The following is a 50,702-nucleotide window of genomic DNA, read 5'->3' on the forward strand; positions in this document are numbered from 1 at the left end:
TGTTTCTTTCTTGTTCGTGGTTTATCATTGCTTGATTATTTTTTCAGTTTGTTTTTATTCATTTAAAAGAATTTAGTTTTAATATAGAAGTGTGTTAGTTTAATAACTTGAATCCTTCATCTTGGTTGTAATATTGTAAGATTTTAGTTTGAGGTTCAATTGATTATTTAGATTTTTCTAGATTTGAATCTGTTTATTTGTTCTGTTTAAGTTTAATTTGAATTTTGAGCTCAGTGATTTAAATATACTTGTTTGTTATTGTTGTTGAATCTGAAAGTAGGTTTGTATTTAAAAAATATTGTTCAGTCAAAATAATTCCAGTTGTTTCTTTGTTGTTCATTATTTAGTTTGAATTTGTTGATTGAATTTGATTAAGAATTGGTTATAGCTGCTATATTTTGGTTAATTGATTAAGTGAATTGGTTATAGCTGGTAATCTGATTTTAGTTCTTAGATAATTTTTGAAGTTTGAACAGATTTTTTGAATCAGGGTAGTAACAGTAGTTTTAGGGGTAATACGGGAATTAACCCATTGCAGATTTATTTAATTTAGGTGCTCCGTCCACTAAGCTCTAATAATAGTAAAATATTATAGTGGGGAACAAGACATATGGTGGTGAGAATCTAATATATTTATTTAAATGGTAGTGGGGAACAAGACATAATGATGTAAAGTAAAAGGAGGGGGTTAATAATGAGGTCTTCTTTGACCACTAAAATGGGGGGGGGGGGCTGTGGGGTCCGTGTTGACTGCTTTTACGTAATTAAAAATCAGAAATAGTATAGGTAATAATAAAAGCTAAAAGGTACACATAGTAGAAGAATATTGGGCTGAAAAGTAAAAGAGGTAAAAAGGGGTAGTAATAATAGTTTAAAAAAGTAAAAAGGAAATAGGTAAAAAGAAAAGGAGGAGTCTTGCTTTGGATATAAAAGAGGACTCATTTGACACTTAAAGGGCGACGGAATTTGGAGATAGAAATTTCAGAACTAAAGAGGAGATAAAAACAGACTTTTAATTTTGAGAGTTGAGGATTGAGAGAAGAGGACTGATTTTTTCAGAAATCATAGAGAGTGAGTAGTTTGAAAGTGTTCTACTTCGAGTCTTAAAGAACAGAAAATCAGAATTATCCCATTGCCTCTTCTGTTTTTTTTTTTGGGTTCATTCTGTCCTGCCTTTGAGAGTTATTGGGATTTCTAGGTTTTCGCTTGGTTTTTCCTAAGTCTGGTTGGTTTTTGGGTTACTGCTCCACCGGTTTTCAAACTCTATTTCTGGGCTATTACATTACTGCTACTGGTTGTTTGTTGTTGCTGCGTTGTTTTTACTGCTGCTAATCTTATTCTTCCTTTCCCTGTATTCAAATACCAGGTACAATACTCTGAATCATTTTGACATATGCATTAAAGCTGAAATGAAGTGGCCAGAAGATTTATGCTTCTAATTATAGAATATTCGTATTTTTTTAGTTAGATATTCATTATGTGTTTCATGTTATATGAATGGTAGAAGTATGTATAATGTGAAGCGTTAAATTGCGGAACTATTAGATGGGTGTCGGTATGAACACCATAAGTATTAGTTTCGGCTTTGTTAATTTTTTAGTTTGAAATCGCATTCAAATCAAATTGGTCAATAGTCAATATGGGAAATCGATTTAATTTGGGGTGGGAGGGGGGGGAAGGTTAGTAAAATCTAGATTTGAATTTGCAAATATTGGAATAGAAGCAATTTGAGGTTTTTTTTAATCTTTGAATCTTATTAGTAACGAAGATCCGCAAATATTAGGCAAATATAATAGGCCAATAATGTCGTAGAATCAGCAGGCTTGATGCTTTTAATGTGTGATTCAACGTAGTAAGGCTAAGAACATTAATCCATTAGGTGCGAGTTTGAGCAAGATGAGTCAACGTTTAAGTTTAATAAACTTTCTAATAAGCTTTAGTAATTATGGTTAAATCTAGTTTTAAATGTTTGTGAATAACTAATCCCAATAGTTTTTTTATATAACAATGCGAGCTTTAATCTAGCCATAATTGATTTCTTTTGAATATTAGTTGTCGAATTTTGTAGTTTATTTACAATTTCGAATTTTTTCTTTTTTTCTTCGTAAAATTCCTTTCCATTAATATTTGTCTTAATCTAGCAATTAGTATGTTACGTTTTCTTATTTTTCTTAAGCTCGTAATTAATTAGGATTTTTTTTCTTTATTTTAGAGACTAATTTAAATAGAAATGTAGTCACTTTAGGATATCCTTAAAATAAAGAAGACGTGCCTCGCCACAGTAAATCACAAATTGTGGGGCCCTCAATAAAAGGATTCAATAACCGGATAGACTTTGGAGTTGGCCGTCTAGTGAATTTTCACGGCCCCTTCCCAAAATAACGATACGATAGTCTCTTTAGGATGCGCCTTAATTAATCTTACCTTCCTAAACTCGGGTGTGCATTTATGTGACCTAAATCCAAATCTCAACGGAGTAGAAATGTGTCGCTAATCATGGGTGCATTGATTGTGACGTGGTTCGAGATGCATGTCCATGACGTTGCAAATTCCTTTAAAAATAATGAATGGGGCGAGCCTCGACAAACAAGAATACACAAATTGCGGGGCCCTCAACGGATAGTTATTTCGAATGCTTAGATTTCGTGACAGGCCGCATAGCGAACTTTACGGCTTTTCTCAAAATAACAACGCGTTAGTCTTTAGGTGCGTATTTAATAATGTTATTTTCCTAAACTCGGGTGCACATTTATGTGACCCAAATCCAAATCTCAACGAAGTTGGAACGTATCAAAAATTGCGGGTACATTTATGTGGCGCAATTCGAGATGCATTCTCACGACGTTTCAATTCTTTGAATAAATAATAACAAAGCGGTAAACAGTTAAAATTTGCACGTAGGTTCATAATTGTATAAAATCAGATAATCAAGCCGAATATGACAGTTGAGCGACCGTGCTAGAACCACGAAACTCGGGAATGCCTAACACCTTCTCCCCGGTTAACAGAATTCCTTATCCGGATTTCTGGTGTGCAGACTGTTAAACAGAGTCATTCTTTTCCTCGATTCGGGATTCAACCGGTGACTTGGGACATCATAAATCTCCCAAGTGGCCACTCTGAAATAAATAAATAAATCTCGTTTCGATTGTCCCTTAATTGGAAAAACTCCCTTCCGCGCCCCTTTGCGGGCTACGCGGGCGAAAAAGGAGGTGTGACAGTTACTACGACTAAAGGAACTAGGCAAAGTTAAAGGATAGAAGGGTGAGTCACAAGACAATATCCGGATTACAACCCTGAAATAACCCGGACAACAGAAATGACAGCAAAAATGAACCACCAAGACTCCTCCCTGGCTGGCCAAGAAAGGAGCATCTTTCCAATCACCAAACTTGACATCCTAGCCATTGGGTTCCGCATCAACATTACTAGAACCTTCACAAGTCTTCATCGCATTGTCCTTAGCAAATTGCTTTTGGGTCCCTTTGGTCGGCTCGTTCTTAGGATCAACTTCCGGAACCAAGAGTGATAGCGCTTAATGTTTTCCGGCAAGTGGCCCTCCGAGGATCTCAGAAGAGTTATCATATTCCTTTTCCACACAAATCATGTCCACCATATGTGTCTCATTATGAACAAGCAATGGACTTTGGCTAGTTCTACTGCATTTGAATTTTGCACGGTAATGTCACCTACATCAATAAGCTTCTGGACTGCTCCTTTCAGATGCCAACACTTTTCTATGTCATTCCCTGGGGCATTAGAGCAATATGTGCACCTCTGAGAAAAATCAAAATTCTTTGGAAGAGGGTTTGGTATTTTTATCTGAATCAGCTTCAACATGTCAAATTGCCTCAGCCTTTGGAACAGACCGACATATGATTCTCCAATAGGAGTGAAAGACTTTTTTCTTTGTTGCTGCTTTCTTATTTTGTACTCTGGCCTCGGTTGAAACCTTTTGCGGGTAGGTGGTTGATATGCTTAAGGAGGCGGGTAAGATATTTTGCGGAAATGGTGCAGGCCATCGCAGGTCTCGTAGGTGTAGAGCATATGGCGGTGCATTGTGGATAGGGTACTGGGAAGGTGAGGTATGATTTTGGGGATTTTGTGGAGAGAAGTAGCATCGGGGAGAAATATTTAGAGCACGAGGATATCCATAGGGTCGATATTAAGGCTGAAAGCGTTGAGCGGGAATGCCCACTGGATCCTGTCGTTGGCGTGGCTCAGCAACATCTTTTCTATCAATGAGAGGACTATCCCGAGCAACTTGTTCATTCCATCTGAACCAAAACTCCCTAAAACCTTCCTCCGGTTTCTTTTCCATATTAGATAGGGAGGAGCGGTCTGGGGTAATGCCTATATTGTATTGAAAGTGTCGAACAAAATCTTGAGCCATGTCATGCCATGTAGGCAACTTACTGACATCTTGACGTGTATGCCATTCCAAGGCTGCCCCAGTCAGGCTCTCACTGAAATACACCATCAGCAACTCGTCATTCCCGCCAACAACTCTCATTTCACTGCAATAACCCCTCAGATGGGATACCGGATCTCTACGCCTCTCATACAAATTAAACTTTGGCACTTTAAACCCCGCGGGTAGATGAACATCAGGGAACATATTAATCTGATTTCTCATCCCTTGCATGCTCCTTAACGACTGTTCTATACCATTCAGCTTCCTGGATATCTTATCTCGCCCTTCTTTTCCTGTGAACTTTTAATTTTCAACATGAGGCTCATCCCGAGGGCTTTGCTTGTATGAGTCAGGAACCTTGTGGGCAACCTCTGAAGGGTAACGTTAGGTATCATGAGCTTTGAGTGGGTGTTCATTGTTGAATCTATGAAGGGAAGATTGTTGAGAAGTTGTGATCATGAGGGTATTGGATATGACAGGAGGGCAATTTTGGGGAGAGGTAATTGGAGGATGAGTGATGGAGCTACTAGGGTGGTTGGGAAAGCTGTGATAAACGGGTGGATCTGGAGAATATGGGGGATCATCTGGCACTGTGATCGGAGCTTGGGTAAGGGTAGCATCTAAGAAGCTAGGTGGTGGCGGGGGTGGTGCATTCCTAGTCATCCAAGCTGATACATGTCCACAATGTGTTATCTTAACATCCTTACCTCTTCAACCGACCCATTGCCTTATTCAACCAAATGCTTTTGGGTACCAGTATCAACCGACTCAATTCTGTTGCCGTCTGCCATTGTCTTTCGACCTTATGTTGTAGAGAAGAGTTACCACTTTAAGAACCACAAACCAACCACCTTTCTGCTATAATAAAGATAACAAAAGAAACAGAATGAAGTCATCACATTAGCGTTAGGGCATTTAACATAAGATAATTTCACATTATGTGCATGTACTTAGTCACAGTTATTGGTTCTAAAATGACTTCGAGGGTACGAAGGTCAGTTGGCATCATCCCAATTTGTTCATTCCAATCCTCTCTTTTCTTTGCTCTTCTAGCACTTGCTTGCTCATTTTTCTTCCTCTCTTTTTTTCTAATTATCACTCTTTTCTTTCCTTTCATTTCTCACATCCTATAATTTCACCCCCTTTTTCATTTTTTTCCTTTTCGTTTAATAAAAAAATGATTCGATCAAACCCTATGTAGGTTGCCTACGTATCATGACGCCGCATGAATCAGATCTTTGCGTAGTTCGGGAAAATCGAAAATAAAGAAAACAAACTAACGTTCTCTTTTTCTTTTTCTCTTTTTTTATCCTAATGACTACTCTGATGAGAAAAGAGAAATGAAAGAAGCAAATCCTTTTTTTTTTGAATTTTCTAGACTTAATGTTCTATAACCTATTCTAAGCTCAAGCTTAACGAGCATATATTTTTTCTTTTTTTTTCTTTTTGAAACAAATACTTTATGAAAAATTATTAAGGAAAACCCTACAAGAGAAAAAATATTTTTTGATTCTTTTCTTTTTTAGGAAGGAAATCTAAAGAATAAATCGAAGAAAAATATTTTGAATTTTCATTTGATAATCCTGAAGAAAGATTTCGAAACGAGAAATGAACAAGATAAAAAAAAATATTTTTGGATTTTAGCTTTTGATTACCTAAGGAAGAAACTTTAATGATAAACAAAAGATAAAGTATATTTGTTTTCTTCTATGTACAATATCCTAAAGTTCTGGTAAAAATAAAAAGATTTTTTTTTTACATTTTTCATTAGTTTCCCAAAGAAGAACCTCAAAAGAAAATATTTTTGAATTTTTTGAAATTAATATCTTAAAAGAAAACCTTTAAAGAGATACTAAAAGAATTTTTTTTTTTTTTGAATTTTTAGTCTTAATGTGCTAAAAGAAAATATGAAAACAATATTAATTCAATAAAGGAAAACCACCTCAAATGTTTTTTTTTTATTTCTAGAATTAGTATTCTAAAGAAAACTTCTAACGGAAATATAAAACGTAAAACCTTTTTTTTTTTGAGTTATAACACACTTTTTCAAATACAAAATAGAAAGTACAATAACAAAAAAAACTCGACATTACTGCACAAAACTAGAAGGTAAAAGACGACACAAAAAGAAAAACAGACTCAAAGCATAAAAAATAAAAATAAAAATCTTCTTAAGCAACTCCTGAATAAGCGATCCTGACTGGATGGTCCTGGGGTATCTGTCATGCTCAAACTCCGGTAAGTAGATCCACACCTGTATGAAAAAACTCAAACCAACACTATGTGAGACAATAACATTCCGTACTAGACACATGCAAGACATGGTTGTGACTATTTTTCTAAAATTAACCTATGTGGCTAAAAATGCAAGATTTGGCTAAGATTCCGCGAAGCTAAGAACCTAAACCCACTAGGAATACCGGACCCTATGTGGGTTGCCAACGTATCACGCCCTGAAAGATGAGAATCAGGTATGCGTAGTTCGGGAAGATTGGATATGGGCGAGAATTAAAAAAAACAACTAATTTAGAAAAACAAATATATTTTTTTTGTCTTTTCCTTGAAAATGATGAGACATGTAAAATCTTTTTGAATTTTCTTTTTCCTCTTTTTTTTATTTTGTTTTTTGGAAAATGATAGGAAAGTGCAAAATCTTTTTGGGTTTTTTATTTTTTATTTTTTAACAAAAATGTGAAAGAAAACATAACTGGGCCCTACTTGCTTTATTTTCACACTTCACCCTCTTTTTTTCTTTTTTCTTTTTTTTTTTCATTTGCCCTCAACTATCATTGGTCCGTCAAATGACCCTTTTACCCTTGAAGATTGCAACATGTAGCACATAGGATGCATCAGGATGGTCTTTTATTTTTTGGGGTACACCTGTCCTAAACGGACTCAACCCCTATGTTGAGTCTCCAATGTCAGATACACGTTATGCAAACAAGCGTTCCTACTAGGGATCCGACATGAGGCTATGTTACTCGAGGTTTAAAAACCTGAGTTTATTTGTTCTAGACCTGGCTTATCCGAGCGGACAGCTCGAGCCGGGGGGGAGCATACCGGGAATACAGAAGCTTCACCGGCTTTGCAACTTGTCCGAACCTCATTTTAAAATTGGGATATGACTCTAACAGAAGAGAAGTCACACGAAGTGCACACTTCCTAGATGATTTAGAAGACTCAGAGAGAGGAGGGTTTCGTATCAATTTGTATACAGTTCAAACAATATCAAAACGGTAAAAAACGACATTTAGCACATTAGGCTCAAATATATAAAAAATCAGATAATAAATAAAAACCAACTATAACAGTCATTCTAAGCTCGAATTCTGAACCCTGAACCAGAAGTTCTGGGTTCTTGTCCCCAGCAGAGCCGCCAGAGCTGTCACACCTCCTTTTTACTACCCCCGAAAGGGGTATAAAGGAGTTTTTTCCAATTTAAGTGACAATCTAAATGAGATTGTTTATATTAAAATTCAGAGTCGTCAATTGGGATAATTTATGGTTTCCCAAGTCACCGGTTTTAAATCCCGAATCGCGAAAAGATTAACTCTATTTTACAGTCCGTGAACACAGAAATCCAGGTAAGGAATTCTGTTAACCCAGGAGATGGTGTTAGGCATTCCTGGGTTCCGTGATTTTAGCACGGTCGCTCAACTATTATTATTGGCATATTTATCTGATTTTAAAACACATTTTAAACCTACGTGCCCTTTAACTTTTTAGCCGCTTTTAATATTTCAGGAATTATTTCAAGGTTATTTAAAACATATCGCAAGCCACACTACATGAAATGCACCCGTGATTCACGACACGTCCTATTTAACCTTGTTGGAAATTAGAACCGGGCCACATTTGAACCGAGCCACATGAAATGTACCCCCGAATTTTAGCAATTACAAATCACAACTACGTCAAGGGAACCGTACCCGTAGCCATGATGAGTTATTATTAATCGTGCCTAAAGCAAGCTACGATATTCATGAATTGTTCATTTACTAAATTTAGGATTATTGAGGCCAAAAATTATGGAGGTTATTGTGGATGAAACAAAATATATTACTTAAGTAAAGGGTGGCTAGCTTATTTACTGGCCTATCATGTTGGGCATGTCAATTTGAATTTATTTTACTCCAATTCTCATTTTTACTAATATGACCAAACCAAACCGTCATGACGCATTATTTGTAAAAACATAATTGATCTAAAATTGATTCCGAATAAAATTTCACGTAGCAAGAACAATTATCCATTTGTTAAAGCACTCATCGATATATCATTCTCAAGCCCAAATTTCAACTTACTGATCTTCGACCAAATTGAAACACCTACGAGCCAAAATCTTTCAATATTACGGATAAGTCAAGGACCAAATTAGGAAATCACCTGATGGCCCAATTATCTTAAACAAAATAACATCATCTCCCAAACTTCTCAACCAAGTTATGCACACAGAAGCTTTTAAGTACAGTAGTATCTAGTAAAAATTAGAAATTAAAAACAATCGAATCAAATATTGAATTAATTAAGGCAACATAATGACAAATACAGATTTCAACACTTGGAGCTATTAAAAAAAATCAAGACAAAATAGAGACGAACCTTAAGGACTGAAACTTTATATTTATTTGATAGAATTTCCAGTCACTTTCAAAGCTTGAAAAATGAATCGGCAACCAAACTTAAACAACGGTAACAACCACACCGGAGAAACTCGAATAGAACTTCTCGAACAGACAAATTATGTACCCGACTCTAACATGTGGTGGCCTTTTGCAGCTGGGTTTGCTGCTGATTTTCAGCTAACTTTTTGTTGCTTTTTTGACTATTTTCGCATCTAATTTGCTGCTATTTTTTCAGCTGGATTTTTCGCATTTTTTTGGCTAAAAAAGGGGCGAGGGTTGCTGAGTTTTTGGCTAATTTTAAGGTTGGTTTTGCTGGTTTTAAGAGCTGAAGTTTGGTGTATTTTTACAAGCTTTTTGGGGGTTGCTTTGAGACTGCTTCAAGATGATTTTCATGGATGTTTGGATCTGGTTTTTAGGTGGCTTTTGGAGTTAGTTTTATGGGTGTTTTGGTGAGGTTTTGGAGGTGGTTAGCAGGTGTTGAGGTGAGGGAGGGTCACTGGTGTTTCTCAAGTGTAAGATTTAATGGAGTTTTTTGGATGAATTTGGTTGGCTCCTCAAGAAGAAGGTGAGAAGCAGTTCAAGACCAAGATGAGGGGGTCCTCCAAGGTCAGAAACGGCGGATTGTCTTGTAGACAAGGGATCTATATTTTTTGCACTTTTTCGGCTGATCCCTTTAGGTGTAGGGGTTAGCTCCTTTTATAGGTTTAGGGTTTTAGGATTATATTTACGTTAAGAGGTATGGGCCTAGGAATTATGGGCTTGGGAATTATGGGCTAGGTCCAAAAATTAGGCCTAAAAATGGGTTGCTCGAGCCCAAGATTTATTCTTTCTCCACGAACGAGACTAAAAATACGATCTCATTTATTAATTAATCCTACTTAAGTAAAATAACTATTAAAATAAGACTAACCATTAAAACAGACCTATTTTTGGTATTTTCAAATATCATATTAAAATAAAAATAAGGTACTATTTTGTATTATTATTTTTTTAGTTTTACGAAAATTAATAAACTAAAAGCAACTAAAAAGAAGAAATATTTTTGTAATTTTCATTTTTTTTTGATAAAATAAAGTAAAAGAGTCAAAACTAATTAAAATATCGATATTAGGCCTAAACTAAATCTTACATGCTAAAATGGGTGAAATCTCGGGGAGGGTCAAAAATCACATGTCTACAGCTGGCTCTTAACTGTTATCGGATTAAAAAATGGAAACAAGGTAAATAGTTCAGTTGGTTAGCTTGCCTAGCTTTCACTAGTAGGCGCCATCGCAACTCTCTAGGGTGGTAAATCTGGATCGTGGCAATTAACTATTGAGATAATGGGGGAAGATCATGGAGGGGGTTATGGAGGTGTGGGAGTTACAACAATAATTGTAAGAAGTAGTGAGAGTGTCACTACCCTAACCCCGAACCTGGTCGTGATGGCGCCTCTCGTGAAGACAATGCTAGCCAATTTACACAATTCACCCTTTTAAACAGTTAAATAATATAAAGATACTTCAAACATGATTCAATAGCAATATTTAGCGGAAATAGAGATAACAAAATGGAAACCCAACCCGACACAGCCCTAACCGGGGTGTCACAAGTCACGAGCATCTATTAGAGTATAAATACAACTACAAGGTCTGAAATATACAAAAAATAGGATTGATGAACAAAAAGGGAGAGAGAACGGTGCTGCGAACGCTGGCAGCCACCTTGCTAAACTCCGATAACTCAGCCACCGATTACCCCAAAACCCACTACCGGGTGAATAAATACCTGCATCTGCACACAAGGTGCAGGGAGTAAAGTGAGTATTCCAACTCAGTGAGTAATAAGGTAAATAACAACTGAGTAGTAAGAAATCACGTAAGGCAAACCAACATGTTGTACAGAAGCAGTGTAAAACCTTTGAGAAAAGCAATGAAGCTGTGAAATCTTTAGAAACATCTTAGCTCAGTTTAAAACCCTCTTTCGAAAATAACTTCTTCAACAGTTATGCAAATGAATGCAAAATAGTTAGTACCGATAAGCACAGAACATCCGCCCCTCGGGCACAAATACCACAGTATAACAGGTAAAATGCCAAGTAAAAATGAAAGATGAACACATAAAGGTTTGCCCCTCGGGCAATCTCTCAGAACAGTACCAGCCCCTCGGGCTCACTCTCAGAATAATATCAGCCCCTCGGGCTCACTCTCAGAACAATCTCAGTCCCTCGGGCTCACTCTCAGATCATGATGGGTACCCGCGCTCATTGTGGGGGTGCAGACTCCGGAGAGGCCCCTTACGGCCCAAGCGCTATATCAAGCCATCTCGTGGCATCAAATCTAGGCTCGCAGCCTCATATAAATCACAAGCCACCTCGTGGCGTACATATATCAGGCCCTCGACATCATAATCAAATTAGTATCTCGCTGCTGCGGCGTGCAGCCCGATCCAAAAGTATCCTCACAATACAGGCCCTCGGCCTTACTCAGTCAAAAATCACATAAGCCTCTGGGGCAGCAGTAAAATATGATGTTCAACCCAAAAATATTATTGGAAATATCATTTCAAGTGTTAAAGCGAAATAAACTTGGCTGAGTTTTGAAAACAGTGGAAAATACATGACTGAGTTCAAGTATAAAATCAAAACAGTGAGGAAATATCAACAACAGTCCCCGAAGGGTTCAAATAGCTGGCATGAAGCCCAAATATGGCAATCAGCCCAAAACATAATGATCGCAAATAAGTTTCAGTCAAATACGCGGTAAAATTATCAATCGGGACGGACCAAGTCACAATCCCCAATAGTGCACGACCTCACGTCCGTCATCCAGCGTGTGTCTCACCTCAATATAGCACTACGATGTGCAATCCGGGGTTTCAAACCCTCAGGATATCATTCACAATCATTACTCACTTCGAACCGATGAAATCTCTAGCTCGCGACGCCTTTGCCCCTCAAATTGGCCTCCACGCACGACGAATCTATCCAAAATCAGAACGAATACATCACAATATTCTAAGGGAACAAAGCCCAAGTGAAAACAATCAATAACGGGCACAAATCCCGAAATTACCAAAACCCGAGACTCGATCCCACTTCTTGAAACTCAGAAATTTTTACACCAACGGGTTCCTTATCCTTCCACAAGTTCATACATATCAAAAGTTCTCAAATCCGACCTTAAATGGTCCTTCAAATCCCAATTTAAAAGTTTTAAAATCCCAAGCCCTAGTTCTTCCATTTTTAGCCTAATTCCATGAATTTCTAGGTAAATTTCACAATAGAATCACGTTTTAGGTTCAAAAATCTTACCTCTAATCAATTCTCCATGAATCCCTCTTAAATTTCCCTCAAATAGCTCTCAAAATACTCAGCTATGGAGGAATAATGGCTCAAAATCACGGATGAAATGTTTATAAACTTTCTGCCCAGCTCTGAACTTCCTTCATCGCGAACGCGGTCAACCTCTTGCGTTCGCGTAGCACAAATTTACGTTGACCAACTTTTAACTTACGCGAACGCGACGTTCCAGATGCGAATGTGATGTTCTAGATGCAAACGCGATTCCCATTCTACTTAAACCTTCACGAATACGGAAGCCTTCACGCGAACGCGTTGAATAAAATTGCCTTGGACCAATCTGACTTCAATCCTTCTTCGTGATCGCGTAACCCACTCCCGAATGCGATGAGATCCCCTCTCTAGCCTTCGCGAACGCGGCCTCTCACAGAACTCAGCCCTTCGCGAAGGCGAGCTTCCCTTCGCGAACGCGAAGGCCAAAATACCTGCAACTGCTGGTCTGATTTTCTACAATTCCTAAAATTCAAAAATGGTCTGATTGACCATCCGAAACTCACCCGAGGCCCCCGAGACCTCAACCAAAAGCATCAACACATTCTAAAACCTTATTCAAACTTGTTGCAATCATTAAAACACCTCAAACAACATCAATTACCCAAAACTCATCGAATTCAAGCCTAAGTTTTGTAAAAACTTTCGAAACACGCTTTGGATAAAAAACCCAACCAAACCACGTCCGAATGACCTGAAATTTTGCACACACATCCCAAATTACATAACGAAGCTACAACAACTCTCGAAATTCCATTCTGACCCTCGGATCGAAATCTCACCTATCAACCAAAATTCGCCAAAATACTAACTTCGCCAATTCAAGCCTAATTCTACACCGAACCTCTAAAATTAATTTCGATCACGCTCCTAAGTCATAGATCACCCAACAAAGCTAACCAAATCATAAAAAATCCAATCCGAGCTCATATACAAATAAGTCAACTCTTGGTCAAACCTTTCAAATTCAAAGTTTTCAACGGAGACTGTTCTTTCAAATTCATACCGATTTCCGTGAAAACCAAAATCAATGACTTACATTAGTCATAATACATCATATGGGCAAGTCATGCCCGAGAACTGGCGATCAAAGTGCAAAAGCTCAAAACGACCGGTCGGGTCGTTATAGGAACTTAATGGAGAAGAGTAGTGGGAGTAACTTCTTTAGGAGTTATAGACATCCACTAATATAATTATAATATTTCATAACACTCCCTCTTGGATGTCTATAGATAATGTGCCTCGTTAAAATCTTACTAAGAAAAAATCTTAGTGAAGGAAAAAGAGTACACATATCTTGTAATACGCATTACTTGCTGCCTCATTAAAAACCTTGCCCAGAAAACCTAGTGGGATAAAACCTTAGCTAAGGAGAAAAGAGTACAACGCGTATTTGTCTCCCCTGATGAAAACATCACTTTCGTTTCTCGGAGACGACGAATTCCAAGCTTGTATAACAACTTCTCTAATATTGATATCGACAATGTCTTGTGAAGAAGTTTGTCAAATTATCACTCGAACAAATTTCTTGAACATCCATTTCATCATTCTATTGAAGATTGTCTCTGCAAAACTTTGGTGAAATGTGCTTTATTCTGTCTCCTTCAATATATCTTTCTTTCGATTGAGCTATACAAGCAGTATTGTCTTAAATATTATTGGAATCTTCTCTTCAAAAAAATCACATGTTGCATTCGTGTTGAGTTACTTAATTTATAAGTTGTTAGTATTTTGGTGTGAAAAACGAACTTCATGTAATGCCCTACATTTGCATAACCAACAAAACTTTAGCAATATTTGTTAGAATAAACAAATCTATATCTGATTTACTCATGGTTCTAGCAAGATACATTAATGCATCAATTGTACTAGACACAAAAATAAATCATGTACGCCATGATTGCTCTAACCACATAAGGATTTGCTGAAACTTTATTTAATAAATTTCTTAGGAACCTTAATATGCTTCAGAACAGTTTAAATCCTTCAATGATTTCTATATACGCATATCAAATTTTTAGGTACTGCCAAACTAAAATCTGAAAGCAACTGTATCCACCACAAGAGAACATGTTTCCATATAATCAGTGCCAGGACATTTATGAAAAATCTTGTGTCACCCCACTGGCTTATACTTTCAGGTGTTGGGACTATCAGTCCAAAACTTCGATTTTTCCAAGTGAAGTCAATCTTGATTGCATATTTTTTATTGACCAGTCATTTATCTATCCATATTCTATTACAGATTTAAGCTCAAGATCCTCTTCAATATTAATAATATTGAGCACTATATTATATCAACAATATCGTCGACGATCACTTTATATCGGTTCCATTGTTACCCAATAAAGACATAACTTATTGAGATCTCATTATTTTCAGGTACTTGAGCCTCTCCCATATGCTCTTATAAAGCACTTGTCTCCTTATTATGACCATCTTGAACATTTGCTCCTCTCCTTCTCCAATGAGTTTTATCTTTGGAATCGATTAGTCTATTACACTTCATGCGTGTCATAAACTCTGCCCATTATGGACTTTATTCTATTTGGAGCATTAATAGTTGAAATATGACATTTAGCTTTGGGTCAGGAAATGCGCCTGGTAATATTTTGGAAATGAATTATCACTTGAACTTCAAGTTTACATTTTCTTGTACGAGGATCTAGATGTATTCATAATAATTCATTCCACGTATTACTTTTTCAGCTGCCCATTTTCTCTCCCTAATGTTGGGATCACCAACACATTTCTCAACCTTCTTTGGGAACCCATATTTGTGCATTGTGGTGGCATAATTAAATCATATAGCACAATCGTATTTTTAGATGAAAATTATTTGGTTCTTGACCCTGAACTAATTATGATAAGGAGAATTTATCATAACTTGTTGGCTAGATGTGTACAAGTGCTGTTATATATTAAATAATACATCTCATACCAAATTTTTATTTGGGAATTTTGTTCTCGTAACCAATGATTTAGCTTAATTGGAGGTATACAGGTTTTGTTAAACCAACTTGTATTTAAACCAGCATTATCAAGATAAATTATCATAATTTTATCCTGAAACTGTGCTCTAATAATTTGAGCAAGCAACCTTGCAAAAGCCAAGATGCAAGTTGATAACAAACGCACATGTGACCATAGAATAGATGCATCTATTAAAATAATATAATATATATATATATATATATATATATATATATATATATATATATATATATATATATATATATATATATATATATATATATATATATATATATATATATATATATATATATATATATATATATATATATATATATATATATATATATATATATATATATATATATATATATATATATATATATATATATATATATATATATATATATGAGAATTCTCGAAGAATCTCCTAATTCTTCAATATATGCCAATGTGAATTCTCAATTATTTTTCGCATCATAATTGAACAGGGATTGCCAATCGGGCGTGCCAACTAATATTTGTTTCAGTAATTATTTAATTTACTATGGCATGTGATTTCAATATCATGCTTATACATCTGTAGTACAAATAGAAGAAAATTCGGGTAACCTTTCATATTTACCCGATATGATTGTAGTAATATGAAGATATTCAATCTTCCTTTCATTTATAGTCTCAATATGCCAACCACTTTAGCTAATATATTTGAAACTCAAAAATTACTTTTGAGACTTACTACAATATCAATATCATGGATAATTTTATTTATCCGGGTAGTAACAAATTAGCACTTCCGGAGCTCTTAATTAATTTTGTACTACAAGACTTTTTTCTCACCATCCATATGGTAAATGTCTCCCTCATGGAGAGAAATTAATATTATAGTCATGGTCAATCATCATAAGCAAAATCAGTTCTTGCTTTACTTTTGCCTTTAATAACTTTTTATAAGGCATGTCAAAATATTTTTGGCGTACCACATGTACGCGACACTGACATATTCATTATCTTTCTTTCTCTCAAACCTCCCTTAGAGGTGAGTTGTGGTGTGTATCCAATCATGCATTTCACGTCTTTATTCATTACTTTTATCACATATTGTTATGTTCACCTTCAGGAATAAATCTGCATTCTCAATGCTTATCATAAGTCACATTCTCTTCAAAGAATGGAGTATAATTATCGCGATATGCTTTATAAATTTTCCATACCAATTTGATCGTAAATATTTCCTTCACCTTTTGAAGGATTACTTCGAGAACCCTTATTGTTCTCCTTTTATAGTTACCATAGTGATGACAATTATTATTTCGTCACTTGCCATGCCCTCGTATATTCATACAATCATGAAAGATTATTTTCATTAGTCATCATTAGATCATCAATATGGTGCATTGGGACTCAAAACCAATGTCTTACCCATATAAAGGCATGTAAGGCTATAATGCGTTGGGACTCGAACCAAACTCTTATCATCATGTTGCACCAGGACTCAAATCCGATATTTTACTCTCGTGGTGCGTTGGGACTTTAATCCATCGTCTTATCCTTAGTTATACAATGCATTGGAACTCATCCTTGAGCCAAAGTCAGTACTGAAATTCTGTGCATGCGCATTAGTATCCAACTATTTTAATAATTAGAGAATGCAATATTCAGCTATCTATAAGGAAATTTTACTGAAGAGAGTTTTCAGTTTATGGTTCTGATATAAAACCTCTATAATATAATGCACATATAAAGACTTCCTTGCAAGCCGCAACCGCACAAATAAATTGTAGTGGTAAAAATCAAATTTTGCGATAATTATTTACAAGTCATGACTAACTTTCACATAAAAAAATAAAACAGATTGTGCATTATATTATTAACTCCAAAAAAAATCGACAAAATTAAGAACCAGTAAGTATTGTCTACTATATTTTTCAATGATTGAATCATTAAAACAGTGAAAATAAGTTTTACTAAACATTAAAGCTACTTTAGATATAAGAATACCGTAGTGTTCTAATCAGATATATATGGAATACAAGTGTTAGGAATTCTTTTCTTATTCTAACCATGTAAGCATAAATAAAATTTGAAGCTACGTGTAACATATATGCAGATTAAGGAGTTGATTTGATTATGATGTTGTCATATTTGCATAATTGTAAACTCAGAGCTAGACATGAATTAGCAAACATACGCTGGCATAAGAATTTAGAAGTAAAACTTACTGGATCGAAAAGATTGACTAACTCTGATATAAACGCTTACTATTACGAAGAAAAATTAAAATAAAGGTACCTTGCCGCCAAAATAGTATGGCCAAAGCCATGGAAATTAAAGAACACCTACTATATAATCTTGAAATAAACAATTCGTGCTGATAACTTGTTAGAAACTTAGCTCAAAGTTGTGGGGTCCATCCCATAAATCAAGGAAGAAAATTTTCTTCCTTGATTAGTAGCCCACGTTTCTTTCTTTTTTGTGTCAAATTTGGTAGGCGTGCAAAAGGAATGTCAAATGTAGTAGGCGAGGCTCTGCCTATAAAAGGAGAGCTTCGGCTTTCATTTTTGATACACCAATCTCAGAGGAAAAATATATCTGAGAGTTAGAAAGAAAGAGTGAGGTTTTACGGATAGGATATAAGAAAATAGTCTGTGAGAAAAATAGAGAGTGAGTGATATTGTAGTGAGGTGGGAATATCAAAAGAGGGTTATTTCTTTTGAGTGTTGTAGTGATCTTTTGAGTATTTTACTCGGACCTACAAAATGTAAAAATTCCTTGCTATAATGATATCAGTTGCTCTTCTCAGGGTCGTGATTTTTTCACTTATTCAAAAGAGTTTTTCACGTAAAAATCTTGGTGTCGTTGTTACTCTTTTATTCTTGTTAATTATCGTATCGCGGTGCTACGTTATTATTCCGCTTTTATTACCGTGAATATTATTTTTGTAGGGGGTTTATTCCCAACAACTGGTATCAGAGAACAGGTTATGCTCGTTCACTAAAATACTATTCACTCTCGATAGTACTATACTCGATGAAAAATAAAAATGTCCGGAGTAAAGTACGAGGTAGCAAAATTCAACGGAGATAATGGTTTCTCAACATGGCAAAAAAGGATGAGGGATCTGCTCATCCAACAAGGATTACACAAGGTACTAGATATTGATGCCAAATAGCCTGATACCATGAAAGTTGAGGATTGGACTGACTTGGATGAAAGAGCTGCTAGTGCAATCAGGTTGCACTTGTCAGATGATGTGGTAAATAACATCATTGATGAAGACACTACACGTGGAATTTGGACAAGGTTGAAAAGCCTATACATGTCCAAAACGCTGACAAATAAATTGTACCTGAAGAAGCAGTTATACGCCCTACACATGGGGTGAAGGTACGAATTTTTTGTCACATTTAAATGTGTTTAACGGACTAATCATACAGCTTGCCAACCTCGGAGTGAAAATCTAGGAAGAAGATAAAGTCATCTTGCTATTGAACTCGTTGCCATCTTCGTACGATAATTTGGCAACAACCATCATGCGCGGTAAGACTACTATTGAGTTGAAAGATGTCACATCGGCTCTTCTACTCAATGAGAAGATGATAAAAAAGCCTGAAAATCAAGGACAGACTCTCATCACAGAAGGTAGAGGCAGGAGTTATCAAAGGAGTTCGAGCAACTATGGTAGATCCGGAGCTCGTGGGAAGTCAAAGAATCGATCCAAATCAAGAGCCAGAAATTGCTACAACTGTGATCAACCAGGTCACTTCAAAAGAGATTGCCCAAATCCAAGGAAGGGCAAAGGTGAAACCAGTAGCCAGAAGAATGACGACAACACAGCCGCCATGGTGCAAAACAATGATAATGTTGTCCTCTTTATAAATGAGGAAGAGGAATGCATGCACCTGTCAGGTCCAGAGTCGGAATGGGTGGTTGACATAGCGGCATCTTACCATGCCACAACGATAAGAGATCTTTTTTGCAGATATTTAGCAGGTGATTTCGGCACAGTGAGAATGGGTAACACAAATTACTCAAAGATTTGCGGGGATTGGTGACATTTGTATCAAGACAAATGTCAGATGCACATTGGTTCTAAAGGATGTGCGACATGTATCTGATTTGCGGATGAACTTGATCTTGGGAATTGCTTTAGACAGAGATGGATACGAGAACTATTTTACAAATCAAAAGTGGAGACTCACTAAGGGATCATTGGTGATTGCAAAGGGAGTTGCTCGTGGCATGTTGTACAGGACAAATGCAGAAATATGCCAAGGTGAATTAAACGCAGCACAAGATGAGATTTTTGCAGATTTATGGCACAAAAGAATGGGTCATATGAGCGAGAAGGGATTGCAGCTTCTTGCCAACTTATTTCTTATGCCAAAGGTACAACGGTAAAACCTTGAGACTACTGTTTATTTGGTAAGCAACATAGAGTCTCATTTCAGACATCGTCTGAAAGAAAATTGAATATACTTGATTTAGTATATTCTGATGTTTGTGGCCTAATGGAAATTGAATCAATGGGCGGTAACAAATATTTTGTTACTTTTATTGATGATGCTTCATGAAAATTATGGGTTTATATTTTGAAAACCAAATATCAGGTGTTTCAAGTTTTCTAGAAGTTTCATGCTCTAGTAGAAAGGAAGGCGGGTCGAAAGCTAAAGTGTCTCCGAAGTGACAATGGAGGTGAGTACACTTTAAGGAAATTTGAAGAGTATTGTTCAAGTCATGGGATCAGACATGAAAAGACAGTTTCTGGAACCCCACAGCACCAATGGCGTAGCTGAGAGGATGAACCGCACCATTGTGGAGAAGGTGAGAAGCATGCTCAGAATGGCTAAACTACCTAAGTCATTCTGGGGTGAAGCAGTTCAGATAGCCTGTTACCTGATCAATAGGAGTCCATCAGTTCTGTTGGCGTTAGATATCCTAGAGAGAGTTTGGACCAACAAGGAGGTGTCCTACTCGCATCTGAAGGTGTTCGGTTGCAGAGCTTTTGCACATGTACCAAAAGAGCAGAGAACGAAGCTGGATAATAAATCTGTTCCCTGCATATTTATCGGATATAGAGATGAAGAGTTCGGGTACAGATTGTGGGATCCTGTAAAGAAGAAGGTCATCAGAAGTAGAGATATAGTCTTCCGAGAAAGTGAAGTTGGAACTGTTGTTGATATGTTAGAAAAGGCGAAAAATGGTATAATTCCTAACCTTGTTACTATTCCTTCTACTTCTAACAATCCCACAAGTGCAAAAAGTACGACCGACGAGGTTGCCGAGCAGAGGTAGCAACCTGGTGAGGTTATTGAGCAGGGTGAGCAACTTGATGAAGGTATCGAGGAAGTGGAACACCCCACTCAGGAAGAAGAACAACCTCAACCTCTAAGGAGACCAGAGAGGCCAAGGGTAGAGTCATGCATGTACTCTTCCATAGAGTATGTCCTCATCAGTGATGAAGGGGAGACAGAAAGTCTTAAGGAGGTGTTATTTCATCCAGAAAAGAACCAGTGGATGAAAGCCATACAAGAAGAGATGGAATCTCTACAGAAAAATGGCACGCACAAGCTGGTTGAACTTCTAAGGGGTAAAAGACCACTCAAATACAAATGAGTCTTTAAACTCAAGAAAGATGGAAATGGCAAGCTAGTCAGATACAAAGCTCGATTGGTGGTTAAAGGCTTCGAACAGAAGAAAGGTATTGATTTTGACGAAATTTTCTCACTTGTTGTCAAAATGACTTCTATTCGAACAATTTTGAGCTTAGCAACTAGTCTAGATCTTGAAGTGGAGCAGTTGGATGTGAAAACTGTATTTCTTCATGGAGATTTGGAAGAGGAGATTTATATGGAGCAGCCAGAAGCATTTGAAGTAGCTGGAAAGAAACACATGGTGTGCAAATTAAATAAGAGTCTTTATGGATTGAAGTAGGCACCAAGGTTGTCACGACCCGAATTCCCACCCTCGGGAGTCGTGATGGCGCCTACTAGTATGCTAGGCAAGCCAATCAATTGCATAATTTACCATTTTACCCATTTTATATTCATTAACAATTTCGATATAATAACATTTAAACAGCGGAATATGAGATTAAGCGGAAGACTTAGATAGAATGAACCAAAATAATAAGAAACTCCACATACGCCTCTACCCAGAAACTGGTGTCACAACATTCACGGACTATCTATGATTACTACAAATAAGTGTTTGAAAGAAAAGAACATAGTCTGTCTCAAGTACAAATGATAGCAGAACATAAAAACTGATAGAAGAGAGTCGGGCCTACGGACGCATGCAGGGCTACCTCGGAGTATCGGTGGACTGAAGGTTGGCTCCCCTACTGCTGCTGACCAAGTGCTGCTGCGGTATCTGCAAAGAGTTCAGAGTGTAGTATCAGCACAACCATGTGCTGGTAAGTGCCTAGCCTAACCCCGGCAAGGTAGTGATGAGGCTAGGACCAGATTCCAGATAAACCTGTGCAGTTATATATATACATGGCGGGAAATAAACTGATACACGCAATAAAAGCTGGGAAGGGGGAAACATGTTTCGGGGAAATAACAGATAAAAATAAAATATCAAGAGAATTATAAAGAAGCCAAAAGTTACTTCTAACAAGAATAAAGAAAACAATGGCAGACTTCATTTTCGGTTTACATCTTGTTGCAGGCGTGCAACCCGATCTCATTTCTCGTATCTCATGGTAGGCGTACCACCCGCTCATATTTCAGTAAATCTTGTGGTAGGCGTACCACCCGCTCCCATTTTATTAAATCTCATGGTAGGCATACCACCTGCTCCCATCTCATTAAATCTCGTGGTAGGCGTATCACCCGCTCTCATTTTATTAAATTTTGTGGTAGGCGTACCACCCGCTCCCATTTTATTAATTCTCGTGGTAGGCGTACCACCTGCTCCCATTTCATTAAATCTCGTGGTAGGCGTACCACCCGCTCCCATTTTATTAAATCTTGTGGTAGGCGTACCACCCGCTCTCATTTTATTAAATCTCGTGGTAGGCGTACCACCCGCTCCCATTTTATTAAATTTTGTGGTAGGAGTACCACCCGCTCCCATTTCAAGCCAACAATAACAATAAGAGATCCTGTCAAGGGAACAAGAGCAATACAATAACTTGTCGACAAGGAAACAAAATAGCATAATAACTTCCCGACAAGGGAACAACAATATCGAAACAAACATCCCGGCAAGGGAGGATTGGCTATAACCAATCTTAACTCAACTTCTATTCAGCTCAATTAATACCGATACTTAGTCATAAATAAATTCCACTAAAATAAACTAAATCCTTGCCTAATATCGAGAATTATCAATTAAAGCATCCGTAGAATCATTTAGGAACACAACAAATATCAATTTAAGACACACGGTCATGCTCGACAGATATAAATACTCGTCACCATGCCTATACGTCGTACTCAACAAGAAGCAATTAGCAAATAGGACACAACTCTTAATCCCTCAAGCTAGGGTTAGACCAAACACTTACCTCGATGCCACAACACAATTCAAGGTTCAATTATAGCTTTACCCCTTGATTCCACCGCCAATTCGCTCGTATCTAGTCACAAATTACTTAATTACATCAACAAACGCTAAATGAATCAACCCCAATGCATAAAAATGAGTTTTCCAAAGTTTTACCCAAAAAGTCAAAAATCTCCCCCGGGCCCACATGGTCAAAACCAGAGGTTCGAACCAAAACCCGATTACCCATTCCCCCACGAACCCAAATATATGATTTATTTTGAAATCGGACCTCAAATCGAGGTCCAAATCCTCAATTTTTAAAAAACCTAGGTTCTACTCAAAACACTCATTTTCTCCCATGAAAATCTTTGATTTTAAGTTGAAATCGTTTTAAAAGATGTTAATGATTGAAGAAAACTAGTTAAAAACGACTTACAATTGATTTGGAGAAGAAGGAATTCTTGAAAAATCGCTTAAGTGTGTTTATGTTTGAGGGAATATGAAAAATGGGTTTTAAAATCGGTTAAGTATAAAAGTTGCAGGTTGCAGGTATGGGGATTGCGAATAGCGGTTCGCAATTGTGAACCCTGAACCCTGATAAGCTGGGAAATGTGAAACAGGGTTGCAAAGAAGACATCACATTTTCGATCTCTGGCCAATAGGCAAACCTTCGCATTTGCGAGCCAAGGCAGGCCTGGGCTGGTTTCGCATTTGCGATCCAGCCTTTGCATTTGCGAGCTCACATTTGCAATGCGAAGCCTGGAAGCCTATTCATAGCAGCAAATTTTCTGCAATTTATAAGTTCAAAATGCAACCCGTGGCCTATCCAAAACTCACCCGAGCCCTCAGGGCTCCAAACCAAATATACACACAACCTCAAAAACATCATACGAACTTATTCATGTAATAAAATTACCAAAATAACCTCAATAACAACGAATTAAACCTCAAAATCATAGAATTTTCTCAAACTTCTTAAAACATCAACTTTAGCAATTTAGGTCCGAATCAAGTCAAATGACATACGTTTTTCACCAAATTTTACAAAAATATTTTAAATCATATATAAGACATGTACTGGGTGCCGAAACTAAAATACGGGCCCGATACCATCACGTTCAAATAAATTTTTATTTCAAATTTCTTTAAACAATTTCAGAAAATAATTTTCTTTGAAAATTCATTCCTCGGGCTTGGGACCTCGGAATTCAATTCTGAGCATACGCTCAATTCCCATATTTTCCTACGGACCCTCCAAGACTTTCAAATTACGGGTCCGGATCCGTTTATTCAAAATATTGACCAAAGTCAAATTAGCTCATTTCACAGTCAAAATTTATCTTTTTTCACAGATTTTCACATCTAGGCTTTCCAGCTACGTGCCTGGACTACGCACGCAAAACGAGGTGATGCTAAAAGAGGTTTTATGGCCTTAGAATACAGAATTTCGTTTCACAACAAGTGATGACCTTTTGGGTCATCACAAAGGCAATGGTACATGAAGTTTGACTCATTCATGAAAAGTCAAACATACCTAAAGACCTATTCTGATCCATGTGTATACTTCAAAAGATTTTCTAAGAATAATTTTATTATATTGTTGTTGTATGTGGATGACATGTTAATTGTAGGAAAAGACAAGGGGTTGATCGCAAAGTTGAAGAGAGATTTGTTCAAGTCATTTGATATGAAGGACTTGGGCCCAACACAACAAATTCTAGGGATGGAGATAGTTCGAGAGAGAACAAGTAGAAAGTTGTGGCTATCTCAGGAGAAGTACATTGAACGAGTACTAGAACGTTTCAACATGAAGAATGTTAAGCCAGTCAGCACACCTCTTGCTAGTCATCTAAAATTGAGCAAAAAGATGTGTCCTACAATAGAGGAGGAGAAAGGTGACATGGCTAGAGTTCCTTATTCTTCAGCAGTCGGAAGTTTGATGTATGCAATGGTATGCACTAGACCTGATATTGCTCACGTAGTTGGTGTTGTTAGCAGGTTTCTTGAAAATCCTGGAAAAGAACATTGGGAAGCAGTCAAGTGGATACTCAGGTACCTAAGAGGTACCACAGGAGATTGTTTGTGCTTTGGAGTATCGGATCCAATCTTGAAGGGCTATACAGATGCTAATATGGTAGGTGACATTGATAACAGAAAATCTACTACTGGATATTTGTTTACATTTTCAGGGAGAGCTATATCATGGCAGTCGAGGTTGCAGAAGTGTATCGCACTCTCTACAACTGAATCGGAGTATATTGCCATTACTAAAGCTAGCAAAGAGATGGTATGGCTCAAACGGTTCCTTCAAGAGCTTGGATTGCATTAGAAGGAGTATGTCGTCTATTGTAATAGTCAAAGTGCAATAGACCTAAGCAAAAACACCATGTATCATGCAAGGACAAAGCATATCGACGAGAGATATCATTGAATTCGATAAAGGATAGAGGATGGGTCTATGCAGGTAAAGAAGATCCATACAAGTGAGAATCCTTAGGATATACTGACCAAAGTGGTACCAAGAGACAAGTTTGAGCTATGCAAAGAACTTGTCGGCATACACTCAAATTAGAACCTCTGGTGTTACCTCCTTCAGGTGAATGGGACTGGAGGGGGAGGTTTGTGGGATCCATCCCATAAATCAAGGAAGAAAATTTTCTTCCTTGATTAGCAGCCCACGTTTCTTTCTTTTTTGTGTCAAATTTGATAGGCGTGCAGAAGGAAATGTCAAATGTAGTAGGCGAGGCTCTGCCTATAAAAGGAGAGCTTCGGCTTTCATTTTTGATACACCAATCTCAGAGGAAAAATATATGTGAGAGTTAGAAAGAAAGAGTAAGGTTTCACAGACAGGGTATAAGAAAATAGTCTGTGAGAAAAATAGAGAGTGAGTGATATTGTAGTGAGGTGGGAATATCAAAAGAGGGTTATTTCTTTTGGGTGTTGTAGTGGTCTTTTGAGTATTTTACTCGGACCTACAAAGTGTAAAATTCCTAGCTATAGTGATATCAGTTGCTCTTCTTAGGGCCGTGGTTGTTTCCCTTATTCAAAAAGGTTTTCCACGTTAAAATCTTGGTGTCGTTGTTACTCTTTTATTCTTGTTAATTACTGTATCTCGGTGCTACATTATTATTTCGCTTTTATTACCGTGAATATTATTTTTGTAGGGGGTTTATTCCCAACAAAAGTAATTATATTAAAACAAGAAAATAGACAAGAATGTAGAGAGAATGGTAGGAGAGATTCTTATTTCTTCCATATATTCAAGTGTGTACAATGTGATGCACAAACCCTCTATTTATAGGATGCTATTGAGATAATACAAAGGGATGTCATGAACATAGTATTAACTATTGAGATCATGGAGGGGGTTATGGAGGTGTGAGAGTTACAACAATAATTGTAAGAAGTAGTGAGAGGTTAATGAAGAAGAGTAGTGGGAGTAACTTGTTTAGAAATTATAGAGATCCACTAATATAATTATAATACTTCGTAACAATACATGAATTTAGTGCCTTGATTTTGTGTTTGTTTCCAAATTTACTACTTATTTTCTTAAGAAAAAGTTAGAACGATGTCATTGAGGCAATCTGGTCTCTTTTGATATTTAGTACAAAAGGAAGTCATTTTCAGAAGACAGCTTTAATTTTAGTCTTTGGTTACAAAAACAAAAAAAACAAAAAAAATCTTCCACTTTTACTATTTCATTGCTAAACACGTTTTTACAGAGAACTTTATTCATCAAAAGGGTGAAAATGACTTTCTTGACTTGTGGATGTAAGTCATTCTCTTTAGTCTTTATAACTGTTTAACTTTTAATATTAATATTAATCTTTAACATATATTTTTCTATACTAATTTTCTGACATCGTGCGTTGCGCGTAGATTCTAAATTATTTAAAACTTAATATTTTGGAAAGCCATAGCAATATTATTTAAACATATAAACTATTTAAATTAAAAAAATAAAATAATATGCACCAAATCAACAAAAATAAAGATAATTTTATGAGTATATATAGATAAGATATTGAAGACCATATCAACTATTATGAAAGACAAAAAAATCGCTCAAGTACCCGTGAGTGAGGTCTATTTGGGTCATGTTGTGGTATGCTCTTTAATTTACCAAAAAAAACAAAGGAGCAAACAATGAACGAAAGAAAGTGAAAATAATGATAACATATTAATGCAAATTTAATTTCATATATACACAAATGCATCAAATTAATAGCATTAACTCATGAACAAAAAATATTCAATCTTAATCTTTTGGAGAGAGTATTATATTATTCACATTAAATAACATAAAAATGTTAAATTGAAAAAGTTGTCCAAAAAATTTAATCCTTTGAAGTTCATTTCCGCAATTTAAAAATAATGTCGACATGATTTTATGCGTAAAACATATATAATGTGAATAAGACTGAATATAATACTATATATGCCAAAATTATAACCTTAAATATATGTTGGCATAAAAATTCAAAATACTATATATATATATATGTGCCAACGATTTTGAATTTCTCCAAAGGAAAACAACTATAACCTTAAATATATGTTATTCCTAACCAAAACATGCATTGCAAAACACAATATTATATCATGAGATCATCACATAATTAATATTTATCCGAACACATAGAAATTGAATTTTGACAAAAATCGCAGAGAATAGGAAATTAAAGAAGGAATTTTTACCTCCTATAGCAAAGGTTAACACCTTATTTATTTTAAATAAATACTATTTAAATAAATTATATTCTATAGATACCTTTTAAGGTTTATAGCAAAATATTTAATTTTGATTACCTCCTAGCCCTAAGCCATACGCTAATCAGTTACAATATTTTCTTTCTCTCTCTACTTTGATGCATCCCATTCTCTTCCCCCATCCCATTAAAATTTCCGATTTTCTTCCTCTTCTCTGTCTAGCCAACGATTCTTTCCTTTTCATAAAACAACCAAATTCCTTATGAAATATTCGAAGACCAAGAGGAGTAAACAAAGTTGTTCAACTGAAGTTGTTCAAGCCAATATCTTTCTGCGTTGATTTGGGAATACAGAAGTGAGGCAAGGCAAGGAAAACTCTACATCTGAACTTGAATTAGAATTGAAAGGCTTAAGGCTAGGGCACAAATAAGTAGAAATAGCTATTTTCTCCATTTTGGAGTAGAAATTGAGAGGAAAAGAGGGAATCTAGGGGAAAAGGGACCTTTCCTTTTTTGGGTTCTTGATTTGGTTCTACTTATCCTCCAGCTCGACGAGACGATATTAGGGTTGTTCTTGAACAAAGACGAAGGAGTTTGGGGCTGAGTAACTTGAATTTTGTTAATATATTTCAATGTATTTTAATGTATCTCGTTGTATTTTCATGTATTTCATTGTATTCATTGTCTTTTTTTCATTGTATTTCAATGTATCCCGCTGTATTCTATATATTTCATTATATTCACTATCTCGCTATATGCCATGAATGTATTCATAAGTTTTTTTTAATTAATATAATTTATGAACTCAGATGTATTATATAATTTCTCTGAAGATTGCTATGTTTTTAGGGTATTTTTCGGTTGAAAATCTTTTTTATAACTGAAAATACAAAATTTGTGTGTTATTAAGTTTGTTGAGTTATATTAGGAGTCTATTATGTTAATTGATTCACTTTCTGTTTTAAAAACAGTGTAATCCCTTATTTCACGTCGTGAATACAGTCGAATACAATAATCTGTTCAGCTGTAATCCCATGTTTCACTCCATGAATACAGTCGAATACAACAACTGATTAGCTAGACTTCTCTGATTCACGCCTATTTTTGCTACTGTATTTATGAATACAATAGCTTAAGTACATCAAATACATCTTATAACCACAGAAAATGTATTTATAATCTGTAATATAGCAAATGGTATCTATAGATGGCTAATTACTACTAAAAGATGGTGCTTTATGAAAATTTCTCATTAAAGAATCGGTAGAGCAAATAAAGTAGAACCAGATTTTGTTGTTATTTTTTTTTCCAAAACAAAGACGTCACATTACCGCATCAACGAACAACAAAGTTCAAATGTACTCTTTGCATCCTGGACAACCCAAGTTGGGAAAAACATCTCCCAGGAGATGTCCTTCAACAAAGAAATAGAAAATTTAGCTAAACTATACGCTACTTTGTTTAACTTCCTTGGAATATAAAGAAACTCGGCGTGATCTAACATGCTTGATAGCTTCCAAATGTCTTCACACAACACTTCTATCTCTCATGAAGTAGCCACCTATTTTTGGATCATATCAGTAACATTCTTAGCATCAGATAAAATCTTCACACTTTTCCATCTAAGAGTAATAGCACATTCAAGTGCCTTTCTTATGGCAATCGCTTCAGCAGTCACGATTTTCCCAACATATTGAATTGAGGATCCATGGGCATGAAGCAGTTCTTTAAAGCTATTCAAAGCTGGGGCACCAATACTCGCATGTCTATCATCACACTGTAATCCTGCATCTGTAAATAATAAAATATCATCATGAAAATTTGTTAGTTCAGGCAGAAACTCATTTCCAGTTGAATGTCGTGCAGCAAGGCAACTGGTCAATAGATCTTTATATTCTTCATACTCAAAAAGAGCTTTAGAAACAATCTCAGTTGGCTCTAACATTTCCTGATTAAAGCACCAAGTGTTCCTACCTTTCCAAATTTGCCACATAAGATTAACACTCAAATCTAATAATTCAGTAGATTCAGGAAAGTGCTTAGCATTTAAGAACAAGTTGTACCACCACACAGAAAAGTCAGTTATGTTGTCAATATTAGGCCAATTAATAGGACTTTGTTTCCATATAAGCTGAGACTGGGGACATCTAAATAGCATATGTTCTATATCTTCACTTTCAAGACCACAAATCTTACACGTTTTATCCAGGTTCTGTAATCTTTTAGCTAAGGTATAATTAACGGGCAAAGAGTTAATCACACACTTCCGTAGAAAATGTTTAAGTTTATTTTTAATTTCTAAGTTCCACAAAGAATCCCAGAAGCTTTTAGGAAAAGAATGACAACTCGCCTGGGCTTCCGAGTTCCTAATAGTCTTACCGGCCAAACTCTTTGCTAAATAGTAACCTGACTTAACTTCATAGTTTCCAGATTTTGAGTGATGCCACAGTAATCTATCATTAAGACCTATGATGGATATTGGTATAGACAAAACTGCATCTACATCTTCAGGTTCAAAGGTCGTACTTATCTTATGAAGTTTCCAGGTATGCGTATCTTCGGCAATTAAGTCGGCCACCTTAAGATCTAAATTGTTTTGCATTTGAATACTTTTTGGAGTAAAACCATTCTTTATTGGAATCCAAGGATTAGTCCAAACATTTATATTTTTTCCATCAGAGATCCTCCACCTTAGTCCAGTAACTAATAGATCTCTTCCCCACAAAATACCTCTCCAGATCCATGATCATGTAGATGATATAGAAGCGTCAAGGAAAGTTGACTATGGAAAGTATTTGATTTTAAAAAATCTTGTTAACAACGAATCTAGGTATGACAATATGCGCCAAGCTTGTTTAGCTAACAAAGCCATATTGAAAGCCTTTAAATCCCTAAATCCTAAGTCCCCTCTTGATTTGGAATCACATAATCTTTCTCATTTCTCAATATGCATCTTCCTTTTATCCTCAGTTTGTTCCCACCAAAAGTTAGAAAAAAGAGATGTAATCTCCTTGCACAGACCATCAGAGAGTTGGAAGCAAGACAAGGCATAGGTAGGGATTGCTACAAGTACAGATTTAAGCATTACTTCTTTTCCTACTGTACTTAAAAATTTACCCTTCCATCTTTTTATTTTTGTCTTGGCTCTATCCTAAATAAACTCAAACATCTTTTTCTTTGAGTGTCACAAGATAGCTGGTAATCCTAAATACATACCCATCTCATTTCTTTGTTGTTGTCCAAGTAAGGAAAATATGTCGGCTTTCTCCTTCTCCGTTATATTTCTACTAAAACAAATAGCTGATTTATCTAAATTAACCACTTGGCCAGAACGTTGCTCGTACTTTCTTAGAATCTCAGCTACATGGACTGCATTGTGAGTGTTAGCTGAAAAGAATATAAAAGAGACATCTGCGAAAAATAAGTGAGTTAAGCTCGGCCCATGTCTATTTAACTTTAAACCTTGAATCTCATTTTGAGTTTTAGAAATCTTCAACAAAGTAGATAAACCTTCTGCACATATTAATAATAGATAAGGTGATAGCGAATCTCCTTGTCGTATTCCTCTAGTCGGCCTAACTGATCCAACTACCTCCCCATTTATATTAAAACTATAGGTAGGGGTAGAAATACATTGCATAATCCATTCTACAAATCTGGCATGAAAACCCATTTGCAAAAGCATTTTGTGGATATATATCCATTTAACTCTGTCATATGCTTTTGACATATCCAATTTCATCGCCATAAATTTCTCTTTACCTCTACGTTTATTTTTTAGAAGATGCATAAATTCATGTGCTAAGATAACAGTATCAGTGATTTGTCTATGTCCAACGAAAGCTGCTTGAGTCGGAGGTATAACCTTAGTTAAAAGAGTTTTCATTCTCGTAGCAAGAATTTTTACAATAATTTTATAAAGAGTAGAACATAAACTTATGGGTCTAAATTGCGAGTCCAAAGTAGGACATTTAACTTTAGGTACTAGAGTAATTAAAGTATGGTTCCACGAAGGAATTAGGTAATCTGTAGTGAAGAAGTTATCAATAGCTTCATAAATCTCCTTTGATATAATATTCCAATATCTTTGAAAAATAAAGGAGTCATTCCATCCACACCTGGCGCTTTAAGAGGATGCATAGCGAACACTGCATTCTTTACTTCCTCTTCACTAACATCTTTTATGAGTTCTCGATTTATATAGTCACTAATCATTACATTGACATGATTTAGAATACATTCGAAATTTGTCGGGTTAGATGTAGAGAATAGTGTATCATAATAAGCCTCAACTTCTTGAACTATTTCAGTTTGGTCACTCACCCACCTCCCTTCAGATGTTTGAAGACCCCTAATTATATTTCTTCTTCTTCTTTGTAAGGTTTCCATGTGAAAATAGGACGTATTCTTATCGCCATCCAGCAACCATAAGGCTCTATACTTTTGTTTCCAGAAAATCTCTTCTTCTTTATAAGCTTGCTTAATTTCCTTTTTAACAACCTAAGTTTATTCTAATCAAAATTATTAGCATCACTTCTAAGGTCTGTAATCTGTTTCTTAATACGAATAATTTTCTTTCTAGCATTACCATTTCCTCCTCTTACCCAAGCCACTAAAGATCTATGACACCTTTTTATTTTAAAGTTAACTCGAGATTGCTCGAACCCAATATAGTCATTGGACCAAGCTTCAGATACAATATTTTGAACCTCTTCCCGATCAACCCACCTTTTATCAAAGTAAAAACGTCTTTTCTTCTTAATTTGTTCAGCATGTGAAGACAAAATTAACAAGGAATGATCAGAAGCCTCAGTATCAAGGTGATTCAAATTAGCATTGATGGGCTGATTCGGTGCTTAAGCTAGCCCAAAGACACTCTTAAGTGTTTGAAATATTAGATATTGTCTACTAAATATTCAACTTCACAACATTTGTTATTACTAGAAACAATATCCTTTTTGAAATTACTTGCAATTATAGAGAAATAGATCGATAGACTAATATATATGGCATAACAATTTTTAAAGAGTTATGCACGCTTACAACAGATTAACTTAGTTTTACTTATTCAATATAGAGAAAATAATCAAAGCTTCTAGTTTTCAGTTACAGGCATCGAATATATTTATTGATGAATAACCTTATTTTGTTGTCAGCTGCTTAGGGCACAATGACTGATAATATGATGCAGAGAGTTTCCTTGCCTCAATTGCCCTGCTAACTAAAGTTCTAACAAAAACTAACTGAGTAGATTGAAAAGCCCCAACAATTAAGAGAAAAGTAGAGCCAGAGCAGAACTCACTAGAGCCAATGTTTAAAGAGAAGAGTGGAACCGAACCTGTTCCCAGTAGAACTTAAATAAAAGCAGAACCTGATTTGGATGTCGCTAAGCTGTCGGCGTTCGCCTGTGAATTTCGTGAATCGCCGGATCTTTCCTGTTGATTTCGTTGCGATTTGAGCGATTTGACTGTTGGGTCAAATTGATGTAGGGTTTAGTAGATAATAGGGAATTTGCACAAATTGATACCCGCAGAGGATAAAATCAGTAGTTATTATGTTTCCTATTGGCAAAGTGTTAGAGAATGGGGTTGGAGAGGTGGAGATTAAAGTTTGCAGCAAGGATTGAGACCTCACAAGGAGGAAAATGGGTTTCCTAACATGGCAGAGATAAAGTGCTTTCCGAAGAAGCCTTTCCAGAAGGACGCCAAGACAAAGGATTCACAGTCAACATACATCACCAATATAATTTTCTAACATAGTAATTGGTAAAAGCCATCAAAATTGTACACATTTCACTTTGTCATTTAGCAAAATTTTCGGTAAAATATTTTTTTTCCACTGCACGTAGATTTTTTTCCTAAAGAAATCATCTAGGAAAGTGTAATTAAACAACTCTTCCACAATTGAAAGGAGACACAAATAAAATTGTCACGACTCGGATATTTTCCACCCTCGGGAGTCGTGATGACGCCTACTAATGTGAGCTAGGCAAGCTAAACCTTAACTACCTACTACACTTTCATATTGCTTCTTTTCAATAAACACAAGGTGACAATATAATAAAAGCGAAATTTTAGGAAATAAGGCAGAAATCAACAATTATATATTTTAAGGTTATGTTTATTACAACTTAAAACCTCAAATACTCAAAACCTGGTGTCACGGTGTCACATACTGTCTAAGAGTTACTACAACCAAGGTCTGAAGAAAATACAATATGCTGTTTCTAAACGAAAGAAAATGAAACAGAGAAAAAAGATAGAGGGGGGACGCCAAGGCCTGCGGACGCCTGCAGGTCTACCTTGGGTCTCCGGGTGGACTGAAGGAAGCCTCCAACTACTATCCGAAAGCTGCTCCTGGATCTGCACACAGTGTAGAGTGTAGTATCAGCACAACCGACCCCATGTGCTGGTAAGTGTCTAGCCTAACATCGGCGAAGTAGTGGCGAGGCTAGGATCAGACTACCAAATAAACCTGTGCAGTTCATATATATATATACAACGGAAAAGAAATACAGAAATAACCAGTCAATGTGAAAGGGGGAAACATGTTGTGGGGGCGATACTAGTTCCGAATAGATAGGCATCAAGTAAGGAAAGAAACGACATAACTAGAATATCAACAAAGAAGCAGAAATCAACAATTGCACGGCATCACCCTTCGTGCTTTTACTCTCAGCCTCACCAAAGCAGTTATATACTACAAACGTGCACGACATCACCCTTCGTGCTTTTACTCTCGTCCTCACCAAAACAATCATGTAATCAAAATGTGCACGGCATTACCCATCGTGCTTTTACTCTCTTTCCTTAACATATAATCAATAGGATCGGCACGGAATGGTACGTCGTGCGGCACGGCATCACCCTTCGTGTTTTACACTCTTTCCTCGCAATAACAAATAATGCATGGCATCACCCTTCGTGCTTTAACACTCTTCCTCACCCAAACAACAATCACAAACAAAGAGGCAAGGGAGTAAACAAAATAATAATAGAAATTCCGGTAAGGGAACACAATTAAACAATTAGATCCCGGCAAGGGAACAATTTAATAACTCTTTCTCTTTTTTCACTTTTATTTCATAATTCACTTTACCACTTGAGTCAATGCTCCAAAGGGTTTAATCATCTCATATACTTTCACAATTCATAATTTAACTTGAGCCAACGCTCCAAAAGGTTCAATCATCTCATATACTTTCACAATTTATAATATAACTTGAGCCAATGCTCCTCGATGTTCAAAGGATACAATTCCTTCCACAAACTTTCTACAAGAATTAGAAATCATCACCAAGGCATGAAAGATACAACGAAATCAAGAACTTCAAAATTTAAGGACTCACGGTCATGCTAGACACCAACGTATAGATACTCGTCACCATGCCTATACATCGTACTCAACAATTATCACGTAGCAAATAAGACTCAACTCCTAATCCCTTAAGCTAAGGTTAGACCAAACACTTTCCTCAATGCCTCGAACTCAACTCAAGTATCAATTATAGCTTTACCCCTCGATTCCTCCACCAATTTGCTCGTATCTAGTCACAAGTTACTTAATTACATCAATAAATGCTAAATGAATTAATTTGAATGCATGAAAATGAGTTTTCTAAAGTTTTACCCAAAAAGTCAAAAATCGCCCCCGGGCTCACATGGTCAAAACCCGAGGTTCGAACCAAAACCCGATTACCCATTCTCCCACGAACTCAAATATATAATTTGTTTTGAAATCGGGCCTCAAATCGAGGTCCAAATCCCCAATTTTTGAAAAACATAAGTTCTACACAAAACACCCAATTTTCCCCATGAAAATCATTGATTTGAAGTTGAAATCATGTTAAAAGATGTTAATGATTGAAGAAAACTAGTTAAAAATAACTTACAATTGATTTGGAGAAGAAAGGTTGTTTGAAATATCAGCTCTTATACTTTTGGGGTCTTAAAAAATGAAAAATGACTGAAAATCCCGTCTATTTATATCCCTCTAAGAGCCCCTGTGCGGACCGCACAAAATGAACTGCGGCCGCACAGGCCTACCTAAGGTAGTGCGGTCTAGTGCCCTGTGCGGACCGAACGAAATGGACTGCGGCCGCACAGGCCTCCACCGCGCACCGCACGAAACCGACCGCGGACCGCACTGGCCCCTTTCCGCGCAATGCACGAAACCGACCGCGGACCGCACTGGCCCCTTTCCGCGCACTGCATGAAATCGATCGCGCACTGCACTGGCCCCCTTCCGCGGTCGCACACGATTTTGTGCGGACCGCACTGGCGGGTTCAGAGACCTGCAACTTCTGGTTTTAAGTCTAAAACATCCCAAACCTAACCGAAACTCACCCGAGCTCTCGGAACTCCAAACCAAGTGTGCATACTAACTCAAAAACATCATATGGACTTATTCGTGTAATTAAATCATCAAATTAACATCATGAACATCAAATTAAATCTCGAGATCAATGAAATCTTCTCAAAACTTCTTTAAACATAAATTTTGCAATTTAAGTCCGAATCACGTCATATGACATCCGTTTTTCACCAAATTCTACAGAAATGTCTTAAATCATATATAAGACCTGTACCGGGCGCCGGAACCAAAATACGGGCTCGATACCATCATGTTCTAATCAAATTTCATTTCAAATTTCTTTAAACAATTCCAGAAAATAATTTCCTTTGAAAATTCATTCCTCGGGCTTGGGACCTCGGAATTCGATTCCGGGCATACGCCCAAGTCCCGTATTTTCCTACGGACCCTTCGGGACCAGCAAATCACGGGTCCAGGTTCGTTTACCCAAAACGTTGATCGAAGTCAAATTAGCTCCTGTTATAATCAAAACTTATCATTTTTCACAGATTATCATATTTAAGCTTTTCGGTTATGCACCCGGACTGCGCACGCAAATCAAGGTGACTCTAAATGAGGTTTTCAAGGCTTCAAAACACGGAATTTCATTTTGAAACAAGTGATGACCTTTTGGGTCATCACATTTTCCACCTTTAAAACAACTGTTCATCCTCGAACGGACAGAAGAAGGAAGTACTTGAGTCAGGGAAAAGATGGGGATAATGGCTCCGTATATCGGACTCGGACTCCTAGGTCGATGCCTTAGGAGGCTGACCTCTCCACTGAACACGAACAGAAGGAAAACTTTTTGACCTTAACTGGCAAACCTGCTGGTCTAGAATAGCTACCGGCTCCTCCTCATAAGACAAGTCCTTGTCCAACTGGACAGCGCTGAAATCTAACACGTGGGATGGATCGTCGTGATATTTTCGGAGCATGGACACATGAAACACTAGATACACGGCTGATAAGCTCGGCGGCAATGCAAGTCTATAAACCACCTCTCCCACTCGATCAAGAATCTCAAATGGACCGATGAACCTAGGGCTAAGCTTGCCCTTCTTCCCAAATCTCATCACGCCCTTCATAGGTGACACTCGAAGCAATACCCGCTCTCCAACCATAAAAGCCACATCTCGAGCATTGCGGTCTGCATAACTCTTTTGCCTGGACTGAGCTGTACGAAGCCTATCTTGAATAATCCTGACCTTGTCCAAAGCCTCCTGAACCAGATCCGTACCCAACAATCGAGCCTCTCCCGACTCAAATCGTCCAACTGGAGATCGACACCGCCTACCATATAAATCCTCATAAGGAGCCATCTGAATACTCGACTGGTAACTGTTGTTGTAGGCAAACTCTGCTAAAGGCAAAAACTGATCCCACGAGCCTCCAAAGTCAATGACACAAGCTCGGAGCATATCCTCCAAAATCTGAATAGTCCACTTGGACTGCCTGTCCTTCTGAGGATGAAATGTTGTACTCAACTTAACCTTGGTGCCCAACTCTCGCTGAACTGCTCTCCAGAAATGCGAGGTAAACTACGTACCTCGGTCTGAAATGATAGATACAGGCACATCATAAAGACGAACAATCTCCCGGATATAGATCTCAGCTAACCTCTCAAATGAATAGGAGACTACCATAGGAATGAAGTGCACTGACTTGGTCAGCCTATCAACAATGACTCATACTGCGTCGAACTTCCTCCAAGTCTGCGGGAGTCCAACAACGAAATCCATAGTGATCCGCTCCCACAACTACTCGGGAAGCTCAATCCTCTAAAATAAACCACCAGGCCTCTGATGCTCATACTTAACCTGCTAACAATTCAAACACCGAGCTACATATGCAACGATATCCTTCTTCATTCTCCGCCACCAATAATGATGCCGCAAATCCTGATACATCTTCACGACCCCGGATGAATAGAGTACCGGGAGCTATGGGCCTCCTCTAAAATCAACTCTTGGAGCCCATCCATATTTGGCACACACACTCGACCCTGCAATCTCAAAACTCCATCACCATCTAAGGTAACCTGCTTGGCACCTTCGCGCTGCACCGTGTCTCTAAGGACACATAAATGGGGATCATCATACTGTCGACCACGGATACGCTCCAATAAAGAAGAACGAGCGATCGTGCAGGCCAATACACGACTAGGCTCAGAAATATCCAACCTCACAAACTGATTGGTCAAAGTCTGAACGTCCAAAGCAAGTGGTCTCTCACCGACCGGAATATAAGCAAGACTGCCTATACTGGCTGACTTCCTACTCAACGCATCGGCCACCACATTGACCTTTTCCGGATGATACAAGATAGTGATATCATAATCTTTCAACAACTCCAACCACCTCCTCTACCTCAAATTTAACTCTTTTTGCTTGAATAAATACTGAAGACTCTTGTGATCCGTGAACACCTCACATGCTTACAGATAATGCCTCCAAATCTTCAACAGTTGAACAATGGATGTCAACTCTAGGTCATGAACCAGATAGTTCTTCTCATGAATCTTCAACTGCCGCGAAGCATAGGCAATGACCTAGCCATCCTGCATCAACACTATACCAAGTCCGATACGAAATGCATCACAGTAGACTGTATAAGGCCTTGAACCTGTGGGCAAAACCAACACCGGTGCCGTAGTCAGAGTTGTCTTGAGCTTCTGAAAGCTCGTCTCACACTCGTCTGACCATCTGAACTGGACACCCTTGTAGGTCAACCTGGTCATCGGGGCTGGGATAAATGAGAACCCCTCCACGAACCGATGGCAGTAGCCTGCCAATCCCAAGAAACTCCGAATCTCTGTAGCTGATGCTGGTCTAGGCCAGTTCTTAACTACCTCAATCTTCTTCGGATCAACCTGAATACCCTCTCTGATACAACATGACCCAGAAATGCAACTGTACTCAACCAGAACTCACACTTCGAGAACTTAGCATATAACTGACTATCCCTCACGGTCTAAAGAACCACTCTAAGATGTTGCTCGTACTCCTCCCAACTGCGGGAATATATCAAAATATCATCAATAAATACTATCACAAACGAGTCCAAATAAGGCCTGAACACTCGGTTCATCAAATCCATAAAATCTGCTGGGGCATTGGTTAACCCAAATGATATGACCTGGAACTTATAATGCCCGTACCGAGTGCGAAAAGTTGTCTTAGGGACATCGGGTGCCCTAATCCTCAACTGATGGTAGCCATATCTCAAATCAATCTTTGAAAACACCTTGGCACCCTGAAGCTGATCAAACAAATCATCGATCCTTGGCAATGGATACTTATTCTTGATTGTAACCTTGTTCCACTGCCGGTAATCAATACGCATTCTCATCGATCCGTCCTTCTTCTTAACAAACAACACCGGCGCACCCCAAAACGAAACACTGGGTCTAATGAAAACCTTCTCAAGCAAGTCTTGCAACTGTTCCTTCAACTCTTTCAACTCCGGTGGGGCCATACAATACGGTGGGATAGAAATGGGTTGAGTGCCCGGAGCCAAATCAATGCAAAAGTCAATATCCCTATCGGATGGCATTCCCGGCAGGTCTGAAGGGAAAACATTAGGAAACTATCGAACAACAAGCACAAAATCAATAAAAGGGACCTCAGCACTAGAATCACGAACATATGCCAAATAGGCCAAACACCCCTTCTTGACCATACGCCGAGCCTTCACATACAAGATAACACTGCGGGTAGAATGACCAAGAGTTCCTCTTCACTCTAAACGGGGCAAATCCGGTAAGGCTAAGGTCATAGTCTTGGCATGACAGTCCAAGATAGCGTGGTAAGGTGATAACCAGTCCGTCCCCAATATAATATCGAAATCGACCATGTCTAGAAGCAACAAATCCACACAAGTCTCAAGACCCCCAATCACCACAATACAAGAACGATGGACTCGATCTACTACAATAGAATCACCCACCTGTGTAGACACATAAACAGGAATACTCAATGAATTACTAGGCATGACCAGATACAGTGCAAAATAAGATGACACATACGAGTAGGTAGACCCTGGATCAAATAACACTGAAGCATCTCTATCACAAACCAGAATAGTACCTGTAATGACTACATCTGAAGCCTTAGCCTCGGGCCTGGCTGGAAGGGCATAACATCGGGGCTGGGTCCCACCACCCTGAACTATATCTCTGGGATGGCCTGCAGTTGGTTGGCCTCCACCTCTGGCGGCCTGAGCTCCACCTCTAGCACCTTTACCCCCACCTCTAGCTGGCTGGGCGAGCTGTGGAACACCTGGTGCTTGTACCATAGCACGAGAACCCTGATGTTGAGAGATACTCGGTGCTCGAGGGCAAAACCTGGCAATGTGACCTGTATCACCACAAGTGCAACAAAAACTCTGAAGCGGCAGTGCACTGATAGGAGCAAAACCTGGCAATGTGACCTGTATCAACTCGGTGCTCGACTACTGAGACTGCTGGCCCTAACGGCCTGAATGACCACCCCAAAAACTCTGAAGCGGCAGTGCACTGATAGGAGCAGGTGGTGCACTGTAGGACTGCTGATCGGGATACTACATCTGGGGACCACGACCACCTGAAGTACCATGGGAAACCTAGAGCGCTGACTAAAAGGGCCTAGGAGATGGCCTCTACCATACGAATCTCGGCCTCCGAATGAGGTACCACAGAATTGGCCTGAATGACGGGGCCTCTTGTCTGACCCATGACCGCCTCCCTGTGATAGAACCATCTCAACTCTATGGGCCACATTGGCTGCCTCCTGAAAAGTAATCTCACTCCCAGCCTCTCTATCCATCTGAAGCTGAATAGGCTGAATAAGATTGTTAATAAACCTCCTCACCCTTTCTATCTCGGTGGGGAGTATGATGAGAGCATGGCGAGCCAAATCGATGAACCTGGTCTCATACTGGGTAACCATCATGGAAACCTGCTGGAGGCGCTCACACTGTCTCCGATAGGCCTCTCTCTGGGTAATGGGGAGAAATTTCTCCAGAAATAGCTGTGCAAACTGCTCCCAAGTCAATACTGGCGATCCAGTTGGTCTAGCCAAACAGACATCCCTCCACTAAGTCTTGGCGGATCCAGACAAGTGAAATGTAGCAAAATCAACCCCATTGGTCTCAACAATACCCATGTTCCGGAGGACCTCGTGGCAGCTGTCTAGATAATCTTGGGGATCCTCAGTAGATGCACCGCTGAAAGTAGAAGTGAAGAGCTTGGTGAACCTATCCAGTCTCCACAAAGCATCGGCGGACGTAGCCGATCCATCACCGGTCTGAGCTACCACACCTGGTTGTACTGCTCTAACTGGCTGAACCACTCGAGTCTGAATCTGAGGAGCTACCTGCTCCGGAGTGCGAGTAGCAGGAGTCTGGGATCCTCCTCCAGCCTGAGAGACGGCTGATGCTACAGGAAGAAAGCCTGCTCGGGTGACACTCTCCATGAGGCCCACTAGACGGACCAGGGCATCCTGAAAAGCTGGGGTAGCAATGAACCCCTCTGGGACCTGAGCTGGGCCCACCGGAACCTCCTCATCAAAATCAACCTGAGGCTCCATCACTGGTGCTGCTACTCGGGGCTGAGATCTGCCCCTACCTAGGCCTCGCCCTTTGCCCCTCGTGGGAGCGGCTACTGGGGGCTCGGGCTGCTGATCGGAGGATGAGGAAGCGCGTGTTCTCTCCATTTGCGAATGAACAGAGTAGAAGTTCAATTAGCATTGAGAAACAAAACCGCACGACGAGAAAGAACAAATGTGAAGTTTTTCCGAACACTGTAGCCTCTGGGGGATAAATACAGACGTCTCCCTACCGATCCCTCAGACTCTACTAAACTTGTCTGTGAACTGTGAGACCTATGTAACCTAGTTTATGATACCAACTTTTCACGACCCGGATTTTTTCCACCCTCGGGAGTCGTGATGGCGCCTACAAATGTGAGCTAGGCAAGCCAAACTTTAACTACCTGGTACACTTTCATATTGCTTCTTTTCAACAAACACAAGGCGACAATATAATAAAAGCGGAATTTTAGGAAATAAGGCGGAAGTCAACAATTATATATTTTAAGGCTACGTCTATTACAACTTTTAGAACCTCAAATACCCAAAACTTGGTGTCACAATGTCACAGACTGTCTAAGAGTTACTACAACCAAGGTCTGAAGAAAATACAATATACTGTTTCTGAACGAAAGAAAATGAAACAGAGAAAAAGGATAGAGGGGGGACGCTAGGGCCTACGGACACCTGCAGGTCTACCTTGGGTCTCCGGGTGGACTGAAGGAAGCCCTCCAACTACTGTCCGAAAGCTGCTCCTAGATCTGCACATAGTGCAGAGTGTAGTATCAGCACAATCGACCCCATGTGCTGGTAAGTGCCTAGCCTAACCTCGGCGAAGTAGTGACGAGGCTAAGACCAGACTACCAAATAAACCTGTGCAGTTCATATATATATACAGAAGAAAAAAATACAGAAATAACCAGTCAATGTGAAAGGGGGAAACATGTTGTGGGGAAGATAATAGTTCCGAATAGAAAGTCATCAAATAAGGAAAGAAACTACATAACTAGAATATCAACAAAGAAGCAGAAATCAACAATTGCGCGGAATCACCCTTCGTGCTTTTACTCTTAGCCTCACCAAAGCAGTTATATAATAAAAATGTGCACGGCATCACCCTTCGTGCTTTTACTCTCGTCCTCACCAAAACAATCATATAATCAAAATGTGCACGGCATCACCCTTCGTGCTTTTTACTCTCTTTCCTCAACATATAATCAATAGGATCGGCACGAAATGGTACGTCGTGCGGCACGGCATCACCCTTCGTGCTTTACACTCTTTCCTCTCAATAAAAATCAATTCACGACATCACCCTTCGTGCTTTAACACTCTCCCTCGCCCAAAGAACAATCACAAACTAAGGTTAGACCAAACATTTACCTCGATGCCTCGAACTCAACTCAAGTTTCAATTATAGCTTTACCCCTCGATTCCTCCGCCAATTCGCTCGTATCTAATCACAAGTTACTTAATTACATCAATAAATGCTAAATGAATCAATTTGAATGCATGAAAATGAGTTTTCTAAAGTTTTGCCCAAAAAGTCAAAAATCGTCCACCGGGCCCACATGGTCAAAACCTGAGGTTTGAACCAAAACCTGATTACCCATTCCCCCACGAACTCAAATAAATAAATTGTTATGAAATCGGACCTCAAATCGAGGTCCAGATCCCCAATTTTTGAAAAACCTAGGTTCTACCCAAAACACCCAATTTCCCCCATGAAAATCATTGATTTGAAGTTGAACTCATATTAAAAGATGTTAATGATTGAATAAAACTAGTCAAAAATAACTTACAATTGATTTGGAGAAGAAAAGTTTCGCCTCTTATATTTTTGGGGTCTTGAAAAATGAAAAATGACTGAAAATCCCGTCTATTTATACCCCTCTCAGACCTCCTGTGCGGACCGCACAAAATGGACTGTGGCCGCACAGGCCTACCTGAGGTATTGCGGTCCAGTGCCCTATGCGGACCGCACGAAATGGACTGCGGTCGCACAGGCCTCCACCGCGCACCGCACGAAACCGACCGCGGACCGCACTGGCCCCTTTCCGCGGTCGCACATGATTTTGTGCGGACCGCACTTGCCCCCTTCCGCGGTCGCACACGATTTTGTGTGGACCGCACTGGCGGGTTCAGAGACCTGCAACTTCTGGTTTTAAGTCTACAACATCCCGAACCTACCCGAAACTCACCCGAGCCCTCGGAACTCCAAACCAAGTGTGCATACTAACTCAAAAATATCATATGGACTTATTCGTGTAATCAAATCATCAAATTAACATCATGAACATCAAATTAAATCTCGAGATCAATGAAATCTTCTCAAAACTTCTTTAAACATAAATTTTGCAATTTAAGTCCGAATCATGTCATATGACATCCGTTTTTCACCAAATTCGACAGAAATGTCTTAAATCATATATAAGACTTGTACCGGGTTCCGGAATCAAAACACGGGCTCGATACCATCATGTTCTAATCAAATTTCATTTCAAGTTTCTTTAAACAATTCCAGAAAACAATTTCCTTTGAAAATTCATTCCTCGGGCTTGGGACATCGGAATTCATTTTCGGGCATATGCCCAAGTCTCGTATTTTCCTACGGACCCTCCCGGACCGTCAAATCACGGGTCCGTTTATCCAAAATATTGACCGAAGTCAAATTAGCTCATTTTATAATCAAAACTTATCATTTTTCACAGATTATCATATATAAGCTTTCCGTCTACGCGCCCGGACTATGCACGCAAATCGAAGTGACTCTAAATGAGATTTTCAAGGCCTCAGAACACAGAATTTCGTTTTGAAACAAGTGATGACCTCACAAAAATATCCGCTATTCACCTCATTTTCGCTATGGTTGTGTCATTTAGAACACACCTATTTAGGGAAGGCACGATACAACATATTTTCAATTTTGTTTAATTATTGTTATTATAAATAAATATAAATATTTATTACAAAAGGGTAATTTGATAGTATAGATTTAAATTTAGGGCTTCCTACTTTTAAAGTAGTATAGATGGTTGTGTCATTTAGAACACATCTATTTAGAAAAGGCACGATACAACATATTTTTAGTTTTGTTTAATTATTGTTATTATAAATAAATATAAATATATATTATTAAAAGGGTAATTTGGTCTTTCAACTTTTAAATTTAGGGCTTCCTACTTTTAAAGTAGTACTAGTATCTAGGGGTGGGCATTCGGTCGGTTCGGTTCGGTTTGAATAAATTCGGTTCGGTTATTCGGTTTTCGGTTTTGTAAATATGATAACCGAAATCGAACTGAAATAAGTTCAGTTCAGTTCGGTTTTTAAAATTTCAGTTCGGTTAATTTTGGGTCGGTTTTCGGTTTGAACATTATCATATTGGGCTGGGCTTATTCTGCTTAATAATTGGACTAATTTGTTGGTTGTTTCCAAAATTTTGGACTTTTTGAATGTGTTAAGTCATAAATCTGTTCTTTTCAGTGTAAGCCTGGATTTTTGAACTGTGGATGAGATGACCGAAAAAGGAGCAATTCATCAATTAAACATAACCAAAGGATGCTGCTAATTACACGGTTTACACCTCTACTTGGTCCATACAAGATCCCACAATCATACAAACAAATATAAACTAGGGAGTAGGGAGTAGTTAGTAGTTACAACCAAAAGAGCACTACATTACAGAACCAAAAAACCAAAATAGCTATGCTGCTTTGCTGCCACTGCTTACAAGTTACAGCCATGGCCCATGAGAGAACAAAAAACTTAGAATCTATGCTACTTTGCTGCCATTGTTTAGTACAAGCATATTACATAACCAAAAGAGTAATCCAAAAGTTAGAAAGTTTTCATGCTGCTGAACAGCTGAAGTCTCAAAACTAGAGAAATAATTACATTAAGTAGCATGAAACAAGTGAAGTCTATTTACTATAGCATCACTTCCATCTAGGCGCCATGATCAAACCTTTGCAACAAAAGACATAATTATAGGTCAAAAACACAATTGATTTATAATAAAGTATATCAATGTTATATCTTCAAATATACAGAAGGCTATCAACTTACCACACATGGTACATGTTGCAACTATATGTCAATAATAGTTGAATCTTTTGCACTATCAGCCAGATCTAAGGAAAATATAGAAGAAAACTTTGTCATGCATCATCAGTGTTAAGTAAACTATTTGTAATATAATAAAGGAAAGACACAAAATAATTACCAAGTTCTAGTTGTTCTAGATACTCCAAGTCTTCCTCAACTTTAATAGGAATAGGTTCACTTCTAAGCCAATCTTGAAGACAAATAAGAGATTGCACCAGTTTAGGCGTCAACGAACTCCTGAACGAGTCAAGAATGCGACCTCCCGTGCTGAATGCACATTCAGATGCAACACTTGAAATAGGAATGGCTAATACATCACGAGCCATCTCCACAAGAATGGGAAATCTAGGCTCATTGATTTTCCACCACTTTAAGATTTTAAAGTCATCTGTTTCAGGCTCAAGATCTTTAGCAAGATATCTTTCTAACTCTGATTTAGTACCTAAACCTCCGGTCACTTCCTTATGTTTCTCAAATTCTAATTTTGTTCTCATTGTTCCTCTTTTTAAAAAGCTACCATAACCACTGACAGTAGTTGTTGTGTTTCCAGATGAAGCAGATGATGTTCCTATTGAATTTTTTTTAACATAATAATCAAACAAAGAATCCATATAATTTTTCACCTCTAAAATCAATTTTTTCCCTTTGTTTTCTCCAAACATCCTCACAATTGCAAAAGGAACATATTCAAGCTTGTTACGGGGATCCAAAATTGATGCAATAAAGATCATCTTGTTCATTTTTTCAGGTTCACCCCAATACTTGACAAATTTTTCTTTCATTTTTTTTGCCATTTCTTTCAAACTAGTATCTTCATGTTCCATCCACTCTTTCAATATAAGATCAAGCTCACAAATTTCAACAAAATGCACATTGGAGGTGACATAAATAGAACCAGAAACCCTCAAAGTAAGCAAATAAAAATCTTCAAGAAATTTTACCATTGTTCTCACATTATCCTAGTCAACACTTGTGAGATCACCTGCACTAGTTCCATCTTCACAAACATAGGTACGAAGATGATGCAACAATCCAATATCAAAGAAACTATATTTGTCAAAGGCAAGCTCAAATTGTTGTGTTGTGTCTAACATCATGTATGTAGAGTTCCATCGAGTTGAAACGTCTAAGCATAATGATCTCTTAGAAGTTAACTTTTGAGATTCACAACATTCTTTAAACTTTCTAATCCTAGCGGGATATTGTCTAATGTATCTCACAGCTTGTCTAACTCTGTTGATAGAAACACCAATTTCTTTCAACCCATCTTGTACAATGAGATTAAGTATGTGAGTCATACATCTAACATGCAGGTGTTTACCATTTATTATATTAGTTCCCCAGGTAGTCAATTGTTTAGACACTTCTCTTACTGTGACATCATTGGAACTAACATTATCTACAGTTATAGTAAATACATTTTCCAACCCCCAATCAAGCAAACAATTAGTAATTACCGATGCCATATCATCACCCTTATGACTAGAGATAGGACAAAAGTTTATTATCCTTTTATGCAATTTCCAATCTCTGTCAATAAAGTGAGCAGTAAGACACATATAGTTTATTCTTTGTATAGAAGTCCAAGTATCTGTTGTAAGACAGATTTTAGGACGTGCTTCATTGAAGGAATTCTTCAAACTATGTCTTTGTTCACAATAAAGTTCATAACAATCTCTTGTCAATGTTCTACGAGAAGGAATTTGAAATTGAGGCATTGTGACTCCCATAAACTTCTTAAATCCTTCCTTTTCAACAAAACTAAATGGCAGTTCATCCAAAATTATCATTTGAGCTAAAGCTTTCCTACTAAGTGCTTGATCAAATTTCCAAGTGGTAAGCACCCCTTCATTTGCCCCATTTGAAGCTAGTAGAAAACTGATTTGTGTTTGACTATTATCCATGATACGGGGCATTTTGGGACACTTAATGAGATGATTGTTCATTGATGTAGTACCATTACCTTTCGTAGCAGCAGCATAAGTTTTTTGACAGTAGTTACATTTTGCTCTTTTAGCTCCACTAGGATCATCATATTTCTCAAAATGTTTCCAAGCATCAGATCTAGGTTGCATCACTTTCCTTTTCTTTGGAGCTTCATCAGGACTGTCTGGACTGAGACCTTCAGTATTAGGTATGCTATCATTCGAACCCCCACCTTCGCAGGTTTCGCTTACCCTACTTCCATTTTCTTCCATCTACAAAAAAGAATACAAACATAATAATAAAATACTGAGCAGTGATACAAACATAACAATAAAATACTGAACAATACGATGGTGATGAAATTGATGCAATGTTGCATCAAACACAAGTACACAACTCTCAGTGAGTATGGCCCATGTAATGTAATGAGTATGACCTTGCTTAAAAAAAATTACTGACCAGTGAGCTTTTCTTGTTTTAATAACAAGTTAGAACCTCTCAACAATACTAAAACCAACAAATATTACAAGAAAATGGACATCACATTCAAGAGTCAAGACTCAAGACTTCTTTCTATGTTGCATGCATCTTTAAGTCTTTAAATACTAACTTTTCACAGGAAAAAAATAAAAAATAAACTGAAACGAGAGAAAGAAGAGAAGATCGGTGAGGGTCGAGGAGTAGAGAACACAAAAAAAGAAGAAATGAGCGAAATATAACAAAAATTAAGCTTACCTTCCACAAGAAATTTGACGACAATGATAGATCCCTAGTGTATTTGGGAAAACCACCACTCCACCAGTGTATCAATGGAAGCCCTAGCGTATTTGGGGAATTGGGGGGGAGGAACTGCCGAACTGAGAAGTGAGAAGTGAAGTGAGAAGAGAAGGGAGAAATAAAAGCCCTAGCTGCCTAACTGCCTAAGAAAGTAAGAATGGGAAAAGAAAAGGAGATGATCAGCTGATGCCTGATGGGCAATTGGGTATTTGGGTTTGGGATGGGCTGATTTTAATGGAACATAAACTTGGGCCTTAGCCTATATAAGTATGGAAGAGCTGAATTCAGTTGGGACTTGGGCTGATTTCAATGGAACTTAAAATTGGGCTTAGGCCTATATAGCCTATAAAGAATCCATGTAGTATTAGTTCGGTTTTTCGGTTAACCGAAAAATATAAATCAATAACCGACAACCGAACCGAAAAACTGAATTTTAAAAATTTTAATTTGAAACCGACCGAAAAAACCGAATAACCGAAACCGAAATTTAAAAAAAATTGGTTCGGTCGGTTTTTTCGGTTCAAACTGATATATGCCCACCCCTACTTCCGCATGCCTATAAGAAAGGGTATGTGTGTATTAATAGTAGCACATGATGGTTTAAATATTTATTTTTTATGAAGGAACAATAAAATTTAATTAATGAGAGAAATTTTTATATATAATATTACAACAATCATCTAAATGCCGAAAAATATTGTTACATTAGCATAATATGTGAATTCAAAATGAAAGGATATCATCAAAACTTACATAAATGATCAATTTTAGTGATGTTAAGTAGAAATTATGTATTACGGTATAAAGTTATCTAATGTGGTAGTATCTTACCGAACACTTCTTTATATTGATATCTCTCTTGAAAGTGCAAAATATAGTTATTCATATAAGAAAACATATTGTGGTAAATATAGTTCAATATTTAAGATGTTTGTCCTTGTGCTTTATTTATTATAACTACAAAACATAAACATACTGAAAATTATTTTCAAACAAATTTAAAAGGATATTCTTTAGTTTCGAAAGACAAAAGTTGAATTCCGGGAATAAACACATACTTAGAAGCACATTGACCAGTATCATAAGTTCTGCATGTATGACGTTATTGTAAAAATTTCTATATACCATATGTGTACTATTATATAAGCTATTCAGTGAATCTAAGTTTTCAGTAACATGACGGGAATATTTTTCTTCAAAATCAACCTATATGCAATTGGAAAATCAATTTTAACTTAGTCTATTATATATATGGCAACACTAACATATGTACGAAAATAATGAATTTGACAACAAACATGTATAGTAGAAGGCCATTTGGTATTAAAGTATTTAAATATTCTTTTTGATAGTTATTGTTGGTATCATCTTCTGCTAAGTCAGAACTGAAAAATATGTTGTTTTTACCATAAAACTTAGCAATCAACATTTTATTTAGTTAATCAACATATTCATTTCTGCTAGCTAAGAAAGCTCTTTAATTTCTATCATGTAATTTGCACAAATTGCATTTTAATCTAATGATGAAAATATTTTCCTTATTAAATGCACTACTATTATCATTGGGGTTGATAACCAAGTGTTCTAAAAGAATCAAATCATCTTTTATTGGACCTCAGTAGAAATAATGATGGATATCACCTCCCAAACTATTATTTTTCCACCAAACGATTCATCGATATCCATCATATCTCTAAAACTGTGGGTGATTGTTTCAATCGTATGACGCTTAACCAAAAGCGCTTCATCCCATATTATCACTTTTGCCTTCCTTATAAATTTAGCATTATTGCTTTGATTTGATATTTATGATGATTAATTCAGTTATTTGAAGAGGTATATCAAATTTGAAGTGAGTTGTACGACCTCAAAATAAAATCGTTGCTGGTACACCACTTGTTCTTATTGCTAACTATATCATGCCTCTTGATCTGATATTTGCAAGTAATGCATGACATAGAAATATTATTTCGATTCCACTAGAGACATCTATAAAGGATAATCCCACTATACCAGAGTCGATTTTTTATAATATAGTCTTGAAAGTTTATTCTTGTTTAGGATTTAGCTTTAGTTGTGCTTCCTCAAACACTTGTATGGCCTTCTTAATATTATATTAATATTTTTTACTTTGTGATCTATTTTTTAAATCTCTAATACACTTTTTATGGAATAAATTTATGTACCCTAAGATTTTCTAACTTAAAAATTTATTTCACTCATATGATGATTTATTAAAAAATTTAATTGAATTCTCTTGCTAAATAATTAATTGAAAGATTTGATTGTTTGGTTTTAACATAAAATATAATTTATTTTCTGTTGATTTAGATTCTTAATATTAGTCATGTTTGAATATTTAACCGTGATTATAATTTTATCCACCATAGATTTTATTTTCAAATAGCAAAAAGATCGATGACATTC

At 37.4% G+C, this 50,702-nt stretch overlaps 2 protein-coding genes across 2 annotated transcripts; both read right to left on the reverse strand.

Moving 5' to 3' along the window:
* Nucleotides 1-29,110: 29,110 nt before the first annotated feature.
* Nucleotides 29,111-30,151, reverse strand: LOC142178430 (uncharacterized). The gene has a single exon (XM_075247861.1). The coding sequence runs from the start codon at nucleotides 30,149-30,151 to the stop codon at nucleotides 29,111-29,113; it is 1,041 nt and encodes a 346-aa protein (XP_075103962.1).
* A 15,403-nt stretch (nucleotides 30,152-45,554) lies between these two features.
* Nucleotides 45,555-46,516, reverse strand: LOC142178431 (zinc finger BED domain-containing protein RICESLEEPER 2-like). Its single transcript, XM_075247865.1, has 2 exons — nucleotides 45,691-46,516; nucleotides 45,555-45,598 (listed from the first exon to the last, which is right to left on the reverse strand). Exons 1-2 carry the CDS (start codon nucleotides 46,514-46,516, stop codon nucleotides 45,555-45,557), a joined length of 870 nt encoding a protein of 289 aa, XP_075103966.1.
* Between the last annotated feature and the right edge of the window lie 4,186 nt (nucleotides 46,517-50,702).

The sequence above is a fragment of the Nicotiana tabacum genome, chromosome 3 (assembly GCF_000715075.1).
Source record: "Nicotiana tabacum cultivar K326 chromosome 3, ASM71507v2, whole genome shotgun sequence".
NCBI lineage: Eukaryota > Viridiplantae > Streptophyta > Magnoliopsida > Solanales > Solanaceae > Nicotiana > Nicotiana tabacum.

Coding starts and splice junctions, on each gene's coding strand:
- LOC142178430 (XM_075247861.1), bottom strand. CDS start 30,151: ATGCAAAACAATTTAGATCTTAAGGTGGCCGACTTAATTGCCGAAGAT.
- LOC142178431 (XM_075247865.1), bottom strand. CDS start 46,516: ATGGTAAAATTTCTTGAAGATTTTTATTTGCTTACTTTGAGGGTTTCT. Junction 45,599..45,690: donor TCTAGAACAACTAGAACTTG/GTAATTATTTTG, acceptor TATTTTCCTTAG/ATCTGGCTGATAGTGCAAAA.